This window comes from Ischnura elegans, chromosome 2 (genome assembly GCF_921293095.1).
Source record: "Ischnura elegans chromosome 2, ioIscEleg1.1, whole genome shotgun sequence".
In the NCBI taxonomy this organism is placed as follows: domain Eukaryota; kingdom Metazoa; phylum Arthropoda; class Insecta; order Odonata; family Coenagrionidae; genus Ischnura; species Ischnura elegans.
The window spans coordinates 66,160,222-66,232,310 of NC_060247.1; positions in this window are offsets into that span (position 1 = coordinate 66,160,222).

Genomic DNA, 72,089 nt, shown 5'->3' on the forward strand with positions numbered 1-72,089 from the left:
TCGTACACCTTACTGTCATCGCACACCTTGGGAATGTTTTTTCCTCTCCGAATATTCATACGTTTCTGCGGCCTACGGAGTGGATATTGATCGATGTCGATAAATCACCGAGAAAATTTAAGTGTCCCCCGAAACCGATCGAAGATTGATGAGCCTTTTCGGGAATGTGGGCGCCTTTTCAGAGAAAACCAAAGGGGGAGTACCAAAATCGGAGTGTAAATGCCGCCAAATGCTCCAAGAGGAAAGACAAAAATTTAAATCTCTTCACATTTCCCTCCCTCCTTTCCCTACATAATTCCTCCAACTCCGCAATTCCACCCTTAACCCGAGCCATTTTCAAATCCCATTCAATTACCGATGGAATTACGTCACCTTTCTCCCCCTCCTTCTTCTCTCACCTTCGATTCCAGCGAATTTTATTTTATATCTCTTTTTTTTTAATCCATTTCAAAATCCCTCTGGGAACCGACGACTCTTTTATAAGTCTTTTTATTGGACTAAAATAGTTCCAGAGGCGAGGGAACGAATGGTATATTTGCTAATGAAAAGATCGACATCGAGGTGTGGAAAATTAATTAGTCCGCCTTGAAGTCATTCAATCACGGATCGAATTCTGCGATTACTGAGGGGATAAAAAGAAGTGATTCTACGAATACCACGAGGAATTACAATTCATTCCATGGATTTGTATCTTTTCACATTTTTAATAGAAAGACTAACTGTTGTAGTTGTTATCGTAGATTAAAACTACGTCTCTGGCTATTTTTTAGCCTACTCAACGATAACTCCTTTACTAAAACATTTTTCAGGACTCCTTCCGGTAGAACTGCAGCAATAAAAACAAAAAGAAACATATTTGATAAAGTAAGTGCTCACTTAATCAGGGATATTTTGTGATTAAAGGTATCATAATCAAAATATGTTGATATTAGTAACTAAAAAACCCCAGATTTTGCAACAACCTGCTGAAATTTTGGTAGAAGGTATTTTACTTTCAAATGCTTTAATCTCGGCTCAAAATAACATAGATCGAATCGAACAATAAGTTCTGACCATGAACTCCAGAGATGAATCGTGGACATGAGAAAAGAAGGCACCTAGCGAAGGAACTGACGCCCTATAGCCCCAAAATACGGCGATTCCCCAATCACTTCCACCAGGTGCTCGCAATCGACGGAGGGCCGTGAGTATAGACCTTGAACGCAATGGATACGGCTTTCCAATGCTCAAGCACAGGCGGTCGGTGAAGCCAACACGAATCACGTGCTGGCCAGAAAAAAATATGGATGCACGGTTTTTCGTAACCTAGAATTCGTCGAAATCGCTTTCCTACGAGTCTGCGGAGGTCGAAAAACCAAACGAGTCGTGCTCTCCTATGCTCTGTGACGCCACTGCACAGTTCTAGAGGAGAAGTAAGTTTATTAGGATTACCCACTGTCCACACCACCACCACCATCGACGCCATCTTAAAGGAAGCCTGCAAGCAACGCTGCGTAAAGGCCGTAGCCCGGAAAAACTTAGAGGGGGTGACAACTTGGAGGAGGTGCACCTTATACTTACAAATTCTGACTTCATGCAAGTGATTTTTCCACATTTCTCGACTCCCTCTGCTTGCTACGGTCTTGATATTTTAACATCATCCTCACAAGGAAAGTTCCTCAAGTGTCACCACCAGATCTCGTTCAAATTTTGCCAGGTGATAGGAAATGGATATCCATGAGGTGTAGCTATTGTTTCAGCTGCCAATGCTCAATACTTTTCGAGATATTAGTGACGGAATGTACCAGGAAAACGCCTAAATTCATGCAAACAGCGGCACAATAATAAATGAAATGCCGTTGCTAAGATGAAATCTACAGGTGGTGTATTTCTGTGATGTGGGTTGTATATGGTGGGTTGTATAGGCGTTTTCCTGTTGCTTTTCGTCCCAAATTTCTAGAAGAGCATTGAGCGTTTGCAGCTGAAACAGAAACTACAGCTGCCTTTCCTTGTCAGTCTTAGAACTCAGTCAGGCACTCATTAGAATCCAACCAGAAACCAACCATCAAGAATGAGCTCTGGAAGACAATCCAATGAGATTTTTAATTTAATAGGGCAGAAATTACTAAAGATATTTTTTTCGCGATTTCTTGCATAAGTTTGCACGCAGAAGACCAAAAATAATTTAAATCTCGCCCTAACTAATTCCAACGTTTCTGGCACTGCATTTAACTGTTAATACAGATATACCGGAGCGCAGCATGAGAGGGTACATTATAATTCTAAACCTAGCAATAAAAGCATTATATGGGACACTAAAATTACTAAATGATCTTTTAGAATGAATGTTTTCAAGTTTAAGGCGTATAGAGGTAAAAATGGCTTCAGGAAAATTCCCTAAAAAAGAAACTTTAGGCTTACAATCGTATCCAAGGAAATGAATGATAAATGTGACATTTAAATTAGATAAGATGTCTTGATAACCTCCAAGAGGATTTAGCTAACGTTTTTATTCAAACAGAGAAGCGTAGAGTCCAAATAATATATTCTAAATGGGCACTTTCAAAAGATATGAACATTTTATTCATAAAAGTAAGAAAAAACGAACAGTTAATCCCGCCGGACAATTTTTCAATTTCGTTCTCGTGAGGACAATAACTTTCCTCGCAACAGACGACGTCTTTAGCCTTTTCTTTCAAAAGCAGACTTGAGGAAATAAAAAAGGAGAGGTGGAGTGGCGTTTGGAGGTGGAAGGGAACCGTAAGCTATGAGGGCGAGGGCAAATTAGATTTTTGTCTCAACTCAAATGATAAAGAATGGAGTCATACTAAATAAGCAAACAAAACTTAATTCACGCCCTGCCGCATGAAATATAGTAACTTTGAATAAAACTCACTATATCTATGATCCACCTTTAAGTATTTAGCGCCCTACTTTAACGGCGTATTTGCAATATTTTCTTGGCAATGCGATAATTTTAACTACATTGTTTTATTCTCGTAAACATCTGTCGCAGTGCACTCAAAATAGAGAGAAAGTCACGCCATTTAAATTGTTTTTTAACCAAAAGAAACTTATTTTTTAGTTTTAAACTCCACACTAACACCTTGTTAGGTCATGTTAAGTCATTGTGAACGAGGAGGTAATTTTTTATCAAAACGACTTTATTATTTATCGCGTACTCATGGGCTTATAATGTGAAAAAAGAGTCTACTGGTTCACAACGACATGAAGAGGCGTAAATCTATTTGGCATAGCCATTATCAGGAAAAAAAAGCAAATATTTCGCTCAAAAATAGACCGTAATAATAGATTATGTATCGAGGGCCATATGGACTATCATTAGTCAGATTAAATTGATTTCACGGTTGATAAACGGTATGCCCAATCATTGGTGAAATACTTCACTTATAGGTTGGTAATAATTAAGTCCAATTAAGCATACGCCAAATTAAGTTGTCATGGAGGAAGGGTAACACTTGTGAATTTCGAATAAGAATATATAAAATGCCCAAAATATATCACAGCAAATATTTCTAGAACGTATCAGTACAATAGAGGATCGGGTAACATATGAAAGACTAGCCTTCACCATAGAAACACACGCTAAATCAGTATCCACAGCATGCAAAATGGCCTCGAGTACATTTGTACAGCGAAATGACCACGACGCGAGGAACACGAGTAGGACCGAGTGGGGAAGGAAAAGTGTGTCTCACGGGACGCTTGCGAAAGTGAAATATCTCCTCTTCTTCTCTTTCGGCAATTGATGTGGTCGTGCAAGGAGCAAAATCGAATTGATGGACCGTCGAGGAGAAAAGGACGGGAAGGGTCGGAAGGAACCCGAGCCGGCAAGTTCTGAGGGCTATGAGTCGAGGGTGGACGTGAGCGGGGAGGGTGAGGGCTTTTAACGATAGATCAGACCCACCTAAGGTTCCCCCCAAGTCCACCCGAATCCTTCTTTCGGCGGAAACGGCCCACGGATATGGAATTGGGGGCAGCACAGCAAAAGGGGACGTCCCAGACAAATGGGAGAAGAAAGATAAAGCATTTTCCCTGAAACCGATCGACCTATACTACCGGTTGAGTTCGACCGAGTCTGAGCGCAACTTATGCAGAAGGGTTTTATTTTACGACCCCTAACATTTTTACTCCTAAACCGATCTCATAATTACCTTATACGAAAATTACACGTACTTCTTCCAATCTCTCACCATTTCTGCATCAATGAGAAAAATAATTTAAGGATTAATAGAACCAACTCCACTGGCCCAACTAGAAGACCTTTTACTCAAGACCAGCGGGATAATCAGGTTCTGAGAAAAGCACAATAAATCCTTCTAAAATCCAAAATACAGGCGATATCGGCACCATAATAAGAATAGGATGGCTACTCAAATAAAGCTCATTAGGCACTGTATAATCGGTATGTAAATAATAACGTCTGTAGACATCTGTAAATTATCTTTGTTCCATTGTGCATGTTTTCTTAGAAATTCATTGAGTCCGGCTTGAATCAATCCAATCAATAGATGATATTATTAAGAAGATGGGTACCTATACTAAGGAAACAATTATTGTGGAATCTTTATGTATTCAGGCTAAGGAAAATATTGAAGTACAGTACTCGATTGCTTGGTTTGAAAACGATCAATCACTAAAGCATTGCCTTAATCAAGCTGTATTGCTGGGATCTGATCGAATGCTCAAAATCGCCACATTTTTATGCCCTCAAGAGCACCTCTCGTCTCTCGGCCCAAACGAGCACTCCATTTGCTGAGGCCAAATCTTCCGAGAGGTCCTTATCCAATCTAACCCCGTCTCCATTCCTAAGGGTTATTTTCGCCATCCTCCCGTCCTCCCCCCCTCCCCTGAGGCAACCCATCAACACCAATTTCACTCGGCTTCGCCTTTGCCTCCAACTTTCCTCTCCCGAAGCACGTTTCCTTAAAAGGAGCTCCTCCATGCTTTCTAGACAGGGCTATGGAACTACGCCGAAAACACCAAAAGAAGGATGAGTCCTTCCTATAGGAAGGAATTGGAATTCCAAAAATTAAAAAGGCCAGTCATATATCACAAAAAAAATTACGAAGGCAAATCTAACGTTTTCAATAAAGTTTTATTATATTATCTAAGACGCGTATGATCTTTAAGATTCTTACCTGCTGAGTCATTTAATGTCAATCATGAGCCCTCGATAAGTCTTGAGAACATATATTCTATCAAAGCATATTTCTCCTACAAGTTTTTAAAAGTATTCCACTAAGAATAATAAGAGTTTAAAAGAGCTACTTCGCAGAAGCATTGAATGTTAATTAATACAACTAATAGCTTATGAAGCTTCCTTCAACGCAACGAGCCACAAAATATTTAGTTTAATAAAAATAGACAAAGATATCGACTTACTTTACATGGTGGAAATATGATTACGCAGTCACTGAAAACCTCGGACTTGCGGAAGTTCTTAACAAGACGACGCATATTTCCTCGAAGTCCACGACAACTCTAACCATCGCAAATTCCTAAGAAGTTAAAACTCCAGAGCTAAGACGATTAGCTAAACCGCAAAAATATGCAGCATTTTCCATCATTAAGATGCATGAAGTAGCGACGGCCGATAACTCACATCAATTTTCAGAATTTAGTTATCATTAATCAATCATTCCTTTTGTCATTGAAATTATATAAATCTAGGTTAACTAAACAGCTTTTCACAGGTTTCACTAAAAGAATTTCTATTTTCAAATAGGTTCCTGAGCAATCATCTTACTGGACTGAGGATTTTCTTTTTACTTCCCTGGCCTAAGTAGATGACTTTTTACTTGAGACCAACGTGACAATCAGGTTCTGGGAGAAGCACAATAAATCCTTCTAAAATCCAAAATACAGACCATAGCGGCTCCACAAAAATAAGGGATAATTTCATTTCAAATCTTAATAAAACACCTGTGATGAGGTATTCACATTCCTGATAACCCTACTCTACGAACAAGAAAAAAACGTGCATAAGTTATCGATATCCAAAACACCGATATAAAAAAACCCTCGAAAATCGATGATGGTGGATCGAATAATTAGCATTTCATTATCATGAATTTATAAATTATGGCAAAGAGGAATGCCAATGTGTTTCCCAGGAATATGCGACAAGGCAAAGTGATTACCTCCCGTGGAATGCGCGCTTCATTTTTTTCATATGTAACAATTCTTGCGTCGCCAGTGTTTACTTATGAAATAACATTTCGTAAATATGTATAATTCAGTTGCATCAAAACTGACAGGATTAAATTCCATTGGAAGGAACGCCATTCATAGACTGAATTTTTTAAATTTTATTTTTGTATTGATAATTGAAAATTAAAAACTTTGTCCACAGTATTAATTGTTGTACTACGCTTTTCAGCGACTCACCTTCGCCAGCATCAGGTACATTTGCAACTGATGCTGGCGAAGTGATTGAGAAATTGATGAGGTTCAGGAGATTCAAAAAAGAATTAAACCAAATGCGTAGCATTTCTAACATACTTATGTTTCAAATTGATTGAAACAAAGTTTTTTAGTATCCCTGTATTTGTTGTTGTGCTACGCGTTTCAGCAAATCACCTTCGCCAGCATCAGGTACATTCGTGGCGAAGGTGTTTCGCCGAAACGCGTAGTACAACAAAAAAAAACTGTGGACATACAAAGTTTTTCGTTTTCAATTATCATTATATTATGTTCCACAACATCTCGCCGAACACCGTTGAATACATTTATTTTTGGAAATAATGGCACGCATACTGGCCCGCTGAAAATCACCACGGTATCAGCCGGGAAATTTGTGGAAATACCACGCCAAGTAAATTGACATATTCACAGCAAAAGATAAAGAAGAATATTCAAAGACCTCCTTTTTTTCCTTAAGAAAACCACGAATATATTACGCCTACTTGAGGACGGACTTTAACCCTCCGATGGACGAGTCAAAGTCATTAGTACAAGTGAGCGTACCGTGGTACTTTAACCGCAAGCATAAATTGCATTAATAATGTTAAGGAAAACGTATTTTCTAATGTCCAAAGTCTGATTACGGTGCTTACGTTGTAAATGTATTACTTGAAACTGAAAGTATGTTACTTCATCGTCTTAGTTCATAAATAGGTCCAATTTATCTTCGCGTCTGATTTACGTTGCTTTTACATTTTTAGCATGAAAGCGTTGACTCTTTACTATTATGCTATGAAAGTATCATCTAGTACAGAGTACTCTGGATTGTCGATAATATACTACATAGTGTGAGGGAGTTCTCTACACTACAACCCTATGAGGGAGTAGTGTAGAGAACTGCCATCGAGAGGACTCTGAGCTAGTGTGATCCATAGTGCCATCTAACATGCTATCAGCTTTAAACCATATAATATGGTTTCGTCGCTGCCAATGCCGAAAAATGCCACTGTTTATTAATTGTAAGTACACCAATCCAACCATGGTTGAAAGAATACTTCTCGTAGATAACGCAATAAATATTAGTACTTCAATTGGAAAATAGCGAATAAAATGGTCAAAATACCGCAGAGATATAGTGAATCTCCATTCGTAGCCATGCATTACAACGATGCGGTTACCAAACGTGACGTCACGCCGCCTTAAAATGGGGAGAAGGGAAGGGAGAGGAAGGTAGACGTTGGCCGCACGGCGAGCCATGGGTAGGGGTGGAGCATGTCGCGTCTAGTAGCTTATATGGTTTAAGATATCAGCAATGAACAAATGAAATGCGTTTTCTTTTCTCTGACAAGTGTTACTCTCTTCGATTACACGCAGCTACTGAGACAAGAGGTGGATAATTAATTCGGGGATCGGAAATACTGAAAATTATTTTGAAAATTGATAAAATAATGACACAGATAATAAATACCAACGCTACCAAACGGAGTACGCAGAAACTAAAACATCCAAATTGCCACGAGCGCGCTCAACGAAGGGTTAAGATGCCTCGAACAAATAGCCAAAGTTTTCAATTCAGGCAGTCATGTGCACAGATCCTTCGCTCTCCGATTCACAGGGTTCAAGCAGATTTCTGCCAACTCGATATGAGGTTGGAGTACTAATTAAGGATCATTGAGTCGAGCGGAGCCTTAGATGAAGACACCACTTGAACGCTAACTATCACTGAGATCGGTCTCGATTATTACATGCTCCATCACAGGAACGTTAGAGACCTTAGATTCTATTTTATCTTCCAATGAAACGGCGTATGACTAGTACGCCACGTTTGGAGGGGTAAAACACTGAAATTTGATCTACCACAATAGATAATAAACTCCCAACGAAATTCTAGCTGCGCAGTAGAAGATAAAAGACATAAGTATTATTAATCACTGATACGAATGATAGAAATAAATTAGTAATAACCTGTAAAATAATGAGAACTACTGAATGACTATGAATTTAAAATAATGGCAGCTCTACTTTACATCAAATGGAAGCATATTATACGCTAATATAACAGTTATCCCTTTGAATACAATAAGAGGATTTCATATAAGGATAATATTGGCCAGATGCGCCATTGTCTCAACTTCCTTGTGCAAACTGGGAGGTTGGGGTGAGTTTGACTCACCGGTACAGCTATTTGATCCTTTGGTACAGATATTTGGTCATTTCGTGGTTTCTACACTAAAAGCATTGTTCCCCAGCGACCGATTTTTATTGCTATTACGCAAAATTCAAATTAAATTAGTCAGCTACTAAGAATACTGATGTGGTATTTGCATTACATTTGACCCTATTTTACATAGATAATCTATGTTTTTGAATTTTTTAGGAAGAAAAGATCAAAAAGCCTAAAGTTCATAATTTTGCGCCAAGGGTAAACTCTTATTGCGACCTACATGAACGACTTATATATATTAACTCAGGTACATCACGCTAAGAACAGCGCAAGATGGTGTCTTTTTGTATAAGAAAATGTACTTGACATGTTCAGAAATACAGACCCGTTGGCTCGGCTACTGCAAGTCGTAATTTAAATTTAATAAAAACATCAAGCGCAAAAACAAATCGGTACAGATTGTATTTCTTCTCACAAGGATCAAAAGGATCCGAGTAAGGGAAAAATGAAAGACCTGTTAGGAGAAAAGGATGCCTCGGGCTTCAATTTCACCTTTTATTCGAAATTTGGTTTTTACCCAACGAATTCAACTCCTCCCACTTGACAATTGGAAAAAAAACTACCTGCTCAGATAACGTATAGCCATGTTATTTACCATCGTCTATCCAACCATACCGTTCTTTCAACTCAGATTCTGTTTTATTCTACAATTCACGACAATTTTTTTACCTTTCTTGCTTCCATTTCCATCCATCTCATATCGACCAAACCATACTGATGAATGCAAAACGGAAACGTTAGCCAGTAGCACTGTTAATTATATTCACTATGCCAATGTTAAAGAAATGCCACTCATAAATTAAGGATTGGGCCTCTTTCTGTAAATTATTTTTTAATTTTCTGGTGTATTCACATACATGGAATCCATTTCTTATACAACCTTGATGTCATCCATCAACCTTCATTTAAAGCAGAGCCAATTTTTTCAAAGCGGCATGAAATTCAATTGAGACAGTCCCAGACGGTCCCTAGTCGCTGGGTAAATACGAGAAAGTAATCCATAAGTATTGGGTCAATAAGTGGGCCAAATCTTTATAAAAGAAGGGTTATATTGAGGTATGAAATTGTAATATTTAATGTCAAAATATCCCATAAGAAAACACATCACTTGATCTTGACCGGTCGTATTTTGTCTTTTTTCGTTACGCATTACTCCTTAAAACTAATGTCACCATTATGAAATTTTCAGAATAAATTAAGATACGCTTGGCCTCATCCTTAAAAATTTTTGACGTAGTGAAACTAACTTGTCTATTTCCACACTTATTTATTTTAACCGACCCAGGTTTCGGCACATAACTGAAGGTTAATTTCCATGAAAATGGCATAAAGTGCCGAAACCTGGGTCGATTGAAATAAATATGAAGGGAAATAGACAAGTAATTTTAATTATGCTATGTATCGAAGAATTCCACCGAATAACGCCTGAAACTGCATCATATAAACATAAAAATTTTACACATAAAAAAATGCTTTGGTAAATTTTTCCTTTTTCAATCACGGGAAAATGTTGGCAGTAATCTCATTAATGTAGCCATTTTACAAGATAGTGGCACAAGTTTTAAGCGAGTAATTTGCCGCGAATAAGCATGGTTTACCTTGAGTTATTCGTCCTCTTAAGGTAAGGACCCCTGTTTGATTTATTACGTGTTCTGAAGTAATAGTAACTTCTTTACCTTGTAATAAGAGAACCCTAGCAAAAACTATTCTCAGTATGAACTACCAGCACCCTCAATATGGATATTAAAATCCTCATAATCTTTGTTTTTTCGTAGTCGGCCGCTCCAAAATTCCGGAGAAGCACCCAACTATGAGAAGGATGTGGGAGGAGAGACAAGCTAAGGAGTGATTCCAGAACTTCCCGGCCCATAACCCGAGTGGCTCCTCTGCATCGGTGTTTGCCACTAACGAACACATTGGTACACATAAGCACCACTCCTGTGTCTTCCCACGTAAGAGGATCCACTCATACTCCATTGAAGATGCTCAGTTACAATCACTTAATTCCCCAGACTGCATTCTCCGCACCCTTCAAGTCACAAATAAACGACTTGTTGAACCCCATGACGCAACACCGTATCTGCGGGAATTGGGTTGTTGTCGTGGTTAGTGTTGCCTTCTCACACCGTGGGCTCAGGTTCAACTCCCGGCGGTGGCAGAGAACTTTCAGAAAGTACCGTATCCCTCCTTGAATGTTATGTGGAGGACATTTCAAGCGCAACACTTCGTCCGTCGGATGGGACGTTAAGCCGTGATCCCCTTGGCGACTTTCGTAGAAGAGTAGACTTATACCGACGCCGGTTTTCTCCCAAAACCTTCGCTCATGGTGCGAATGACCTCAGCTGTCGGTCGCCTCCTGCAAGTACCATGCCATAGCGTATCTGCCTCTGTTGTAACCTTAAGACGAAACACCGTATCTCCCTCAATTTTTGAAATAATTACTCGCGAAACAGTCAAATTGCACGATTTGGCCAAATTAAAAGTGCGATCGGTCTGAAATTTCGTCTCTCAACGTTATACGCCGTTTACATTCGAAAAATGACATCGGTTGATAAATCGATTTTTGACCTCCAAAAGATAGAGGAATTGAGGCAACACGGTAATAGGTAAAATACAAAGAGTATTATTTCATAAATTTTTCCTAAGGTTTCAGACGATTTTAAAGTGGGTCAATTCTATGACTTTTTGTCGTATCTTACCTCGTTCACCCCAAACATTTGCATGATTGAATCAGTGAGGTAGTGGTCGGAAGTGGGTTTCATAGTATATTGATTTAAAGTATATAACCATTTGTATTAAAACTCATTTTATTTATTTGAAATGCTAATGGTAGTGACACTCATGAAATATTCTTTGTAATTAATAGTAGAGGACGTAACTTGGTGGAAATCCTTAATCGAAGGAATAGAAGGAATAATAACTTTGCTATTTCCACACGGTAATTTATTGAAACCGACCATGGCTTCGTTACAGCGTAATATTGTCAGGGTCATCGTTTGTGCAAATAGGATTGCTCAAATATTGGTTATGTAAACCTATGACAAATTTGACAAACTTATTCGCAAACGCGTATTTTTTATTACTTATATTACAAAAGATTATTTTTCTTGGAGCATTACCATTGAGATTACACCAATGTATCGAGAATATATCGCCGTTTACACATCCTTAGATGTACGGTTAGCGAAAGAGTGAAAGTAAAATATCATCACAAAAAAATTAAGCCAGAAATAAATGTTGATGTTGGAAAAAATGTGAAATCGTTCCCAGCGCTTTCTGAGATTTCTAAATCCACCTGATGTCATCACTCGAGTGTTCGAATGACAAATTTTTGGCTACAATCTCTCGTTGCCAGCTGCCAGGATCACCACAGATACTTGAAAATTCTGCGCTCCTTATTGAATCAACCTACCAGACTCGAACGTTTTTCATGTTTGAACAGTTGAATTGGGTATCAGAAAAAAGCGGCCGATCACGAAATAATCTCTTGAGATCTTTCACTGAAATTTTTTCATTACTTTTTTCGTTACATCTCGTGACGTGAAAAAAAATTTTCTCGCCAATGCTCAACTTTTTAAAACAATATGCCTTGGTGTTTGGGAAACTTTTGAAAACAATCCAAAGCGGTGAAAAAGAAGGCATATTATGCACAAAAACTCCAATACTGATTAACTTCCAACTATCATTTGTTTTGATGAACATGGGAGAGCATTTTAATATAAACCTATTAATCAGGCATTCAATATTTGCCTGAGTAACTAGTATATTACTAAATGTGAACTATTATTCAAATAATTGGTAGCTTTTAAAATCTATGGACTTCACCTATCAATTGATATTGTTACACGAGACTTCCGATGAAAAAGTCAACAGGAACAATTTAAAATATAAATCAACTATTCAAAGAGGTCTTATGAAATATTCGAAAGTCAAATCAATAAAGAGATTCAGCGGTAATTCAATAATCCGGGATTCACCTCGTTATGACATTTTATGACTATGGCCCAGTTTTTGCATCTAAAATACGGTCTAATATGATCCCAGCAGTAAAAGGGTCATAAAATTCCAATATATTCCATACCTCATCCTTTGGATAAATAGGGCTTAGTCCCATTTATGCATCCGACTTATATGGATTTCGTAAAGAGTTTGACTTACGAGTGCCTCCTGGTCATGAAATTAAAAAAAGCCAAAATAACGGGCCGTGTTTGAAGGCCTCTACGACTTACGAAGGACGAACTGTGTTACGAGGGGTACTTAACTCCGACTTATTACCAATCCGTTAGGAGGAATACGAAAGACAAACACAGCGTAGAATTCTAAGGCAAACAACGCATCAGGGCTGAAAGAAGGATCCAATCACGTAAAGAGAATGCTGAACCAATGCACTGCTATCTCCATTACCACTAACAGCAACGTGCATTCTCTGTTATTGGATCAAAAGAAACCTACTTCCATAACTCTGGGACTTATTTATCATGAGCTAAAATAGTTACCTCAAATTTCTACATCACAAGCGAAAAACTCCAAAAACTATTTTTCTTTTAACCTGCTCAAAATATTTTAGATTCTAACATTTTTGCGCAGCAATTTTATGTACTTACACGGATTTCAGATAAAATTTAATTCTTATAAAAATGAATATATCCTCGAAAAAATATTCATGCATATGCGTTTATAATTACAAAAATATTATACTGATATTTTCATATTTGCGCAGGAATGTATGACTTCATAAGATCTCGAAAATGTATGACTCTAAAAACGTTGAGATTAATCCACGTTGCGATAGGAAGCACGAAAACATCCTAAGCTCTAGCACTAAGCTCTAGAATGCTTAGGCCTAGCTGAGTACGATCGTAAGGAGCAGCGTTTACCAACCAGTGGGTCGCGACCCACTTGTTGAAAATGTACCAAATTTAACTGATTCACCAGATAATTTTAATTTTATGCATGTGCCATTTTTATTATTTTTTAACATAAAAATATCTTGGTGCAATGCTTGCCTATTAAATTGAAAAGAAAACAATAGCGTAACAGTGCTTGTGCACGATCTGGCAACGCATGCATACGTATTTGTATGTGTGTGCGTAATCATGGGAGGGGTAGGGGTGGGTCGCGAAAATGGAAAAAATTAAAAGGTGGGTCGCTAGAAAAAAGGGTTGGGAACCACTGGTAAGGAGTATTAATTTTCTCTTTGGAATGTTTGCATTTGTCGCTCAAATATCTAATTCGAATGTATTCGGGAAAATATTTTATACATCACGCATACATTACCGCTTCAAGTAAGTCTCATTGAACTACCTAAGGATGAGATGAATTAGTTTTCAATAAAGTTTGGTTATTCCTGTTGGTAAATAAAAAAATTGTGTGTCCTAAGATTTTCCATACCGTAACATACAGTTTCTGCATGCAGAAGGCATGTTTTCGAGTTACTTCAATTGGAATAGAAAAAGTGATTCGGCAATTAGTCCATACGCATGCAAAAGCGTATTGATCCAGCGAAAATATTTTCAATAACTAATTTTGATCTGTAATAGCCCGGTCAAAATAGACATTGACCCTTGCATAAATTGCCAACAAGCTGAAAATTTCCAGGAGCGTTAGGGATACCACTTTAATGAAATCCTGAAAAGTCCCCATCGATCCCGTGTGTGCAAAAATTTTTATTCAAGGTCAAAGGTCACAAAAATGGGTTTTTTGGATTTTTCGGCCAAACGGTTGGTTTTACGATAAAAACTACTCAGTTCAAAATTGTATAGCAGTTAATTTTCTACAAAATTGTCACAATTCTTTGTTCTCTAAGATTTATCATTTCTGAGATAGAGCAATTCGAGCAATACGCGTGTTACGTGTCCAATAATGTTCAGGGAGCGCAATAATATAGTTATGCATATTACTGAGAATACAGTTACGGGTAATTTCGAATGGCTCTATCTCAGAAATGATAAATCTTAGAGAAAAAAGTATGTTGACAATTTTGTGGAAAATTAACTGCTATAAAATTTTGAACTGAATAATTTTTTCGTAAAACTAACCGTTTGGCCGAAACATCCAAAAAAAACCCATTTTTGTGTCCTTTGACCTTGAATAAAAATTTTTGCACACACGGAATCGATGGGGACTTTTCAGGATTTCATTATAGTGGTATTCCTAACGTTCCTGGAAATTTTCAGCTTGTTGGCAATTTATGCAAGGGTACCCCCTTTTTATGGGCTAATTTGATTGGGCTATAAATAATATTTCCATTTTCATTACTGTTTCAAAAAATGAATCAAAACCCACATATTGAACACCAGATTTTTAATTTAGAAATTTTGATCGCATGTGATAGTAGGGAAAACCTTCCAGTAACGATTGCAACAGGTGTATATTTATTGACAATGAGTACGAGGAAAGTGTCCTCTATCTGTCAACACTTATTTACAATCTTTCACTGAATAAAAATAAATTTTGCTTTTCTGAATTTTGGGCATAATAAATCCACTCTTTTTCAAGTGAACTTCAGGAGTTAACCAGACATCCGGGAATGAACTTGGCAATCTAAAACACTTGATCAATGAGTTTTGCCTCTCGAGATTCTATATTTACTTCTTCAGTGGACCAATTTGTCACTTAGCAAGCAGCCGGCGTAAAGTGGGAGTTTTCAGCGCCGTCACTCCAAAATTATCACTTACATAATATCCTTAAATCAGTAAACAAAGTCTAATGATAATTGACAAAATCAAGAATTTACTAACTTTGTGATAACAATATGCTTTAGCTGTAATAAATCCATATTTAATACGTAAACATCAAGACAACACAGATTTAGGGAACTTTGGAGATGTTATTGGGTGATTTAATTGACAATACTAATGTCAAAATCTCTCAAACTTTTCAAAATATGGAAATAATACGTATATATGAACCGATGCGTAAGAGCTGATCCAGCCAAAACAATGAATTCTTTTACGAAGTTGGGGGACTGGTACCCTCGAAAATTATGAATTACCCTCGGATAGGTAGATAAAGGTAGGTAGGTAAATAACTTCGAGTTGCTAGAAGTAATTCTGAGTAATTCCAATTCAGAATTGAACAATAAGTACGTATTAACTAACATTGTTCTCCTACAACATGAGCGCTCATGCTACTGCGAGTGCAAGGGGTATAGCTTGATGAAGGACAATAAGCACTGAGAAGATATTTGATGTTCACAAGAATAAGAAACTTGAAAATAAGAAAGGTAAACCATAAAGCTATACGTTAATTTAGGAGATAGATATGACTCATTACAAGTCAAATTTAGCCACAGTCAAATTTTCAGACAGTGTTGAAACGATTTCATAAATTCAAATCCTTTAAAAGGCGGAATAGCCCATGGGAAGCCAGATAGCACGACGGTAAAAGTATCACCATAGCATGCAGAATTTCTTTTTGTGCCCTGCCATCTGTGAACAGCCTGAAAAAGACAGATCGGGTGTGATAATTCACGGACGATTAAAATATTTTATTCCCAACTCCAATTAAAAAGTCTCGGCATATTGTTTCCATTGCACTAAACGGGGCTGAACCTCTCTTTTCTACGACATATTAACTCGCACGAGCTAAGGTGAGGATGGATAAACTATTTTATTGGACCAAATGGAATCGTGAATGAATAAACCGAACTAGAAAAAGTTCTATACCCCGTTCATTCAGTCGTTCAAGTTGGACGGTTGCGCGGAACGTATCCGTGTCCATTATCACTTATATCCATTGACACATTATTTATTTTTATTTTATTTTATTCTCAAACCACCGGATACAGCTCGTATTGGCCATTTTACACCGGGGTGTTCAACAAATGTAACAATTAAATGTACACAAACGACCATGCCCTGGATCGGGGAAATCTACCCAGGCGGGACTCGAACCCGCGACCTCTTGCTTGGCAGGCGAGAACGTTACTGCCGCCGCCACCGAGGCCGGCGATTATCTCATGCGTCCCAATACATCGTGTTATCAATATACCATAATATTCACTTAATGCAGCAGTCTTACAACCAAGCTTTCGGTTCTTATTTTGACCACCCAAAAAAATCAGTCCGGAAAGCTGGAACCATAGTACTTTCAACGTGACCCTGTTCAAACCAGGGATGGCGAGTGAAACGAAATGAAAATACGAGGATACCAAGGAGTTTAGTTTCGACCCGGGACGAAACTTCACTGCGTGGAACGAAACAAAATTAATCGAAGCTCAGCTGCTGATAGTGAAGTTTCGATCCCAGAGGTTGAGTGGAGGGGGAAAAGAGGGAATAGTTTAGACCCATTACTTGTGACATACATGTAGAGAGGTTAAAAAAAATGAGCTTAAAAATTGAATGGCCAGTTTGCGTTCACCGTTCACCTGTTAAAGATAAAAATATGAGTGCCCCATGCATCTAATGGCGGTGCGCCGAACCTCTACTTCATTCAACCATACTTCGTACTCGGTGTTTGGGTCGAAACAAACCTGGTCGAAGCTGAAGCACGTGGTCCCTCTAGTGCGAAACATTATCTGTATTTCGTTTCGTTCCAGAGTTTTAGTTTAGTTTCGACCTGAAGTAGTTTTGACTCCGATTTCGTTTCGACCCTAGGTTCAGCTCTCCAGGTTTAAATCCATTTAGTTTCTACATTTCACTCCCGGGAACGAACTATTGAAATTTTGTTGGTTTTGACTTTCGTTTAGTTTCAAACAACATCGTATTGAGTACACTCATCTACGGATTTCCAACAGATTATCTCTTCCATAGTGGCCAATGTTTCGAGCAAGGAGAAAAGATTGAGGAGATCCCGGCTCGACCCTCACAAGCTTGATTTATTTCGCCGCTTAAATCGGTTTCTCGACATTTAAATCGATTTCCAAATTTCAAAAACTCTTTACTAATCATGTAGTTTCCTTCACACTTTACATTAATGTTATGGAAAAATGGCCAATGTCTAATGCATTAGATATATTTCCTTCCCCCTACACAATGTCATAATATCTCTTATTCCAGTACGTGACCTAAAGTGAGCCTTGGAATAAAAATGACGATCTTACAGTAACGAAAGCTCTCGCGACAAACTCGGCCTTCACGTCGCTACGCACGTAGTTGGTTACACCTGTTAAGGAAAGCACGGTGGCATAAAACAGAAGGTGGTTCCCAACCCACCCTTGATCAAACATCCTAGCCCGCGTCATACTCCAGAACACGGAACCCCTACAAAGACTTTGAAGGCTCTTCCGTTTTATCACCCACTATATTCCGGAAGGAAGGAAGGTTAAGAAAAAACTTTCTTCCACCCGGTAGTGGTATAGACCCGAGCGTTCCCTTCCACCCAACCTACATGATATCCCCTGGCCTTCATCCCCATTGTCCGAGACTTGGTTGGAGATCTCGCTGATCCCTTGATCCTTTGTCACCAAAAACACACACACGCGCAAGCACAGACAAGGGCTCCACCCTTTCCCTTCGCCATGCCTCGCCGTTTTCCTCGAATTTGTTTCTCTCGGACCATGTACCCTTCGCTTGCACCTTCCGCCTGCATCCCTTTCCCAACCTACCCTCGTGGGACCTTCCTCCCATATCTCCGCCAGACCATCCCAGCGCGTGGATTACGGCGGAGGCCCTTGTTCAGGGATACGTGCGTCCGAAATTCATCGCCCGGAAATTTGGGTACAGGAGAGGAGAAAATTTGGGGCCGATGCCAATAGGCCAACAGGAGGTGATACGGTGGGATGAGAAATTAAGGTAAACTTGTACTGGGATACTTTCTAGTCCAGAAACACTAAATTCATTATAACGGCCCATTCGTAAGTTCTTTGAATTATATGAATATGCCAACTGAGTTTTTAGCAAACGCACCGAATGAACTCGTAAATAAGGCAATTCAAATTTTGGTTTTCAGGCTTGGATTGTAGTCCTTTGAGATACCACGTATTAGAAATACGTAATACTATGTGAAAGGTAGAACTAAATATCGCTACATATCACCGGGGCATTGAGCAGAATCCCTTTAAAGAAATGGGTTAGACCTCTCTTGCACTGTTTAAAGGGGCACTATAGTAAAAATGAATAAGCAATGTCTTCATTTATTTGAAGAGCAGAATAATATTGTCTTTTTTTACTTTTTTAACCTTTTTTTCTCTCTGCATGTGAGATGTGTGTCAGGATTAATTGAATATCCATTTTAATTATTTTAGACAGGAGCCGGTATTTCTAATATATATTAATAAGGTTTATGGAAAGGATGTTTAATGGGATTGTGGTATCTCAAAGGTCTCCAATACAAGACTAAAAGTCAAATTTTGAATTGCCATATTCACGAGTCCATTCGGCAAGTTTGCTAAAAATTTAATTGACGCTTCCATATCCTTCAGAGAACAATATTGGGCGAATGCGATTAATTTAGCGGTTTTAATCTACAAAGTATCGAATTCGATACTATAATATTCATAAAAACTACCCTGATAATACTTAGATGCTAGACTTTTCATTCCATGAACAGTTTCTACATTTTTACTGCAATACCTTTCATTACCTAACAAAACTATTAATGACGTCTATCCAGGTATCATATAAATTTAAAAATGTAACGTCGCTTTTATCCGGGTAGCACTTCGAAAATCCATTGCAAATCAAGTAATCTCAATCCCATAAAGCTATAATCATTACTTAAACTTAAGAACTGGTATTGAAGCCGCAGAATATATGGGAGGGTTGAGGAGGAAGGCTACGCTGTTAAGTAAGATCGATCTTCTTGGGCCGTGAATACCTACATCGGCGGTTGATGAAATCACGCAGTTGCCGTTCGTGCCCTGACAGTCAAATCTCTCCGATGAAAGTTCAGAAGAATAGTACGCAGAGTTACGAAGCTCTCTACCACGCAGGTTGCCGACGGATTTATTGCAGTCGATAAACTAAGTATCAATCAGTGAGGAATCTGAAAACAGGCTGCGAAGGAATGAATAGAATTTAGAAATACTCATATTAACCGAAGAAAAATCAATCCGTTCGTATAAGGAAAAATTGCAATTTCAATTTTTTACAAATAAATTATACATGGGATCTATTTTGTGTAGTAGTGTTTATGCATGCTAATTCTAGCGATTAATTCAAGGTTCCAGTCTTTCTCTAGCATAGCTAATTTCTTAAACGCGACAACAGTCTGCCACTAGACTTTGACAATGACTCGCTTTGCTACGCCGCAATTTGACAAAATTGACTCATAGGGAATGACCGCGATGACTGCATGCTTTCTAAAAAAAATCAACTAGTCTGCACCGTGTAAACAGGCAACCTGACTTAGAAATATGCTTTAGCGACTCGATCTCGTAAAAGTACAAATTTTAATTTTATTTCTGCGAGAAATACGCAAAATCATCCTCTTGAGACATATTGTAACATAAAAATAATGGCTTGCCAAAGAAATAACAGTAAAATGTTGTTTTTTTCATTTATTCGCAAAATGTATCGTATCAAATCGGCGTGTATGTTTATCTTGATGGCCATGGAGACCAATATCAATGCCACTCAGTCCACAGATTCAAAATAGAAGTCAAAGCATGTACATCTCAAATAAATGGAAGTCTATTGAGCAGGTAAGTCAAAAGACTATCCAAAACGCCAGAATGCCACACGGCCTAACATCAAAAACGCATGTCCATGACGGTTGAAAAAGCATCGTTTTCTCAATACGTTATGATGCACTTGTGTTCTCATTAGGATATATTAACCTCGCTTCGAGCAGGATTTTAAACTTGGCTGACATGTTATTTTCAATACCTGGTCATCCATCTCTTACATGGAAGTCATAGGATGCTTGCAGCTGAATTCCACACATCTTCGCGAACATTGCAAAATTTTTTAACCTTAAGGCATATAATATTCGAAGTCGTAATCACAATGCTATAAAATACTAACTTTTGCAATTATGTAAAATTTAGTTGTGACAAAATACCTTGAGATAAAAGTGTTAATCCCATCGATATTCTAGGATTCAAATGAGACCCACGGGAAAAGTGAAAGGTATGTTCTTCCATGGGAGGGCAATCAGTTCACGGTTCTAAAGGAAAGGAAAGGAACACCGACATCCACATTCCACGAACATTCCTGCCATCAGCGAGAACGGAAAAAACTGAATCAGCTCCAAATTCGTCGGCGTGACAAGACAGAGGTGAAGGAACCGAGCAGGTCAGAACGTATGAGAATCACCGACGCAAACGGGATTAATATTACGCCCGAGAAGTGTTCGCCGGCGAATTTTCGGCGGAGGGAGCGCCAGGAACAAGGCACGGCGCTAATTTGGGGAGACAATTGAACGCCGCGGCGCGCCGGTGGATACGCCAAAATTCCCACTCGCCCAACCACCGAGCTCCTTCCCCTCCGAAAAGAGATGAAGGCTTCCTCTCTCTCTCTCTCTCGCCAAAGCTTTAGATTAGAGGAGATCTCTACTTGATCTACATAACACTCTTGGGTGCCACCTCGAGAGAGAGAAAGAGAGTATGGTAGGGGTAGCGATGGAAAAATCGATTTCGATTAAAATCTAAAACCGAGTTTTATTGCAATGCAACTTGGTCATTACGGCCTCGGCCGTAATATCAACACCAACATATCGTCATTCTTTCCTAAGTCCCGCCAATCTTAAAGGGCAAACATTCAGACAACCTCTGATTTATCGTCAATAAATTCCAAAACCACGCATATAACGTCAAAAAACCGGCTCCAAGCAACAAAGGACTTTCCAAATGAAAATAACAGATTTCTTTCAGCAATGGGACTTCATTTCAGTAAGTTTTGAATTTGTGTTAACATTATGTATTGTCCCTTTACTTAAACATAATAATTTGCTGCATAATTGCACTTCGTTTTGATGACTTCTTTCACATAAAATTCAGATAGCGCAATACTATTACTCATGCATTTAGTTTTTTTACAACAATAATCTCACTAAAGTATGCACGAGGGGAAGAGAGATCTATTTATTTTCAATATTTATATTATAACAGGCATAAAATCTTGAGGGATAATATTGAAAGGTTTTAAAAGTGATAGGTTATTTATTTATTCCCTAACCACCTAAAACAGCTCATACTAGTCTTTAAATAGCGAGTTTTCAATGAGTAAAAAATTGCGCGTTCACGAAAAAACATCGCCTGCATTGGGGCAATCTACCCAGGTGGGACTCGAATCCACGACCTTTTGATTGATAGGTTAGGACTTTACTCGGCCACCACTTTGTCCAGCGATTGCTGATGATTCCGCACCGTCATGAATAAAAATTTCTGTTCACAACCCTAATTATAGCTTAATTCTCCGTCAAATTAGGAATGCTGTCTTTCGTCAGCGACGCAAGTGATCTCGTATTTCATGGAAAATTCAACTTTTATTTCTCCTGCGCAATTGATCAATTAGTTATACATCCCTTTTATAGTGCCACTCTGATATAGCGTCAACGATTGTGTGGTCCCTTCAATGACGTTATAATCAAGTTGTACTGCAGTCAATGATCGAGGAAATCGAGATCGAGAAACGACCTTTCGAGTTTCGATTCAAGCCCGATTTTGCAACTCCGATCTTGAACATTTCGTTGATCCAGCAGCGTTACTAACGACCTATGATAACGTCATCCGTCCCATATGAAAGACTAATCTCTAAGGCCGGTGAAATTGGAAATGCACGCCCTTGATCATCAAGAGAGATAATCGACCAAGTAATCTTTCTTGAAAATTTTATTGAAGCTAAATTGTTTCAATCGGTGATCGCAAAACTTAAATGTGCGTGAATTTGTAAAATTATAGGACTAATAATTCAAGCATGTTTTCCAAGAAATTTTTTTCCATAATAATTATTAAAATGTGCATTTTGAGTGTTTTTAATGAATAATTAATTGTAATAATTACGTTTTTGTATAAATAGTTTTTTTTTAGAATTATAGATTTTTTCGATTGATGGATCTTATGGCACACATTTCGATTTTTGCTGAAAATTCGAGCTTTTAATCTTGATTAAAAATCGATTTCTCGAAAAATCGACAGACATTTTTCCACCATTTGGCAGGGGATGAGTTTTCATCAAAATGCACCACGGTAGATACACCTCACGGCTGTGACAGATATTTCTCGAGAACATGAACGTATCAATCTGCTAATCAGGTGCGGTATCATTTTGAGTGTGTCACTCGGGAATATTAAAACATAGGATTCTCCAGTCAGCCCCAAGTTGTGTTACCACTCACTGAGCATTTAAACGGGATTACAAATGTCGCCACTCGCGTCGCTGACGAAAACGAGCGATCCGAATTTCACGTAAAATTAAACCATAATTACGGTAGTGGACAGAAATTTTTATTCATGACGATGCAATCCGAAACGCAGGCCAAAGTGGCGGCGGAGAAAAGTCTACCGATCAAAAGGTCGTGGGTTCGAGTCCCACCTGGGTAGATTGCACCAATGCAGGGCATGTTTTTTTTTCTTGTACATGTGATTGTTAACTTATTGAAAACTCCCAATTTAAAGACTAGTATGAGCTGTCTTATGCGGTGTGGGAAATAAATAATCTATCAATTTTAAAACCTTTCAATACTCTTCTTCCAGATTTCTTAGCAAATATAATATAATTATTGAAAATAGATAGATCTCTCTTCCCCTCAGTCTTGCGGACATTTTTCGTAACCAAATAAACTGTTCCCAAAGTGGCCACGCAAATTAAGGCTCAATGGGACGTACTGGTGCCTGTATTATGCAGTTTCTTTGTGCATTCTACAGGCGCCATTAAGAGCCAAAGAAAAGACAACTGTTAACTAGAGACAATCTAAATTCGTAAGAGAACTTAATTACAAAAGTGAGTTCAAAAATGTAGTATCAGTCTTTCAATGTAATTTTGAAAGGATATTGCCAACCTTATACGGCTTAGTATTTAAGGGAGAATAATGCTCAAAGCAAGTATGTACAATCATAAATGTAAAGCATTGCTTCGCAGGCATAAAATCAACATAAAAACATTTAAAACAGAGAATATTCCTCCTACAAAAAGTTGCAATGCTGGAGTACCATCGAATTTACTGAGAAATTATATTATCCCTTAGGAAAAAATAATACGGAATGCATAAACGAAATCGGCGCTCTGAGACAACGCGACGTTACCACTCCCCTCTATAGTGCGATACTGTGATAGCAGAGGAATAATGATGAGTAATTTCGTGTGCAGTTCACTGAAGGAAAACTACAAGGGCCGAAAACGAAAAAAAGAAAAGCATTTACATCATTCCACCCATCAACCTGCGTCGGTAAATAACCACCCAAGAATTCCAATTTTTAGAAAATAGGCCCTTCAAGTCCCGACGCGAAATGCCGTAACCTTACACGGGCATTCATGCCTTCTCCGGAATTCTTCTTCCTTAAAGACAAAGCTTAAAAATTGGACAAACACACTCGACCTTGTTCATTGTATACCCCAACACCATATATAAATTTAATGCTATATTTGAGACGGTGACATCCCTCAACATCACAACAGCCCAATCAAACTATGGAAAAGAGGGTAGACACTTTAAAATTGTAAATTCATTCAAGCAGTTGAGTGGGAACCACGGCAATCGAATAATGATCCTTGTAATCGGAACAGACATGGAGAGGATAAACAATGCAAGAGTCACAATTATTGAAATAGAGAATTCTCCAGTCGGCTTAATGATGTTTTGTCACCCATTGCACATTTAAATGGGTTTACTGAAGTCGCCACAGGCGTTGCGGATGGGAAAAGCTATCCGGATTTCAGTATTTCATGGAGAAATACGCTATAATTAGTGTTTTTAATCGAAAGTGATATTCGTGATAATGTCCATCTAGTCCATAACATTTCACTGTAATATCTCCTGTTTCTTCATACATGCATGCTGAGTGGAGAGAAATTTTTTGATGAAATTTTATCCCTGTGTAGCAGATGCCAGTAGGAATCAAACTTACCAATGATATTTCTGTCAAAAAATAATCATTTTTAAACTACATAAACTTTTAGCCAAGCAATTTGATTGCCCGCGAGTTTGTCCTGTTGCCGGAAGCCTTGGATACAGCACTATCTCTTGGAGGTAGAGCATTCGAAGTCATTAGTTGTACCGAGTATCCGTCAGCATGGTAAACTCGCGGCCAATCGGAACGCTTGCCTAATGTTCCTAAAGTTTAAAAATGGTGCGTTTTCAACCTATATATTGTTCTATCCCGGCTTATTTTTCTTGCCGACTAAAATCTCACTCTCTTTTTTGATGCGTGGCTATTTTGCTAGCCGAATAAATTATCACCGTCTGCACTCTCTTCGTTTAATGCGTGTATATTGTTTTGACCGATTCCATTCCCGATCTATGCGTTCTCTTTTCTTGATACCTGACTTTTGTTCAATCCGACCCGGTCCGCCTTATTCGCCTTTTTTGTGGTGAACGCGTGAGTCTCTGGAACTTTCCATTACGCCTGTACTGCGCTGATTGTGCTGATAGTGGGGAATGCATTTTTGACAGTCGGTGCGTGTGAGCTTTTCGGAAAGAATGGCGCACGAGTGGAAAGTTCTAGAACATACGGGGGGCGGTCGGATGCCGCGATTCCTTAAAAACTGCACGCATCATTCACTCGGGGTAATTTCGTCAAGAGTTGTAGTACGCGTAGCGGATGGCCGAAGGTCCATGGAAGGGAAGCAGTACGATTGATCCAGAGTATCCGAGGGAGGAGATCACCCTTGTCCAAGAACCAACAGTCTCAAATACACTAAGAAATATCGTTCTTCCTCACAGGAAAATCTTTCCTTTCTGTAGAAACAGCAAGTCATGGCTTCAATAATAGTGGGCACCGTCATGACGTTTCCATAGCGACGGGGGTATCCTCTTCCCCGCCCTTCCTTCCCTATCCTTTCCCAGGAGGCGTCGTCGGGCTCCTATCGCGGCGGCTCCTCCCTCCTTTTTCCTACCTTGTCCTCCCCCTTCTATGGTCCAGGGGTGAAAAGCTGGTGCTTACAGACCCCGGCCCAGAAGTGTAACTCCGCGAGCCCACCCTGGAGTCTCAAATACACTCCTTGCAGCAAAATCCGTGTTATTCATTTCTCACCCATACTGCCCCTCCGAGAGCAACACCTTAGCAGTCCGGAAACCCTCAGCGTCAGTCAAGATCCCATGTCTGAGTCCAGTTGTCCACGAGAGGACACGACAATATTATTAGTAATTGTGGTTCCCACTGGCATCAGCTATCCAGGGTTAAAGTTTACTGACACAATTTTCTCCACACTATATAAATGTATTAGTGACTAAAATTTGTTATTAATGACCGATAACTATTAACTTTAATTAATATTTCTGATCTATTGTGAAAACTTAAAGAGCATACCGAAGGATTTAGTCGACGAGACCTGCTACACAACAGATTGTTTTATGACAAACACGTTCACGCTAGGAAATTTGGGAACTCTTGGAAGTGACAACGTATTTCAGCATGTATAACCAAACAATAATATCCTTTGCGAGTCCAAATTCGCTCCACTCTCGCTGTCACTCCCTGTCAAGCCTTTGACTGGCGTATTCGGTATTATTCGTCGCGAGATCTTCAATGGAACTATTGCGACAGCAACGCCTTTTCATCAAAGAGAGAATATTACCCCCCACTGTCAAGCGCAATTTCCGTTGAGTTTCCAGTTTCACAGCCTTTAATACAATGGGTTTTGAAGCAACGCATTTTCAAGCTGATCCTTCCGCGATGACTACTCGACCCACATGCTCACTGATTGGATTGCATGAAGATATAGTAACATGGGTAACACGACCGAAAAATCTATCCACGTAGCGCGGTATAGAATGACAACGTAGGCATGTCCTACGCCTTATAATTTTGATGGAATTAATAGAAAAAAGTCGTTGAAATGGATTTTCTTCCCCTCGATCAATCATCAAAGGTAACTTCATGATTTTTCATTGTTTGCTTTTCATTCAGCACACCTACCGGCCAATCATCCACATTTAACAGCTAACCATTTTATATTTCATTCATTACGAAAAGATAATTGCCACTATAATCAAAGTTTGAAATCGCGTCATCCCTGGGGGAGGCATTTTATTTTAAATAATAACTTGGCCAGTAATATTATCTATAAATGATAAAGTTATAAAACCGTTTTAATTGATAACAGCGTCTTATATAGTAACAGAACGCATAGGTTTTCTATGGTTTAAAACTCTCACAATTTTTATCTCCTTAGTAAAATTCCGAGATAATTGATTAACGCTTCATCTTTTTAATCAACTGAGACTTATAATATTGATTGCATATAAGCAAGGGCTTTCAGAATATATAAGCAACGAAAAGGATGTAGGCCTACAAGAGGTAAGTGTCCCGAAGATAGAGGTATAGGATATGCTTGACAAGGAGTTCAGCAAACCACGTCGAAGAACATGAAGAAGAGGAACGACGATGTGAGATGCCGAATGACGGAAGTAATTGTTGCCTCCATCATTTGAAGGTGTTGGACACGAACGAAGCAAAATTGCGGCAGTGGACGGTGGCTGAAACTGACGATGAATGTCCTCCATTATATTCTAAGGAAAATTTACGACTAATTTAAATGATTTTTATGACAATCAACAAAACTCCTTAGTTTATCCTATTTTTTAAAGTTGAAAAAATAAGCGCACCTCATAAAATAACTAACTCTTAGTCTTCCTAATACTTAGCGGGTAATTTATTCAGGACATATCCCAAGTTATATCTGTCATTTCCTCCACCCAAGCATTCATTCATAATATCCCTTTGCGTAGCATTTTTTCTCACGTTTTCCTACTACGAGGGGATATTGAAAAGTAAGGTCTCCTATTGTTTTAAAAATTGAAAATAAATTTATTCTCAACTTTGCGTATATCACTGGAAAGGCTGAGTATTTTTCTACATAGACGCCTTGATGATCAATTGTTTTTTGCGTCCTTTTAACCACCTTTTTAATACCGGCGTCGTACCACTCTCCCGCCGCGTCTCGCAGCCAACCATCGACTACGTCTCGCATTTCCTCGTCTGACTTGAATCTTTGTCCCCCAAGGAGTTTTTTAAAGCGGAAAAAAGGTTTCAGTCACTCGGAGCAACTTTTGGGCTGTAAGGAGTGTGGTCAATGATATCCCAGCCAAATTCATTGAGTATGGCGATTGTTTTACGTGACACATGTGGACGCACTTTTTCTTGTGTTCATCGGCTAGCTGCTTAGGGACCCACCTGGCAGACACCATGTTGTAACGGAGGACCTCCGACGCAATATTCTGCATGAAGAAGTTACCATACCCTTTATTAAGACCTTCCATTATCTCATGAAGGGGTATTTTTCGGTTATTGTGCACCGTCTCGTCAATTCGAGCCGCAGTTGATTCCGGCAAACTCGGCCTTCCCGACCGCTGCTCATCACGGACATTTTCCCGTCCATCAGAAAACTCCCGACACCATTTCCACACGTTTTTGATGCCCTCTTCTGATGATACACTTCTCTTCATATACTTCCACTAACTGGGTACGAATTTATATCGAAGAAAACTTTTTAGCTTTCAAAAATCGAATGAATTGAAAACGAATGGCCAATTATCACAGTCATAACGCTAAAATGTAACGACATCAGTTTCGGAAAATACATTCATAAATTCCTATAATTGTTCATAAACCTAAAAAAAAATCACGTCGCAGGAAATATTCCATCTATCACTTTAGCCGCCGCGGCTCTGTCGCTGCGAAGGCACTTTTTGAAGATCGCACGATTCGAGCTATAGGAATTAATTAACTCGCGCCATTGCAATAGCTAAAAAACGCATTCTGGTGTCTCACATTTTACCACGTGTCGCATCTGCAAGCCCTCCTCCGCCAAATCTAAGCTCACTTTCCCCCGGCAACTTCGGAAACACTGGCACCTGCAGAAATCTCATTAGAATGCGGTGAGTCGGGCACTTTCTACTCTTTAATGAAAAAAAAAGAGAATGAAAGCACTTACCATCACCCTACCTCCAGCTCCTCTCGACAGCTGGAGATCGGCAAAGAGCGTTCTCTGCGCTCTCTCTCTCTTGCTTGAAGCGGATTTCCTTTCGCGAATTCTCTCCTTTTTTTCGACCGTGATAGCCTTTTAAAAACGTCACGACGACGGGGTTCTAAAGAGAAAGAGGCTTCGGGATTTTACGAGGATGAGGGTGAAAGACGTCTGAAAATTTTAATTCTCTCTCTCTCTCTCTTTCTCCGGGAAGCTTCCGAAATAAGCTTGTCAGCTCCGCAGGCCTGCCACCGAAAATGGAGGCCTTTGATTAGAGATATCTGCCCAATTTCGACTCCCAGCCGCAGCCATCACTTTTCACTCTCCCCAGACGCGGCCATTTAAGGAAATAGTGAGGGCATCATGACGAGGTAAATTTTAATATTGGGTAATTAACCCTCACGAAGCCGCCTTCTAGTCAAAATGGCGAATGAGATGGGTCTCGTTTCACCTCTCGGAAGAGGTAGCCGTAGAGTTTAACGACACAGTGAGAAAGATAAGAGACTTTTAACTTCTGGTTTATTCGGTATGAAACCTCGACCTTTCCCGTTTGTACTGCGAAGGAACGGTTCGAAATTCATAAACGGAAGCCATATGGTTTGCTTTAATGCGGTAGTGAAAGGGATTTTTTATCGCCTTATGACACATCAAATCTGCATGCTTTTCATAAAGTACACGTGAATATGCAAAACGCTTAACTAACATTTAACTGCGAATTTACCATTCATTTTCTAGAAACTGCGAGCTTCGAGCATTCCAATCTATTAGACTGTGATTATTAAGGCCATTGGGGAAGCTCTTCCACTAAAAAATATTCAGATAGACTTAAAACGTTAATAGTAAAATTTAAACAGCACCATCGGACTATGCGTAACTGCGTTAACTATGAAAGTAGATATCTTAAATTTAGATCCAATCGTTTATCAGCAATAAATAATAATAATTTAATTGCTTAGTCCATCGACAGAAAATATACAACCTAAAAAATCGATTGATTCGATATACTTGGCATTTTTAATTAGCTTTTTTCAAGTCCGTAACACGAGAGAAGGTCATGCTGAATTATTACAAATTAGAATTTGGTAAAAGTCTTGCTTCCAATAACTTAACTGTTTCAATGTCTTTAAGCCAATCAAATTGAGGCAATTAATGTTTACGTCAACAGTAAATAAAGGAAAAATAAAAATTAACGGGTTCCATGATTTGATAGTATGAAAACTATGACACTTTCTTTGGAAATCCATTTCTTTACCCCTCCCCCTCCTCTATAAATTAAAAATTCTTCCAAAAACCCGAATTAAGATTTTATTCTAATTACCATAATTCCTAAGTTCTCTAGTATCTATCCCTAAGTGCTCCTACTCTATTCCTAAAATTGGCATTGTTAAAAAGAGCTTACTTCTCCTGAGACACTATATCTAGATTTCAAAGAGTCATAGACCGTTACAATTTTTTCTCCATCGCAAAGGTTTCATTAATTTAATGCCTATCTATAACGTATTTAGAGATGATTACGACAACAATATTACCCGAGGTGACTATAACCTTCATAGGCTATTTCGCCTTGTCAATGTTATACAGTCTAGATTCCCTTGAAATAGAGGCCAGCATCGGTCAGGAAACATTGGGGGCACCCAAACATTGACGTGGAGAGATAATCCAAAAAGCTTTTAATCACCTTGAAAACTATCTGCGAGAGTTAATATAAATAATACATTTATCCTTCAAGTATGGATCACCAGCCCAATTGCGGAACGAGCGCACCAAATCGTTCTATTTCATTACCGAGTCTCACTGCCTTTCACCTTTCGAGTGCTCATATTTGAATTACCAGAGGAAAATAAGGAATGGCAACGAGACAAAGTGGTGGCCAAAAATTTAAATAAAAATATATGTTATGTAAAAAAAAGTGTATGTTAATTATGATTTGATGCTTTCCCGGCGAATAACGAAGGGTCAACTCTTCTCGGGAGTCCCACCGGGTTAAGATATCCACATTAGCCAAGGTTTCGAGCTCCGACTCGAGGTTAATTCAGCAGCCTTGAGGATTGAGGAGGAGAAACGTTGGCTAAAGTGGATAATTTAACCCGTTGGGAATCCCGAGAAGAGTTTACCCACAGTAATATATCATTATTCAATTCCTTCGTTAATCAATGTAATTTTGAAAGATTAATAAGTTTTTGCTTTAAAATTACCGTAGACCCAATGATCAAAATACAAATACATTTTATAATATTTCTTGGAGTTTAGGTCAATGTAAAACAAGTTATAGCCAACGTTTCGACTTATTTTAAATCATCCTCAGGGCTATTGATTTATATTGTTCATGTTTTTTCTTTCATAGCCCTGAGGATGATTAAAAATAAATCGAAACGTTGGCTATAACTTGTTTTACATTGACCTAAACTCAAATAAATATTATAAAATGTATTAAACAAGGTCAAGAATAGAAGAGGAAAAAAATACAAATACATTGTTGATATGTAAATAGGTTACCTAGTTACCAATGCATTTTAAGTAGACAATGAGGTACGGAGGTTTAAATGTTATTATGTGAATTTTTGGTTTTCGTATGAATAAACCAGCCTTAAAATTTTTACCGCCAATCCCTAACTAAGTCATATTTGAAGGGATTCCCTTCTCCCTTCGTATTCGAGCTGGTTAACTACACCGCAAATTTCACCATTGAGAATTAAGCTAAAACTTTCAGAAGATAAAAAGAATAGAAATTTCAGTTATCCGCTAAACTTTCACATAGCAAAAATTGTTTGAAATGGGTGTACTTTGCACAATTATGCCACAAAGCAAACTTTCACAGAGGAAGAAAAACCTAACGCCGACATTATGCGAGGTTGAAAAGCATTTCTGCGAAGTCATTTGAATTGGAAGCTTCATCAGAGGAAAAGTAGCGCTTCTGAACACACCTAAGTCAACTGCGTTTCTGCGTAGCTTCATTAATATTGATATGCGAACATAAATTAGGTCATGGTTTAATTATAAACCCTCAGAGATATATGAGCTGATATCAATAGACGAGGGAAAAAATATTAACAGAACGTAAAGGATGTGATCTTCAGAGATAAATTCATATTTTGTGGAAACTTATTATCATACATGAAGTAATACCAGGCCAAGGTCAAAGACGCTTGATATATAAAAATGTTAATGAGAAGAGTTTTAAATAAGATAATTTCGTGAAAAGGTTGATCATATGAGATTAGGAGTTAGAATGAGGATATTTCATATTCATTTAAGTAATCTGCATTGACGAGGCGGAAGAAGATGAAATATTGAGCATGCAACCATTAGGGAAAGGAGGTTGCGTTGATAGAAAAATTATGACATAAAGAAGCAATACATATGCTATTTCAATTATCTTTTATAATTGCATATGGCCCAATCGACTCCGTGGAAAGGATGCTGGACCAGATTGCAGCATAAAAGAGTTATATGAAAACAGAATAAGTGGAAAATAGCCTCATATTTATATAAATATCAACAACTTATTAATTTATGAGAAAAAAGTAAATATTCATAACGGAACATTAGATGTATTAACATATTAACAGATAGATTAATATCAGATATATAGTATAAAGGGTAAACTACCATGGATTAATCAAAGAGGAGAATAGCTACAATTGGAGGAAAGTGGGGGGCTGCAGCATATCAGTCAACAATATAGCATGATCACGATTTCGACAGGTTAATGAGTCTGATAAGGGTAATTTTGGGGACTATGTAAGGTTCAATGAAAAAAAGAGTTATAATTTCTTAGTATTAGAAAGGGCCATACGTAGAGAACATTTAAGGAAACTAAAGACCGCTCGTAACAGCCCATAGTAGAAAATGTCGTATTATATTTAACGCTTATCCAATATGGTAGTTCAACTATCCGGTTTTTCATAAATTTGAAAACTAATTGATTCCGTTTTTCCCATATAGTTTGCCTTAACCGCCACTTGATAGTATATCTGAATAAATACTCAAAGCGAAGCATCAGCACTTAAGTATTCGTAATCACCTTAGTAGTAACATCATATGGTAAAATATGACGAATTAGTGTGTCGATAGATAATAATTTTATCAATTTCTAGTAAAAAATTTATATAAGTCGGTAAAATTGAATATTTTTTTTTATTTTACTGAGGCACAAACGTATAATTAGTTATTTTAGGCGTGACTTTATGAAATCTACTTAACATAATGAAAAGTAAAGAAACCTTTGCAATGTCACACATTATTTATGAACGTATCTTTGAAATTCAATTCAAATCAAGTAAATGAACATTACAAATGTTTTACAGCCTGTACCATTTCACACACCTATATCATTTCTAAAATATGTTGACATGTAATAACACAGTGGAGTAAGATGTGAACGACTCGCTTTCCGATTACAAATGCAACGACCCGTTTTTTAAGAGATCCGTCAATTTCGACAAATAGTCATGAGGATTGGGCCACAGAAAGTAATCACTAGTATTCCGACTAAACTGTTAAAGGAGGTCTAGATGCATCTTTTTACTACTGAGGGAGAAGGGTAAGACACAGGATAATAAATTAGGTCTGGCATCAAGGGCAACTTCTGCGTACCAGCTGCCGCCGAGAATTTTCCACCCCTTCAGTGGAAGTAATCGAGCAACAGAATGCACTAAGGAGAAAAAACGGCGCAAATAAGTGTAATGGGACCAGCGTTATCTTACCAGTGTATGTGAAGGAGAAGATGAAGACAGACTACAAGTGATCGCGTGCGATGAACACTAAATCCTCATCGTCTTAAAATGAAAGGATGGGCGTTAAAATTTTATCTAAGTGATCGAACACCACGATCAATTTTTCAAGTTACAAGCAAGGTACGTTCTTCAAGAGACCCCCTCTTACCTCAGAAAACATGTAACTACAGAAAACCGGAGCGAATGTCAAATATATATGCCGTTGAAATTATATGAAACAAATGGCGAAAAATGACTAGTACGTCTGGCAGTCCCGCAGTCAGGAAAAGCAAAAGGCACATTTCAATTTTTTGAGGCTCACAAGTCCTTTCCACCCTCTAACCCCAAGATACCTTAACTTACGATACCTTAACTTACGACTTAAAGATCTTTAACCTACGATGTGGATAGAAGACATTACGCAAAAGGAATGCTCGACCGCACAGCTAAGGACTTGGGAGCATTAAAGGCAAGTCGTAACTTTACGCTTATAAATCATTCCCCAAAGTCCTTCTCTTACCCAGTACGTATTCAACCACAGAGTCAACTCTGAATGAGTTTACGAAGGATGGAACCCAAAAGCATCCTATTAATCATTCTATCGCCTAACTCATTTACCCTTGGGACACTCGAAGGACAACTGAATCAACCGTGACCACATCCCGCTGACCACCGACTCAATAGACTCAGCCCCAAGCCGTGTAGTAAACTTTTGAGTCCAAAACATTTCAGAAAAGAGATGGACGAATTTGACCACATACATTGACTAGTTCCTGCAAACAAATAAATTTCCTGTCGATCTCCTTAATTCCGTAAATATAGAGTTATTTTTGTGTGTGTAATACCACCATCCTTAAGGCGATGTTAAACGATAGTACATCATGTAACTGGTATCATTCGACAAACTTTATTAAATTGTACGTTTATCAAGGATAAAAATTCATTAGAATAGGTTATATTTCTAGCTTACTGTATTTTTACACTGCCATTTACGTCAGCAAGTGTTAAGTAGTCGAGACAGGAAGATATTCCGAAAAAAATAATTGTCACACCTCTTTAGCCTTCAAAAAATTAATAAGATTTATGCATAGAAAAATTGGAGCAAAAAAAAACAGAGTTAATAACGTAATAGCCTGGAATTGGAGTATGAGAGGAATAGAAAATCTGCAGACGGAAACGGAAAAATCTGCCACATCATGAGACATAATTGCCTTTTTGATACAACCGCTGAAAGACTTAAGGGCTGCGAAAATAAATGGAAAAAATCCTCGGATATAAAAAATGGAACAATTATTGAACTATGTAAAACAGAAGAAATTTGAAGTGATAAAAGTTACCTCGTAAACGAACAGGGGGGAGAGCTGCGTCAGACGAATCAATAGGATTGTAGAACAGAGATGTAGATTTTTAAAAAGTTATCACTACATGTGATTTCGTAGCAACCTGCTTACGTTTATGATGCTACAAAGGGTAGCTGTAATTATAAGTATGTGGCAACCATAAAAGTTGTCAAGGTTCACTGACAAGCGGCAAGATGCTCCATTTACACCAACATTTAACGTATTTTAATTGCCCCTCATCCATTACTACAACTCAGAATTGCTTGTGAAGAGGAAATGTTCGAATATTAACAGAAACACACTTCCCAGTCAAGGCGTGGTTACAAATTTTTCAGCGTGATCCCTGGGGTAGATACCGCGGATGTACATATTAAGTCAACAAGGAAATGATTCGAGGTCCCTACCTTGCCTCCGTAAATACCTGTCCACCCGAAAAAAGTAGTCTTCATTACTTTACAGAGTGTAGGTTTAAAAGGGTAGAGATAGCATGACTTCCTCTGAACATCAATTCGTCCTAACCTTCAAATTGAGCATTTTTCCAATAAAAGTAAGTGTGTGGGATTCTAGTTTACCCTGACTAGCCACGGAGATGGTTTTTCGGAGTCACCCGCAATGTATGTACATACATACGTGCAAAGTTCCAGAGGAAGCATCATTCACCTTGACCGAGATTTGAACCCGGATCCCTCGATTTCCAGCCGAGTACTATAGCCAGTTAATCTACACAGACGTCAACCCCATCTGAAGAAAATTTATTGACTATTCCGCGTAAAGCAAATGATTTTTCCTCCGCCGAATTCCGGACAATAGTGTGCAACTTTGCAATCAATATAAGAAGAATATTAATTTGAAATTCCACTATTATTACACGTAGGTTGGAACCTGGGAGGTTTACATATAAGGGAGCTACTGACAAGCGGGAATAATTACGTGTATGGAAGAGGTGTTCCCGCTTGCAACTACAGAAAGAAGAGGGAGAATATCCTAAGCGAGTAGAACATCACGGGAAACAAATACCCTCCTTTTTATCCCAAAACGTCGAAAACGCACAACCCGTCATCCTCTCAAAAAGACGAATGTTAGAAGGGAGTGGATGCAAACACACTCAACACGGTTAAAGGGCAGGTACTGGAAACAGTAAAAAAAAGGCAATATACTGGTTTTCATTACGATTTCAAGCTGTTCCGGTGAAATTTCTCAACTCTAAGCACACATGATATGGATTAATTGCACGCCTGTTCCCTGAAGCGCCATGCCTTAGTGCATTCAATTCGACACTCAAAGATGCTCCATCAAACTCCATATTCCTAAAACTCCGTTTCCTAAACCCTAATTTCAGGAATCCCTTGTCCTACTGTCCTTTAACGAATTACTGCAATATCAGGAACTCCCCATAGCGTACGATAATATCAACATATTCTATTTTGGCTCATAAATTTTTAACGAGTGGTTTACTAATTTACCAAACTTATAAGAATAAATTTTTAAAATATACATGAACTAAAAAGAAATTATTTTAACTTTGAAATGCGTCCTCTTCATGAGATAATTATGACCAAGATGGACTTCACTTTTAACGTCAATGTTTTTCCCGATTATTTTTGCAGGAAAACTTATATTGCGCGGATTGGAACCTTAAACAGAACTATTATTCTGTACCAAGGCCATTATTGGGGAAGTGACCCTGCATTTGTTTATATAAATAACAGGTTGTTCGATTTGCTGCTGCAATTTTCCTGTCCAAGTATCTCGCAATAGAATTATAACTTTGGTCGCCTCGCCAAACATGACAAATATCTCAAATAGATGGAATATATAGTTGCCATCCACGCCTCTTTTGCTCTCTGAGTATTTGGCCAAAGCCTATATATACTTGTCCATCCGAAAAAGTAGTCTACATTCATTTACAGAGCCTATTTATAATAGGAATAGAGATTGCAAAACTTCCTGTGAACATCCTAACCTAAATTTTAAGCATTTCCTACAGCAAATAAGATTGTTCAAAATTGGAATCAACACAAGCAGAAAATTAATTTGAAATTAAACTTAAAACCGGTTGTGGGGTTCGAGATTTCCTCAAATGGCAACGTTAAACCTACCTCCATTCCCAGTTTCCTTTTTCCGTAGCAGAATACTAACAAGTAATTCCGTAAGTAACTAATTGCAAACAAGACGAGGGTGATTTCATTGCAAGTAACGTATCACGTTCGGTCTCGTAGCCAAATGTAATTCCGTCAATCCAATAACAGTTGCATTCGGGGGTTGACATATGTTCGAATATTAACAGAAACACACTTCCCAGTCAAGGCGTGCTCACAAATGCGGAGTAGTGCTCCGGGCTTTTCAGCTTGATCCCTGGGGCAGATACCGCTGATGTACCAACTAAGTTCACAAGGAAATGATTCGAGGTCCCTACCTTGCCTCCGTAAATACCTGTCTACCCGGAAAAAGTAGTCTTCGTTACTTTACAGAGTGCAGGTTTAAAAGGAGTAGAGATAGCATGACTTCCTCTGAAGCTCCATTTTTCTTAACCTTAAAATTGCGCATTTTCCAATAAAAGTAAGTGTGTGCAATTCTAGTTTACCGAGACTAGCCACGGAGATGGTTTTACAGAGTCACCCGCAATGCACATATGCGCAAAGTTCCAGAGAAAGCATCATTCACCTTGAACGAGATTCGAACCTGGATCCCTCGGTTTCCAGCTGAGTACTACAGCCAGTACATAGCCAGACGTCAACCCCATCTGAATAAGATTTATTGACTATTCGGCGTAAAGCAAATGATTTTTCCTCTGTCGAATTTTGGACAATGGTGTGAAACTTTGCAATCAATATGAGAAGAGCATTAATTTGAAATTAAATGCAAATTCAGCAGTGGGAACCGAGATATCCTCCAACGTTAAACCTGTCTCTATTCTCCGTTTCCTCTTTCCACAGCAGAATACTTACACGTGATTCCGTACGTAACTCATCGCAAACAAGACGAACGTGATTTTATTGCAATTAAAGAATTACACTGGGACACACAGCAAAATGTGAGCTGGACAAGCCAATAAAGTAACTACAAGATGAGGTTGAATTATGTTCGAATATTAACAGAACCTCACTTCCTGGCCAACGCGTGTTTACACAAATGTATTGCAGAGCTACGGGCTCTTCGGCATGATCCCTGGGGCAGATGCCGCTGATGCACAAATTAAATCAACAAGGAAACGATCCGAGGTCCCTGCCCTGCCAGTAGTGTAATGAAAATTCAATGCAAATTGTATAGTCAGAAACCAATGATAACTCAATATCAAGATAATTGAACTAAAAGTATTGCATCAGGAGTTCAAGAAACATGCTCTTTGAAGCAAAATCTGTAAAAATAACAAATATGATACTCTGTAAAACTTTCACTGCTTCTATTGTTTTGGGGCATCCATTAACTATGTGTGACGTTTAGGAAGGTAAGACTGAAGCTGATTCTCACCCAATCTCACGTAGGGGAGAGGGGAGATAGGGAGACAAGGGCAAGCATCACGCTTTTTTCCGCGTGAAACAGTGTAAAATTGCGAGGAAACTGGCTTGAATCGAGGAAAACGTGTTTTTCTCATAAAATATAAATAAATTTTAAGTAAACAAATTGTTCTTTTAATAAATCTAACGAAATGTAGCCTTTTTTAACGTATTTACACTGAAGATATGCATTTTGAACAATCTCACGTGAGATTAGGGGTGGGGGTCGAGCCAAATCTCACTTAGCCCTGGGTAAATAGGGGTGGGGTTCAAAAATCACCAAAATCATCTCACGTAATTAATCGAAGCCCCTTGCCTGTGGTTTCGAGGCTAGCTAGTTGATAGTGAGAGAAGAGTCCAAACAAAAGTGGGAAAGGAAAATCCTTCAAAAAATCAGTGAATAAATAAGGGCATTGAAAGAAAAATCGAGATGAATGTTTGAAGCAGACATGCGGGAACGATGGAGAATTACTTAAAGAAATATATGAGGAAATAAGAATATTGTTTTTTTTATCTACTTCCTTCTTTCTGATTTACTGACAAGGAAAAATGAGTATTTTATCTCCTGTGTGAAAGCCGGCCAGGAGTCATGGATCTAATTTTCAATCCGACATAACTAGGATACGACTATGGCGTGGTGCATCAGCTCTTCTAAAAGCAACCTCATAACGGCAAAGATCCATCCAATGCTGCCTGCTCCGCTGTTAGGTCTGATGCATTGGGCATATCCAGTGTTACGGGACGAAACACAAATGGCATTGAGAACAGGCCGATAGAGAAGGGCAGCGCCAACAATGTCTTTGGAGGGCAGTGTTTTATTTCCCTTTGTGATATAGCGACTTAAAAGGCAAGGTGTTTTGACCCACATCTGCCCCATGATTTTTGTTTACGGCCACGATTGCACGACGGGTGAACTTATTTTTGCAAGCAGCTATATCTCATGGAGAGCTACAGGATATGCTGCTTGATCTATAGAAAAACTCGCTTATTAGGTCGATATTTATACAAAAAACATCGAGGATGTTCATACATTTCCTACGAAAAATTATAACTTTACGCCGACTTTTAGACCAAAAAACATCCATGTCGACGTAACGTCATCCAGCAGACACGTAAAATTGTTTATGTCGATCATTTCTATCGTACTTTAAGTATTATGGAGGGCACTTATTATGGAGGGATTTTAGCGACTTTTTCCGAAAATCAGGGCACACTTTTACGAAAGTGTGTTTGATATCACTGTTCTGCAAAAAAATAGTTCAAAAAATGCCTGGCTACAATTTAGAATGTTTCTGTCTAATTTTGGGTCGCTGAATCCGAAAATGACTTCCGTTTTTTTCTATCCATTTTTACGAGCAACCCCTAAATTGGGGAAAACAACCCCTTATCTACACTAATCGCTTTTCAAGGGACTTTTACTAGTGTTATCTGATTCTGATTGAATAAAACTGACGTTGAAAGGCTATCAGGGTCAAGAGAGAGACAAACTTCACTGGGGTTGAAAATATTTAGGGAGTGAAAATAGAAAAAAAAAACTAAAAAAAAAAACAATAAAATAACCATTTTTCTTCGTTTTTTATGACATATGATATGGTAGCTAATGGAAAAGTTTTTAAGGGATGAATACACTGTTCACTCCCCCTATTTCGTAAAGGATTAATATAACATAAAATATAAGAAGGAAGGGGGGTATATGAGTGATACCACTCGTAAACACCCCTTCCCCTCTAGGAAGTGGAAGAAATATATTCGCCGTTTTCCGATTTCCTCGGTATTGAGACCAGCCAAGGTTCCCGGATGGATACTTTTTGCATTTTCCATCGCATTTCCGTGAATTTAACATGACGGCTTTCAAGAGCGAATAGCCCGGAACGAAGGAATTCTCAGAAATCGACGAGTGATCCACGGACGCAGCCACGGCCGACCGAAATAAGGCTCCCGAAGTGGACTTCATCGAATATCAAAATCCCAGAGCAACAGTAGACTGCAAGTTTAAAGCATAAGTGTATCAGACGGACATCGCTGTCAGTTTGACAGTGGTAAATAAGTGCATTGTGCTTTAGATATAAATTGACGACAGACTAAAAAGAATCATTAGGACAAGCCTGCCGCCTTCAACGTGCTGCGCAAGGAGGGTATGGGTACCATGGGCACGGTTATAGGTTAGGCGAGGACCTGCCAATAGAATGTATTTATTTTTAATATGTAAGCAAACTAAAAATTTCCGTTTGACGTATATAATTAAATAATTGAGATACCAATACAGTATTTTATTTGTTTACACACAAATCGTAATCAAAAATTTGTTTAAAAAATTAAAATTGCTTTAATATATCCATCATTCCTTCGTTTAAAAAATGCAATGGAACATTAAGTAACTTTCCTTCATTTATACATGGGAATATGCCTGAATGTTATTGGAGTATCAAGCTGCAATAATTGCTCCAAGTCCCGACTGGGATTCGGTTCCTGTTCCTCAGTATGGGAAGTTGGAATTTTGTTCACCACCACAACCTGTTCACCCTTGACTCCGTTCCAAGCAAGAAGATATATTAGCTATAAAAGCGAACTCACACTAAATCCGCATCCCACCGCTGCGCTTGAGTCATTTTTCGCTGAACGATTGCGCTTTCGAATTTTCCCCGGACGCTCGACTGAAATATGCCCAATGAAATTCGATAAACTAGGTTAACCTCGGAAACAAAAGGATTTGAAAAAAATAAAAGGGTAGAGGTAACCTTATCACGAAGCAATAGCTTTGTGTTGAAGTGTCTGACCCTAGTCCGGGTGAACCAACTCCTTCCGCGTCCACCATCGCGTGATGGTATCCCGTTTATGAAACAGAAGCCTACGTGAATGCGGACGAAATGTCTTCGCTTGTTTTTACCACTGCAATGAGTTTTATGTATCCTTTTAATGCCACTCACCGCGCAGGGTATTGTGTTGCCGTAACTTTATCCGGGCATAAATGATTGGAAGTCAAAAGGATATCCCTCACTGCGCAACTTTTTCTGATGGCTGTCACGTGATTTTTTTTTCCACACAAAGAAACTTAAATATGTACAAACACGAGGACCGATATGGATAATAAATTTAATATTGATTTTTTTACATGAAAGTATTTCAAGGTTCAAATTAGTCCATGCCCATTTAATACAAACTGTGGAAAAAAAATAATAGGTACTGATTTCTACGCCCTATACGAAGACATCCTGAAATTTTATTCACCCCAAATTTTTTTTACTTTTGAGCGCATAAAGTGATAATCCAAAGTGAAATTAGGTGGTTGAATATAATGGTATAGAAGAGAAAATCCAGGAAGATAAAATAATGAGAATATATTGAAAAGTCTGGGAAAGAAGAAACCTGCACTTCAACACCATTACGTGACCAAAAATTAGAGAATCTTTGACAAAATTTAAACCCGAGCATCATTTTTTACTGTAAATCGATACGGTTGGAAAAAAGAACAAAAAAAGACAAACGTGAAGGTAATAAGGTGCACCCAAGGCGGATGGAAAATCGTATATAAACCCTCACATAATTAACCCTGAAGATATTTATGGCATTTCAATGAAACGTATATAGTCTAGCATGCGGACATAAAACCATTATGAAATCAGTGGGATACTTCTTAAATATGTCCATTGATAGGAAAACGCTGATAGACTATTCTAGGGACAGAAAATTATTCAAATTTACCGCAAGGGAACTATTTTAATGCCATCCTCAGGGGAAGCACAGCAGATATTTTTATTATTTTTTTCTTACTTTCATCGCCCCGAAAACAGCTCGTCTAAGGCCTTTTACATCAGGGGAAGTAACATGAAACACGACTATCAAACACAACCATTCCCTTGGTAGGGGCAACCTAACCAGGCGGGACTCGAACCCACGACCTTCGGTTTTGCAGGCGAGGACTTAACCCCGCCGCCACCGTGACCGGCAAATATAAAGTTATAAATGCAACCCCGGATGCGGCAATGAAGTACTTCGCCCTTTATCCACACGAAAAGGAGCCAATGAGGAGAAGCATTAACCTTGCAATGGGCTTAAAATAATGTGAAATTTGCCTCAACGAAACAGCCTTGCCCTTAACCTTACGTTCTATTCGAGGAAGCTTCCATAGCAAGCTCTTAAAGAAGTAACCATATTTTATCACAGACCAACACCTAAATCAACCTGATGCAAAATGTTCCTTATTTCCATAATACCTCCGCTTTCATGAGGAGATTAAGGAATTTTAACATCTCTCGCCAGAACCATTTTCCACGGGTAGGAAGAATGGACGTCATACGTTTTTAATGGCGCGATTTATAGCCAAAAAGAACACGTTTTCTACGCCGAATAATCCCAGAATATGGGACATATCTCAAAGAGTATGATGAGTTTCAATGGAAGATAGCACCCGACTCAATATGCTGCAAGCGGGAAATATGAGATTTTATTACCGTAGAAATCAACGGAATTAAAACTTTTGAGGCAAAAGAAACATTATGAATTTCCACTTTACATTAAAAAAGGTAAGTTACAATTTCGTACAGAAATAAAGAGTATCAGGTGAATCCACGCCGTAATTACATCGTTTTGGGTGTAAAAATATGGAAGTCCGATACGAATTATGTCAAATAACTATATTTTTACGGCACGAATAGGTTTCTTGGGCGTAAAGTCGGTGTATGTACTCTAAAGTAGAAGGCAATGCGTGTATACAGCCTTCCCTTAAAAACTTCAAATCCAATAAGTTTTTTATCCATTAGAGCATGAAATTGATCACATAACACATGAAATTGGCCATAACAGCTAGGATTTAATATTACTACAGAAAAGATTCAAGAAAATTAAATAATCAAACTTCCAACTATACTACCCTAAAATTTTCCACTATTTACAGCTATTTATTCCTCTTCAGAACCGATTTCCATGACCCGGTTTCAATATTTATCAGCAATATATGTCATGGAAAACCTCGAAAACAGCCACTGATCATCACATCTAAACAGTGCTGCTTATTAATAGTGTCGTATCGTGATGCATCCAGTAATATAAGGCACATAATATCTCATACAATTCATCAGAAACATCGATTCAGTACGCACTGCTATCATACCCCATCTCTCTACAGTAACAAACAAATAGTCCCCAAAACAAATGCAGCTCTGCACTGGGACGCGAGAGATTATTTCTACGAAAACAGTTGAAAATTCAAGGCTATCTGCTTGTCACACTGATACTCTTACCAACAACGGAATCGGAGTCACACTGATTGTCTGCCCTAATGAGGGAAAATTAAAATAGCGTATCTTTTTTTAGGAATAATGATGAGGAGGTGAATAGCAGCAGATGACCACCAAACACTCGGAATGGATCAATGATCCATATTGTAAAGCTGACTAATGATAGCATTCCAGATTGCCAAAAGGAAAAACACTTAGGATAACGGAAAAGAAGATGTTGATTAATTCAGTTGTCATTCTCAAGCTGACAAAACTGTTGCCATTTCTTTCGAGATTATGACAAAAATTAGATATCCAACGATGAAAATCGTGAATCACAGATTTAAATAACTTTAAATGGTATAATAACTAAACGATGAAAAATATTAATCTCAAACCTTCATAGACTGTTAGCCAGAAGTAGAAATGATCAAGTAGATATCTTCCCGTGAAATCCCTCCGAGTTCCTGAAAACAGATAAACTTCTGGATCCTCAGGTGATGATGTAGGAAGACCCGGTCATTACTTCACTAATCTAGTACAAAATGAAGCCGGTTGAGATGACAAATTGTGTTTAAATACCTTCCCATTTAATTTAAGGCACATGAAATAAAAGGTATCTAGGAAATATCAAATAATAAAATATGGTATGTTTGAGGAGACGACTGACATCTAAGATTATTTGAGACATGAGAGAAGGGTAGGAAATGGTGGGTGGAGAGAAACCCAGCGTCGCGTTGGTATAAGTCTACTCTTATGGAAAGGCTCTCAGGGTACCACAACTTAAGATCTCATACGACGGACGGAGTGTTATGCTTGAAGTGTACTCGACATAACACGCAAGTAGGTATTAGAAGCCTCTGAAAATTCTGTCATCGCCGAGATTTGAATCCGGGCTAACGGGGTGTGAAGCCGACACTCTAGCCGCCACATCAACCCGATCTCCTAATATAATAGTACGCATAGGTGTAAGCTAGAGGTGTAACTAAAAAGGTTGGCGAAAAGCTCAGCGTAGAGCACTCCGTTTCACGGAACGGACTTGAATTAAATACCACAGGCCCTTAGACGTGGATTCCATGTGTGGGCTTTCGCGGTGTGGCAAAGATTCTTCGGAGAGGTTTAAGGGCTTTACGTCGCATGTGTCCATCTGCATACACGATGGTTTCGCCAGTATTGCTGCTGGCTTCTTCAGGTCACTGAAGTCCATTGGCATGTTTAGCGACCTAAAGAAGACAGCTTCAATGCCGGCTAAACTGTCGTCTACACAGATGGACACACGCGGAGTTGTAAGCTCCGCTGAATCTTTGAGACGTAGATCCAGAAAGAAAGCGTGGTCCCGGCGGGGGATACAGATGCCCACCCCCCGAGAAGCTTGAAAGATACGGAATAAGTACTCCTCTTCCAACATTATTGAGCTCTATTTCCCTCTCTCCTTTTCCCTCCGATGAACTCTCCAAATGTACCCTCTCCCCTTGTAAACATTTACCCACTACCCTACTCCCCTACTTTCCTTCCCCAAGAAGATTTTTTGAAAGGAAAGGGAGTAAGAGACAAACGAAGACAGCCAAACCTACTACTAACATTTGAATATGCTGAGTTACATACGATACCTAGCAGAGAGACTATTAAACCATTAATCAACATTCGCTACAAAAAAATATATCAGCTACATATTATGACCAGCCATTCCACTTCACTTAGCAGCAGTGTCTACAACAAAATGGAGAAATTTACACTACTCGGGCAAATTTCTCCATATTCTTCTTAAGTTTCGATAAACTCATTTTTTTAGTTTTATACTAAATACACACGGGTGAGCATTACGCCAAAGAAATTAGCATCTTGTGAGGTTAGAAGCCCGCTTCCACATGTCATTTGGAAAGTCCAAACATCATAGCTCGCGAAATTGCCGTCGACACATGGACGCAATGCGGAAGAATACCCGAAAGCATCCACGTATCCCAATGGAAGCTATTCATCCAGACGCTACAAACTATGCAGTATAGCGTGCTGAAAGTGTAACGAATAGAAAAGGAGACAGAAGTGTAGGTACTCACCTTTATTCGTACTGCAGTACTCTCTCTAACCGTGGAAGTAATTCAGCACGCACGCGCCAGTCCGTCGCGTTCAGCGTCTCGGGTGCTATGCTTATTTATCCCCTCCCCCTCGCCCCGTCAAATGCCGCTGCCGTCAAGACTTCTACGCATGCGCGAAGAAGTATACCAGTCGAAAGGACGACCCCGTAGCGTCGCCGGCCGCCATTTGACTCTCCAAGCGTTGACTTTCGGCGCGGCAGTCATCATGCGAGGGAAGACACACTTCAGGGCCAGGCTGCACTCAAAATCCACGCCGGCGAGCGGAATGGACAAGGTGCTGCATCACAAGGAAGACGACAAGTGCCCATCGTGTTCGGCCTGTCGTCGCAGAATGTGTAGAAGGCACGCATTGTGCACCGGCTGTGGCAGGTGCGTAATGCCCTGATCGCCCAAATTCGAATTCAAAGACTAGGGAATCATTCTCGCTCTCCCGATTTTTCCTTCACATACAGCATGTTTAAAATTTAAGCTAACACTTTGAAAATTTCCGCGTGTACGGACTAAGTTCTTCTCAACATTTGCTTGAATATAAAATTTTAAAATGTTACCTTAGATAGATTATATTATTGGATGTAATATATGAGGTATACAGTTAAATGATACCACGGTCTACTCTGCATGACCTGAAAAGTTCAAGGTGATAACATGAGTTTTTACAATAAAGTCACTAAAAATAACAGAATATAACTGGAGAGCGGGTGTGATGATTTCCCTTAAACGATGAGTGATAGCGGGACAAGTAGGAACAGAATTCCTCGAATCAAAAAAAAGCTAACATTTGATTTAATGAAAAATTAGGACAAATATTCACATATGTTAATCTTACTTAATCCCTGAATAAACATCATCATAATAAAAACACGTTCCAATTAAAAATATGTTCGCGAAGTGCTTGAAATATTATCCATCCAATTTTTAATTGCGTAAAAATTTTATTATTTCTCGCTATCAACATTCAAAAAGTCAAGCAACGATACGGGTTCATGTTTATGGTTTTCTTAGAACATAATGAAATTTTTTAGTGCCTTCAATGACTCTGAATACCCACACTTAGTCGCCGAAGAGTGTAGTGGCGGGGGTGCTGGCTCTTCCATGACGACGCTGGCGCAAAGGCCCAGGGGAAGAAAGACCGTGACTTAATGCTCCACAATGAGTGGCATTGTCAGGCTTGGAATTTCGTGTTTACGTTTCGGCGATATGCCGGTCATTTTACTTTCCATGCGCTCGCTTTTCACCACTGTCCCTTTCACTTATTCCTCCAAAGACTTTTATCTCCACTATTCCGCGCAGTACACGGACTTGCGTGATGACTGCAGTCGGAAGGGGGGTTTGGTTTGTCGAGATGGAGTGGTGTTCCTCACTCGAATACTGTAGTGGAGGAATGGAATAAAAGTAATGAGGGATGTATATTCCAATTATGGTTCGCGGAAGATGATTTGAAAATGAAAATGTGGTCCCATCGAACCCTAAGGCCGTGGCCGCGCCGCAAGAGGGTAGACTCGAGGTTGGCGCGTAATGAGTACCTAAACTATCACGAGGTAAGTTTCCATCTAACGACTCCTTCAACCTACGCAAACCGCCCAGCGACTCGCTCTGCAGATTGCGAGGTGTTCCTTGGGCGTTAAATATTTCCGTCTGCCTACTAGCCTCCCTGATATCGAGGGGTAGGCAATCAATTTTTCAAGCGGATTGATGAAAGAATGCTCAAATATAAGCTGTACAAATGCATTTTAATTGCAATCATTAATATCCATTGGCAAGAGTTTGGTCATCCTCCGTAAAGAGCGTGATCAGATAAGATGTCAAGTGTCACTAGAGGCGGTCATTACCTTGGGGCTCATAACGACGATCCATTCCAAGTGCTTGAGTTTGCGGGTTGGGGAAGCTTGCGATCATTTAATAATTTTAATAGAAATACGATGCCTCAACCGTGTTAATAAGATACAAAAAAGCTATAAAATTCTTGGTTGTAGAAACTATCAAAGCCTAATTCACGCTTCGGATTGACATGAAAAGGGCAGAGATTGACCAAACGTGATCGACACCGGTTAATTTATGCGGAATATCAGAAATTATATTTTTTTAATCGAGAGATGGATTAATTTAAAATATTTGCCTATTCCGAGAAAAAATTATTCCATTCCTCTGACCGCGGATTTGGCTGCAAAGAGTCCAATTTTTACGCAAGCATTCAAGATTGGACATTCAATGTAGTGCTAAGTAATAGTACTCTCTGAAGGATATTAGTTGAAATGCTATCATTGAAAAGGGAAGAATTATTTAAGAAAATAATAACCAATGGCCTGGATGACAGATAAAAATAAATTTAAAAAACAGACTCAATCAGTGTTTCAACTAAGCGGTAAGGGAGTAGGTTTTTTTGCTTCAACTTAAAGGGGGTAGGTTTTGATAATTACTCTTTAAGAAATATTATTTCCAAAAATTACAAATTGACATGCATGAGCAAATAGTCAAATAAGAGACAAAAATTGGCAAATTCCTACAATATGATAAAAATAGTGAACTGAACAAATGAAAAATGCAAAGCTCTTAATCTCATAGTTATCATTTCCCAATATATTTGTGCTCGAGAAAAGTAGAACGGGCACAATAACTAGGGCTAAAGAATTCTCCGATTTCAAATTTCATAAAGATCCCAAAATAGCTCCGGCGAGGAGTTCGTGGAATTTATACATCTACAAAGTCCTCATTCCATTGAATACATAAAACAATCGTCAAAACATTTCCTGCTAATTAGATTCTCGGCCAGTCAGGAGGAACAGTTTTTCTCATAAAGCGATAACTCTGGCAGGCACAATTAACAATCATAACACAAAATTGCTTCCTACGAATCACCATGGATAATATATTCAATGAACTCATTCCATTTCGAGATAGAACATATTGGAATTTATTTTAGGCTCATATTTCGGCATCTTTAATATCTAGTAAGCATTTATTTTCCATCTCTACAATCGTGTGGAGTTATTGATTGTGGCGAAATTGTCAGGTTTGTCGCAATATCAAGAAAATTTTCGGTAGATCTTGACAAGAATTTCATCGTGTTGGGAAAAAGCTGATGGAATATAATATGCGGCATTATTTCTCCCTAGATTCTGTGGCGGCTGGTGGTAATTTATCTAGGGTGTGCATTAGAGCAGATACAGGATGATTTAATTATATTATGTTAATACTAATCCATGAGCATCATATTTCGTCGTAATAGAATACATAGCAAGCAAAACATATCACTGGCATATTCTACCCTTAAAATTGCATGAACAGAAATAATATTAGCATGCATGAAAATAATTATTCTAAACACGCCTTTACAAGTGACGGTAGGCGAAATTCATTCACCTTTCCTTGCACCCTATGAGGAAGTAGTGTAGAAAACGGCCATACAGATGACTCTGTAGACGGACTAGGATCCTGGGCGCAGGTAGTGTACGTGGCGGCTACACCACTACACTACCTGCGAGTCACTCACCAAAAATATGCGCGTGCGCACTCGCATCGTTTTGAGTCTGCTCCCATCACCCATTTGAACTGTATATACCCCCCCCCCCCGCATACTTCGTCCCGCCAAAGCACCATTAAGCGATCGCATAGACCGAAAATGCGCCCGGCCAATGCCTTTGGCCCGGCGCGATGCCGCTGAATTGCACACTTGTAGAGCGGTGAATTCGAAAAGGAGATAGCTGTAGCGTTCATGTTTCTAGCATATGCAGACAGGATTTTTATCCTTCTCGTTGCAAAAGAATAGTTTTCTTTTATAATTCATTCATCTTTGGGTGTGCACTTGCTAACATGCGTATACGCACGCGCCGCCACTGCCTAGATTTAAGTTGCAAATAAAACAAACTCTGTTTAAATATTCCCCAGAGAACCAGAGCAGTTGAAATACGAGGTACAGACGTGAGTTATCAAATTTACTCTACGAAAATTCAGCGTATTCGATACGGATGTAAAAGGAACAGAAAAAATGCTATGCCACATCAATCAATTCTTTAAGGTCATAGAGAAGATTATGGACAGGATCGTTGATTTTAATATGATGTACACTGGCTAGCCCAATCCGCTTAACTTCAATTTGAACACAAAATCGAAAGAAAACTTAAATTTAAGTTTCATATAAAATATCTAAAAATTAATAACTTCATTATGTATTCTAGAAAAAAGAATAAAGAGGAAAGACTGCAAACAGTTTACTCACCATCAAATATAGAACTGATTATAGCTTTTCTATTCAAGTAATTTATCGTTTTCATTATTCCTATGTATTTTCCACGGTAGCTTAAGGCCAATTCCATTTAGGTTCGCTCCACATCAGCTTGAACTTGATGAATCCATATGAAGCTAAACCGTAGAGAGAAAAATAATTAAAACTTAGCTAATTAAAATTCCTCCCACAGTGATAACTACGAGAACAATATTTCTATATGTAATGGTCGCTCTACGTATCTTCAACTGATCCATGCACTCGTTCCAAATTATTAATAAATTGAATAAAACAGAATGATAAAGCAACAGCAATGCAAAAAAGCATGATTGCAGTTTATATGACATTTTTGGTACAATAAGCGCCTTTTTCTGGGTCGTAAAAATTTTAACCGAGTGTACACGGTTAGATACACGTGCCATAATCTCGTTTCTTATTATCTTCCTTTTGGGCAAGTTCATTTTTATTGTTTCCTGCTTCCTGTACGCTCCACATTAAAAAAAGTAGCACAAAACAAAATCTATTGAGTTAGAGAAAGAGGGAGAGAAAATGTATGACGTCGTTACCAAAGTCACGAACATAACAAAAAAGTACGCTCCTTCCGTTAGGAAACTGGGACAATCGGCTTTTGTGCCCTTACTTTTTCTCCAATTAGTCAGAGCTATGATAAAACTTCAGAACCACAATTTTTTAAAAGGAAACGTGCAATGAGATATAAATAACGAACGAACAAGCACGGAAAACTGTTCCCAGCGAGGTAAATCTATTGTGGCCTCACTCGCGTATCGAGTTGGATACAATTTATGCAAGCTGCGCTGTCACCAACATCGTGTTTAAGAATTTTTGAAGCTTTAAGGACGTCCGGGCATCAAGGATTTACTTCTTTTGCGTGCACGTAGAATGAGGATAGCAGGAAATAAAAAAAAAATTCGTATTATTCCACAGTAGAATAGCTATAGCCATTACCATGTGATCATATGTAGATATTTGCCCATGTCTGGAAGTATTTGAGTCAAAGTCTCCAATCGTGCTGTGAAAGTAAGGATAAAGATATGATCTCATCAACAATTGGTCTCACTACTATTTAATTTATGGTTTTCTTCGGGGAAATAATGGGGCGAAAATTTATGACTTGATTTTCAAAATCGCTCGCCCATATTTTTACATTAAAATCTCGTAAGCATATATACTTAGCGAAATAAACTTTGCCATTCTCTCTGTTCTAATAGGAGGAAAGGTTAGGGTACAAAAACCTATTTTCCCAGTTTCCTAACGGAATACGCGTACTTTTTCGAGATGTTCTTGACTTTCGTAACAACGTTTGTATTTTTCATTCAATCCTCTTACTTATAATGCACCGATGATAACTGAAGATGACACGAGTACTACTGACTCTCAGTTACGGATGATCATCAGAGAATTGTCTGTTGCAACTATATGGACAATTGAATGAAAATTCAATGAAAGCTTTCATTACGAAAGGGAATTTCATTATTGTCATACATTTCTAATTTTGGCATTTGCAAAGACATATTATCTAATTCACCTACACCTTCCACCTAAACATTTTGATCTACATCAAAGCACACCCAAAATTGAGACAATCGCGCAAATTTAACTTTCCTGGTATGGTAGACAGTGCGGTTCCTTTCCCTAGCCGCTTCGACCCACGAGGGATTTCGGTCGAGGATTTCTGATGACTATTCTGGATATGAGACAGGTGCCATGGGATCAGAGGCCAGAAGAACCACTACCACTTCTACTAAGCTACTGGGCCACCACGCTCCCCCAAGATATTATTTACAAGGTAGGAAACAGATAGCAAATGAAATAAAGCCAAGAAATCTGCGACATTTCTGTCAAACTTTTCTACATTTAGGTTTGATTAATGCCAGTAAATGAAATTTCCTTATTTCATTTGGGCAGGACTTCCAATTTTAGAGGTGTAAACGAAAAAAATGATAAATTTAAATCGTTCGTTGGATCATAATCATAATGACACTATTAGCACTTTTCGTCGCTATTATTATAAACCAATAATTCTATTCGCAAGCTGGTAACAGGAAATAATATTTTTGTTGGCAAAAAGGTGTTAATTCTAAGCTTTTTCAACTTAAAAAGATACTAAGCCACCCAAACTTTTATGGTATGGTACATGGAGCAGGCTTTTGGCAGCTTCGGTCATTTACGCCATGAGGGACGGAAGATTGGAGAGAAACACGGCGTCGGCACAAGCCTTCTCTTGACATAAGGCGCCAAAGATATAGTGTTATTCTTGAAGTGCCCTCCACACAGCACTCCAGAAGGGTTCGGGAATCCTATGATAAATCTCACCCGACGCCGGAATTTGAAATCGGCCACACATGATGGGTAGCCTGCACTCTAACCACCACAGTAACCTGATCCTCCCCAAGTTATTAAGACGATATTTTAAATGGAGACGCAAATGTGGTTGCGAATATGTTACTTCGTGCCTTGTCCAACTCCATTTTTACTTGTTTTATCTGAATTTATTTATTTAATTTTGTTCATTACTTAGGTTTTCATTACATAAATTTATATGTTGATGTATGTTTTATTAGGTTGATGATTTAGATCGTTCATTGTTTTAAAGAACGTTGCTATAGGTTATAGATACATAGAAGGGAATTGTTGGAAAGAAATTTTAGGAGGGGGAACGTGTAATAAATAGGGGTAATGCCAAATTAAGTTGAATTCGGAGGAAGTCTATATTATTTGAGGGATTCCGACCTCAGAGAATTTGAGAGGAAACAAAACGTTAAACTTTGCGATGGAGAGAGACGATTGCACGATGGAGAGAAGAGAATTTCAGTCAGAGCAGCCGGCAGGAGGAGAAGCGACAACCCGCAGGCATTGTCATCTACGCATTGGAGAAGCTCGGAGACCCCTGGTGCAGAGGGTGAGGCACCGCAGCCGCCCTCCACTCCACACTTTCTGACCGTCCAACCCACTTCCGCCCGAGACGCGAAAACCTCAGAGGCGGGATCGACACATCACGCAGCTTTTAGCGGAATCTCATCACCCGACGCGCGGGCCCTCTCCATTATACGAAATTCCATTTCGAGACTCGCGAAAAGGTCTCGACGAGGCGGTGGCATATTTTTTTTCACACGCTCATACAGGGACGCGAGGTTTAAAGGATACGGCAAAAGACGGTGACACGGGTTGGTACCCTCGGCTGCTCTATAGAAGGCTGGCGAAGCAATGTGACGGGCCAAATTTTATTAAAGGACATATCGCTAGAGGCTAAATTAAGTGCCTTGGCTGAGGGGGTGCGGCGAGGCTGCCTTTATATGAAGTACCCAAAGGAGAAAAAAAGGGTGTGGTGAAGAGGTACCTCTCGCTCAAGTCTACAGCAGCGGATTCAATCCTCTATATTATTTCTACTGTATAGATACCTTTTTTTCAACTTATACGCAACCAAACTCTACAAATGAGGTACCAAAATCCACATAATTTATCAGAGAACATGCGACGGCATATCTTACTTCCTAAATATTGCTATTGTTTCCTAAAATTGGTTTTTAAATAATTAAAAAAACGGCATATATTCCTGACGTTAACGGCGCACAAACTGACACATTTGTTCATTTGCAACAGTATCTCGCATTCTCTAAAAACTTTTATCAAAATGCGGCTGATTCCACATTCAAGTCTCCTATTGATACGTAAGTGTGAGTCATCATGTGCGTTTAACAGAGGATAGTGTAATTACTTCCAATGTTGTGTTTAAAGAAGTCCTCTGACCTCAATTTGTACATGAAAATTCCGATTAAATTTGTGCAAAAGACCCTGCCTTTTTTTTCTACATTTTAAAATTAGAAACGCGCCTATCCCTCTGTGGACCTTCTTTGAAACAGCGGGGGAAGCCCGCTGGGAGCGGGCGCATCACGCTCCCAGCACTCACGATAGTTCGCACTCCTTTTTAGCCACTCGAGAGGCCTTTTCATGGACCGTAGGCTCCTTTCCTGTGTTCTCGGATCTAAAACTATTTCATCACTTCTCTAAAAGTTGGTAACATCGATTTGTTTAACCCCGACGGGGCGCCTAATAAGGGACAAGTCGTCTCACAAAGCTTTCTTTATTACCTTCTACCATCTTCCGATTTATGTTATCAAAGATAAATGATCTCCTAGCAGCATACGCGGGATGAATTTTGCTGTATTGGAGGCGTGGGAGGGGTAGAAGCGAGCAAGGAGGGGAGGGGATCGGCCTGCGGCTCTTGTATCCGCGACGCTGCGTGGGCATTGGAGTATTTTCGTCGCGGACGCGGACTAAAATTAGGCATTTTGTGGCTAAACGGTGGCAGATACATCAAAATGCACGAAATTTTTGCCCTAAAGGGCAGTAACTCGGCAAAATCTATAGGAAATGACCATAAAATATTATATTTTTCGAATTATGACCCTCCCCCCCTAAATTGCATTTGAGCGAGGGTCAGGGGTTCACCTAGAGGTCTCAAATTTTTCATGCCTTATTTTTGATCGGTCCCACAACTTTTTTTCATTGGGCCAGATGGATTTGAAAAAAATCGATTTTTCCGATCCGCCCTAGTGTACATCCCTCACAGTAGTCCCATATTACGCCAAAGTTCGATCCATAAAATAATTCAATTAATAAATTCACCGCGCATTCCTCCCCTACCTTGCCGACAACAGTATTCACTATTCCACCTCCCCCGGGGATTTAACATCAAAGTCATTCAATACGCTTAAAATAAGGTATTATTAGACTAGAAAATAGGCTCCGTGAAAAGTGATAAAACTCCTAATAAATATAAACAGTCGTATATGTATAATCCAAATATGATACAAAACTGAATTAAAATATAACGCCACGGATTTAAATCTAACCATTCAATTATTTCCCGTGGGCGTTCGGGCATGCTCACGATCGCTTAAATAAGGAGGGACGCGGTATTGGATTAAGAGTAAATCGTTTGGTGCCGCTAGGAGCTTCCGCCGGAATTACCGCATTTTAATCCGCGCGATAATCCCCTCCTCCCTTCCACCTCGCACCCTCGATCCATCGCGAACCTTTCCTCGCTCCAAACCATCACGGTTCGCTTGCTTGCTCCGCCCCATATTTCCCAAATCCATCGCATTCATTCTGGGAATCTCGCCATTCATTTAGCCCTTCGTTTAAATTCCGTTTAATCATGATCAAACGCGAGGGGGTGTGGGGGCAAGGTTTTGCCGATGAAAAGCCAACGTAGGATTCTCTTCACTCCCAGGCATTTTACCCCACCATTCTTCGCTCCGATGCCTATTGCCATTAAATAGGAGAGATTTCCAAGGCTTTCACAATCCGTCTTGCCTTCAATTTGATTTTAACGCTATTTTCCGCCGATGGAAACTAAAAACAGTGCAGCTCAAATTAGAGCCGAGGTATACAGTCAAATGAACCTCTTACGTAAACATTCATCAACTTATTGCCCCGCAATAGGTCTATGGTGGGAAGTGCTAAGACAAAAAAATTAATGTGTGCGTTGGTAGGGTGACTTGACTGTGGCCTGAAAGTTCTTTCAAGGACCAAAGGATTTCTTCACCAACTCGATCAGTATAATATTTCTCTCATTTCATCGTGCATGTTGGACTTGGAAATATATAGCAGTTCGTAGATGATGCTCACTGCATAAATCTGAAAGGCGTATGACCTCTATTTAAATGTTCAAGAAATGTAAGCCCAACACTTAGCTTCCAAGTCTATAGCGGCTAACTTCCCAATTCCCCTAAAATCTGTGTAAAGCTCCCTGTTTGGTCAAAGCAAGCTTACTAGTAGCCAAACCTAGGCCGTCCCGATCCCAAAGGGTGTACCTTGCCCCCTTGAGCAGCCCAATCATCAGTCCTTCCGGGCTTTGACGAAAGGACTGCGACTTTTTAGTAATCGAATCATGCCTCCTTTTTTGCCTTTCATTGAGTTCGAGGATTAAATCTTTCCTCGCGCGATTCCATATGATTATCCTGTATTCGAATAGAACATCTCTTTCGTGTTACATTGAATACTCCAAAATACTGCGTAATATCGATCGATTTACCATGTTCACTGGTCTGTGTGGTTCCTATTCTAATTGGCTGGCCATGAATTCAAATCCCGGTGGTATTGAACACATTTTGTCATATAAATACCGATCTCTACATGAGTACTGCGCAGATCGCACTTTCAAAATAACAGCGTCCGTCGAAAGGGCTGTTTAACCGTGGTCCTCTTGGCGATGAAAGGAAAGGTATAGAGATCTTCGTCCCGCTCAACCTCAATTGTGAAGAGAGCCTTTGCTATCAGTCGCCTCCAAAAAATACCATACCAGGAAGGAAAATTCCAAAAATAATCATAATAACCTGAGATGTAATTCATCATTATCACTGATCAAGAGTTAGGCAAAACATCCAATTACATTTAAGATCTTATAAAAACTGTATACCGTACGATACCCAAAAATTTCATAACGTAACCTTAATACATCATTATCTGGAATATGATAGCATATATTTCCTTTAAATTGGTTATTCAGTCATGAAAAATGTTTAGTTCTATTTTTACAACTGTTGTAATTGATAAGAGGTTTCAATCATTGAGGAGATTCCGAACGATCAGCCACATGAATTACATATTATGAATCAGAGCGCTCATAAATGCAAAATTATAGATGAAAACGGAACAACGGAGCTCAGAATTCAAAGTGAGAGGACGAATTATCCATTCTAAAACGTAAAGCCACCTTACGGCGGCGATAGCCATTCTCGTAGCACTTTTTCTGAAAGTGTTCACAAGTGTTTTTGTGATATTTCCTACCTCGCTTCCAGATTTCTTGATCTAAAACGACGTACTAATTTTCACTAGTTTCATGGATTTCAGGTTATCGCTTAGGTATGTATAATGATTACACGGAATTGCTATTTAAAATAAAACCGGAAAATAGATGACATAAAAGTTATAAACGCTTTTTTACGCGCATTCACCAAACAATCTCGAGTCGTCAATATATTGGAAGCAATAAATATCTAGAATATTCATCTTCACGCTTTCATGGCAGATTAATTCGCGGATATTTACTCAGTATATGGTTAAATAAAGCCCTTATAGGGTATTTGAATTTAAAGTTCGACCAAAGGTAAGAAGGTTCTTTCTCGAGGACAATTTCACGGTCCACTTTTAACGACTCCATGGTGTACCTCATGGAGGGATGACCGCAATCGAGAGAGTAAATAAGTAAACGGTTACCTGTTCCAGACAGTTTGTCGGGGGCTAGCAGGAAGTAAACGTGGGGAAAGCAGTGAATTGAAAATGGGACTTCTAGAAAGGATTCGCCGGAGAGAGTCCGTCAGACGAAGAGAGAATTGCTTTGTTTCCTAGTTCTCTGCGACCACGACAGCAAAATAGGGCAGTGCTCGCGACAAGTGACCAAATTGCAACCAGCCCAACAACTAAGGGATTATTGGCTGTTAGAAGGGACGCAGAACTCGCTTATATAGTTCGCGATTAGATTCGAAAGCACACGGAACTAAACTTTGTAAATAGATGATTCATAATTACGTTCAAACGTTATCAATAAAGATTTTCGGCAACAATTTTGAAGATTTGAAGACCCTAGAGACCATATGAGACCATCGGTAATGAAAAATGGAATAAAATTAATAAAAAATCAAATTTTAGGGAAAAAATACAATCACGTACACGAGGACATATTTTTTGTTAAAAATGTGTATATATGCACTCAAAAACTCATCCGTGCGATCAATTATAATACAAAAATTTTACTATCAAAAGGTACAGTGAATATTTTTACAATTCTATAAGATGTTGGATACATCACGGAGACTATATTTTGGCATTTCATGGTAATTTCATTCACAAAACAGCCGATTTGTCGAAGCATATTTATGTCGAACGATTAGCAATGCTCATATGTACTGTCTTCAGACCGATTCAAACGTTAATACTCACCACATCTCACTATCACGCTTCAACCCGAAGATTGGCTTGGGTAGGTCAGGGGAGAGATCACGCCACACCAAGGCTAAAACTCATGAAATTTACAAATTCAGAATGTAGGGGCCCGTTCCTTTCTCTGAACCACCTCGCACGGCAAATACGTTATGCTGGAGTTGTCCGAAGCCTTTTACTGGTATGAATAAAACTTAATATACTTATTATTCTAATGAAAAGACAATAACACTGCTAGCGATTTCGTAGAAATTACGGCAGGCTAAAAATTGGGTCGTGCGGCGAAACCGAAATTCGCAATGCAATTTGAGAAACCAGCAGATGGAAGTAAAAATTGTTTTCGCAAAAAATATCCCCTGTATATTCAGGCGCTCTCCTGCTTATGGCAAAAAAGTACTCGTAAATTGCTGCCCCTCGAAATGTACGAAATAGGGACAAGATGATACTTTTGACAATGTTTATAATTTTATTCGCTCACGGGTAAACTATGTTAGTTTGGTAATTCCCACTTATTTCAATTAAAATGGCCAATTAAACTATCGGGATCGTCGATTCTTGATTCTCAGAGTGATTGTTATATTAAATATCTACGAACAAACATAGGAAATCCATCCCCAAATCACTAAAATTCTTGCGAAAGATGGCCAATTAACGTGGCCAATCGCATATTTAAAGTTATCAGCTAATTTCTGTGGTGAAAAATATCATTTGCAGAAAAAGTCACAGCGTGCGGGCACTATGGGGCAAGAAAATGTAGTTCAAAGTAGAGCTGAGTGCCATTTATAAATGCCAAGTCCTTGAAAAGACAATCGCATTTCTCTAATTATAGTTGCTATAGTTAAAAAAATTGAGTTTGATGTAAGACAATGATAAATATACGTATGAATGTAAGAAATATAGTTAATACGCATCCTTTTCCTTCTCAAATGAAACAAAGGATGAACAGCGTTTATCTCCAAAGGATGAACAGCGTTTATCTCCCGTTTCAACATACATATCCTTACATCAAAATAATTAGAGGTATTATTTGCCTCGGTGTTACTGCAAATGCATTCTGAACTTGAGAATGTACTTTTCGACGAGGCCTACAGTGGGCCAACCTTATCTCCATTTCGGCTCAAAATTCAGATTCAGCATGTACCAACAGAAATGAATGCGACACACTAGGATATACGGGCGCGTACCACAGTTTTGGGGGTCACCTTGAGGAGAAGCGTCCATGCGAGAAACTAGAGCCTCGTCGCCGAGGGATGAGAGAAAGGGAGGTATAGGTCACGGTGTGCTTGGGTGGCGGGCTATCCATGCCGAGCAGGCTCACGCGGGGTGGAAAATCCCTCGACCTCATGGCAGCAGATGAGAACTTCTCCCTCGGATATGGAGAGCACGGCTCGCTTGTCACCCGCTGTGGCCACGGCCGCGACATAGGGTAGCGCCGGAGAGAATCGCACATTTAGAGCACCTGCCCCTACATTTCACCGTCAAACGAGAGGGTGACGTTTCAGGATTCGGCTACTTTCATACGCTGAAAACCTGCTAACCTTCAAAGATGATTGAATGTGCCATTTCAAACCCCTAGCCCGAATTCTATGCGAGTAGGCGTGCGACACGTCACAAAGCCCTGATGCTTCCATGCGAAACCATCCTTGCAAAACCCCTTTCATCTTCCATACTACAGATAATGCTCTTATATACGTGCCAGTTATATTAGCCTTAGTAGAAGATTAAACTCAATCTCAATGTATCTCGCGATAAAAATATTTGCAATACTTCAACCATTAAAGGCCACCGCATGTTTTCCAGGAAGACTACATTTAGAAATGAAATGTTACTGACTATTTTAGAAATGAAATGTTATGGGATCAACTCAGAGAAACAGGAATCTTATGAGAAATTAAGAATAGTTTCACTTCTCTTTTTATAAATCACTTGAGCCATACGCATTGAGGCATATAAAAGCAATAATGATGAGATTTTCGATATGAATGCGGTACTAGTTAAATAAATACCGTATCGTGAAATAACATAACGTAACTGATTCCGACTCTATCATAATCAATTCCAGACACTACCTTGTCTGTATAGATGCGTTTTTGGATAGCGCTAAAAGAAATAAAATGTAAAAATATTTAGAAAATTGTCTTAGAATAGACGAAGTATGTATCTAATGCATGCCTTTTTCCGAACTTCGTCTTTCGCTTCCACATAGCTGTTCCCTTCAATGAACCACGATTTCAGGACTGAGAACAATCCTAATTATCCTGACGGGATAAAATACTGATACCTGAGCCACACACAAGTCATTTTATAACCATAAGCACTCGAGTTTCCGTTTTTACCATGTGATACACGATGTTTACATTGCTTGAAATTAGCTATCGCAAAATCCAACGTAGTTTCTAAGCAAATTGATCAATTTCAATAAATGACCGACTCCGGCATTCAAAATATAGGCCTTCGTATAAATCGTACTAATAGACAATAATTGGACCAGCACATTCACTTTAAAAACAAGTATTGAGGCATCACGCAGGTAAATAGCTGAAATTGGGTCAACCCGGTAATCAAAGATATTATGAACAGAGAGCCAAATTGAAATTTCAAATAGATGTATTTTTGAGTGACGATAATTTTTGCCCTCAACATTTGTGGACACCGGTTAGAATACTCAGTGCGGCGAATATTCATTATCGTATTCACAATCTTATGCGACAAATTAAAATTATTAACCGAAACGTGATGACCTATAAAATAAGCACCCATTAACTGCCTAAGTACCTTCTGCGAAATACAGAACAATCTGGAGCATGATTAGTCCACGTAACCTCTTAATAAGCATAGTGCCCATAAATTGTCATTTTAATCACTATATAATAACGCAAAACAGTAGCAAAGCTAAATAAAAAGCGATTTTTTATCAATTAACTCCATTAGTCCTACAAAGTTTTTGGCAATCCAAGTTCTATAACTTAACTTATCGCCATACTAATATTTCATATCCATCATATCTATTATACTTAAATTCAAGCGAGTTAATTCTAATCGCTTTCCGCCCATTCTGCTTCAACAGATGATGAATTGCATATTTTACGGACGATACAAATTAATCACAGCAATCAATATTTGATGTAAATTATGGTACTTTGAGTCGCATTAAAAATTATGCGTTTCCGTGGATGGACGAAGAATGCAGATTAAATGAACCTTCCAACTAACTCGTATCAAATAACTCGGAAATGTATTTATTGTGGAGTGTTATTTATTACCGTGAACGAACTATTTTACCCAATCCTTCCGAAATAGGGAAGAGAATGATTCCCAAAATAACAAAAGTTTTTTAGCATAATTTTACTTTTGAGGGACGAGTTTTTTCGAGGGAAAGAATTAATTTTACATAGAAATCACGTGTAGAAATAGGTACTGCGAAGATTTGAATTTAAAATTATAAGGCTTTAAGCTAATATTCGTATCAATTCTAATCAATATGTAAAGATTGTTAGAACTACCTTGGCGAAAACTCAGTACAGGATAATAAAAGAACGCCATTACTTCACATGCTCAATAGAAATATTAGCTTCTTTTATTTCAGAGGTGGCAGCACAATTCAGAAAAACATAATTCTCACTGAATGAAAAAATGAAAAAAATAACAACGAAAAAGACCACCGGGAAATTTTAACCACTAACAGCAATGACAACGAAATCACGAGGTTCATTGATTTCCAAAAGCATCGATAGCTGCTTATTGAGCGCTAATCTGTACTAAACCTAGATCGGCTCTAATTATGTTGACTGAAGCAGATGGAGAGGAAAACTATGAGAATGAAGAGCTTACATTTTCAAGACCTAATCTAGTGACATAGGAACGTACCAGAATAGATTTTTCTCCAGAACACCAGCTGGAAGAGACACAAGTGTCACTTTCATTCTCCTTTTATGCAGGGAATAATAAAAAATCAAACTTGGGCGGAATAATGAAGGGGTTCTTAGGACCGTTTGTAAAAGGAAAGGAAACGAGGGAACTCTTCGGGGTACTTTGAGCTCGGCTCCTTGGTTGAACGAGCCACGGAATTTTCAATATGCTCATAAATCCTATGGAATGTGGCCTTGGTTTCTGCCTTGACGGCAAAAAAGGCGAATTTTCTGCGGAGAGAAGGGTAGAAACGTTAGGACATGCAAATCCACGGCATTCCCAAGGGATAAAGTATAAGGGTAGTGCGCTAAAATGAATGCACCCAGAGAGAGGGAGGGAGAAGAGAGAATTCGTTTCTGTGCGAGCGAAGAAGTTTGGAAAGTTACGACGTCAATTGCAGATCCCCACTCCTACTTTACCCACGAAAGAAAAGACCGTTGATAGAATCAACAAAAAGTTTGGATTGCTTCTACGACTACTAAATCCCAGTTACTTATTTGCGAGAGAATTAAAGAATAATAAAGAAAATATAATTAAAGTAAATTGGAATTAAGGGTGAAGCTCCTTTCGTAACCACTTTCTTGGCGTAACTTGAGTTATCACTGCCTAGACCAATGGATGGCATACTTACCAAATAACACCACAGTAGGGGGATAACTCGTGAAATCGATTTATTAGACCTTCGATAGTTTATGCTCGACTGGAAAAATACCTTCCCTGTTACTTATTATAAAATTTGAATCTTGAATTGTAGGTCTTAAAATTCAAATTCAAGTTTTGCCGATGCCGATCATTTATTCTTTGTTGTTAATTTACAACTTAATATTTCTATTTTTAATATTATTATTGCAAAAAAACACTTTTTCAAGATATATTTTCTTTATGCACAAAAATTATATATTCATTTTCATTTCAAGTCCTGATGATAGTTTATATATAAACTGAAACGTCGGCAACACTTGCATTTCAATTGTAAGACCTACACTCCAAGATTCAAATTTAATATTACATAAAGAGGTCAGGAAAAGGGAAAAAAAACTCATTTTACTTGATGCAATTATCAAAAGGAACTTGATGTTTTCTCAGCTAAACATTATTCAAAGTTATCTTACGCCGTTTTAAGTTTTTTTGGATCAATAGACGATTCGTCAACTCATAAACTCGACTTCACCATCCGTTTTTCAATTCCATACTAACGACAAGCTGTTGAGAAGAGATATTTAGGCTCTGCATTGAAACTGTTTGAAGGTCATTCAATATTTGCAGTCATCTTCCATACTCCATAACTATAGTCAAATAAAAAATTCAAAATTCGATCTAATCTTTGAGCAGCTTCAATGTGAGAGGTTCCGCGGTTGCCCGACTAAAATGCCATCAATAAAAGCCTGAGGGAAGATGCAGCTACTTATTGCACGACACGAGGCCATACAAACTGAATCGTTTCTTTCAATTATAGATATAAACTCTGTAAGAAGTGGACAAGGCTTCAAAACCGCACTAAATCCGCGATACAAAGGAAAAAAACATTTGCCGTGTTCACCCATAGAGTGGCAGAGAACTCTTTATTACTGTTCGCAATGGACTCGGGCATCAATTTTACTTTATTTTCGATTTTGATGAAGTTATAAACACAATGAGACCTTTATTTTGCAATATTTCGGTCCTAATTTTCAAGCTATTCGCGGCGTAAAATCGACGGCCTTTGTCGCGAGAGAACTAAGACGTTATGACTTACTAGTCTGGCCTTAGGTTTCCCCCGTTAACCTTCGTGTGGGAAAGCAAACCGGGATATTGAATTAGGACTTGCGCGTCGACGACGGTCCTTGCAGGCAAAAAAGGCCCACTGCCCTGATAATGCTGCAGGCATAAAAATGAAAACTCTGCAAAAACCCATAATTCCCCGGTCTCGAGTTTTATATGTTTTTATTTCCTTAAGATTGTGATTTTATTCAAAAACGTAGTTTTCTGGAGCTAGGGCTTGTATCTTTAAAATGGTGTTATACATGTTTTTATTTAGACCTATGCAGTTACATTGTGGCCTTAGTGCTGAATTTCGTAGTACGTGCTTTGAATTAACCTTATAAAGAATTAGTTTTTAGTTATCGCTGATATTGTCTTTTAAATATATGTTTGATCAATGCTCCCAATAGTTTCGACCTAGTATCACGTCAAAATGAAGATATATGGCCTCCGTACTCAGTTTATGACCTAGAAAACAAATTAAACAAGTCGAAAAAGAGTGGATCAGCAGTGATAAGGTGATAAAGCAAAAATATTGGGGCCATAAACAATAAAAATTCTAAGACGGAAGACACCTAAAAGAATTTCTATAAGGCACCTAGGAAGAACATATTAAACATAGGTGCTCAACAAGGTATGTCAATGACTATTACATATCAATACGTCTTCATTTGGTATATTTTGTTTTGTTGGAATGTGCATGTTTTGTTTTTGGCATGAAGTAATAACATAAAAAGTCAAATTCAATTGGCACATTTGGAACGAGCCTGTTGTTTCACATCGGACTTTGGCCCACTTATTTACTAAATTGTTGAGCATCTCTCTTGGTTAACTTTTTCCGGAAATTTGTGATATTACGTCGTGTGCCCACTTCAATGTAATTTCCTCTGCGATATTTATTTTTCAACTCCACTTGACTTCACGAAAAGACTTCTTTGCACTCCTGAAAATTACATGAATTTATTTGTACCGAGGAAACGCCGATTGAAAGGAATATCCGAGACTATTGGAAATCTTAGAAGAGCAAAATGAAATTTGCATTACCCCTATCTCCTTCCTTTCGGGAGAGTCCTCCTCTACCTGTACTGTGCAATTCGACAGCTCCTCATGTAATGGCTCATTAAGAGGAGTACCGACCCCCAAGAGGAGAAAGACTGAGGAAGAGCATGAAATAAACAGTTTCCTCTCAAAGGATTCGTCAGGTTTGGAGCACTCAGCGGAGAGCAGGAACACTAAGTTGGAGGATTTCGGCCTATATTTAGGTCAGGAGTTATTCGAAATTACTGACAAAAATAAGCAGAAAACTTATGCAGCAAATATTTGATATCCTAAAAGAAGCGAAAGATGACGAGAATTATAATGAAATGTCTTTGTTCGGATTTTACTGTTTACTTTTCATTTACACTCCATTTCATATTTATGTTGTTGAATCACTGTTTTTATCATTTTTTCAACCATCATTGATCCTAAATTAAAGTTATCGAGTGTGTTGCATGATTTAAGAATTGTTTTCTACTATCATACCAAGTAATAGTAATATTTCAGAAACTAAGTAACCTATATTAGCTGTAAATTGTGTAAACCAAGCGTCTTATACCTATATAAATGTTACCTTATCACCATTTATTGCCAAAATAATTGGGACAGTGTCAGCTTTTTCCGTTCACACCAGAAAAATAGTGACAAGGTACGTACCACTAACACTCTAATGAGTGGAAATGTCTTTTCTACCTGGCATACCATTCTTTTCAACTTTTGACCATAGGAATAAAAAGACTGCTTGCGTAAAATTTTTGATCTTCCTTGATTCAGAAAATGTGTAGTAATTTTGGAATTATTACGTGGGTTTCAATTAGTCAGGAAAATGATTTGCAAGAATGGGGATAGAAACAGCGGAAATAACGATTACTTTAATCTTATGATTATGATAATCGATTCCTAGCCATCAGGGAATAGAACGCTATACGTTAGTCCTTTGTCGATCATGTCGACCATCGGTATTCAAGTCAATTCAATGTTTTTGGAACAGTCTGAAAGGCCGTTTAACTCGATACAAGATGTGTTGAGCAATCACTCTTGAAAGACTGTCACGATTGGTCCTGAATCTCATTTAAGTGTTTTAGACGACTTGTTCAACGTTCCTTGTTCAAGGCATCTCGAGTAGTGTGAAAGAGGTATAACAATGAACTGTTATGTATTTGATAGATCACCTCATCATCTGCATACATGTTTGTCAAAAGCTCTTATCATAGCTTTTTTCCTCCGTGAAATGCAAATTGTTTAAACTATCAGCGACGCGAGTGGCGTCTCCTGCAAATTCAGTGCACGGTGGGTGACAACACTATGAGAGGCCAACTTGAGAATTCTCTTTTTGATGTTTGTGTTTCATACTTCGAAGGGATTGAAAGAATAAGGAAGATATTTTCAAGTCGTTGATTATCACTCCCGTCCACCAATTGAATTATTATGGTGATGAATTCCCTTGGGAATCCTTTTGAAACATGCACTGAAGTCAACCTTTCCCCCGCTCTCCCTTCTCCAGAGAATTCAAAATAGAAACATGGAAGCAAGTGGAATGGTTAACATAGCGTCCCAGCATTGAAATGGCATTCCGAGCCGTATTTAGAGAATTCGACCAGCCCTGGAGTACATTACCTAACTAATGATGGAAAACTCGATTTTGATCAAAATCAAAAATCGAGTAAAATTAAAGATCGAGGAAATCGAGATCAAGTACCATGACCTTCGAGTATCGATCTAAAACCGACCTGGCCATTCCGTTTCATCTCGAGAGCTTCATATGATAGCATCATCCGTCCGGAGTGAAACACTCTTCTCTAAAGCCGGTGGAATTCGAAATGCAAGCCCTTAATCATCAGGTATGCTTCTCAATCAGTTAACCTTTGTTAAAAATTTAAGTGGAGCCGAATGATTGCAAGCGGAGATCCCAAAAATTTTAATGGCGTAAATTTGTAAATTGTTACCACTAGTAATTCAAGCATGTATTCTAAGTAGATTTTGTGGAATTTTTTCTACTAACCAAATGTGCATTTTGAGTTTTCATCGAATGAATATTTAACAGTTTTTTGCGCTGACTGTATTTTCTTTTCAAAAAAGAACCGTCGATTTTTTCGATCAATCGACATTTTGGTTCTAAATCCGATTTTTTTTTAATTAGAGCATTTTATTTCCATAAAAATCGATTGCTCGAAAATCGATTTTGAATGACATTGCTCCAAAACTATGCATAACCTCAGAAAGGAAAAGACAATGTACCCTCACTGTCAGTTGGGTGCACTCAAATTAATTAAAAGCATGTGATATATTAAAAGTTAGGCTTCAAAAATCGTAAATGTGAACATGGTGTCCGCTGAAAATGGTTTTTAAGAATGCTGACTCTTACAGTCAAAATTCTTTTCTCTTCCCTATGTCATCAGCTTTTGCTAGGTTTGTAAGTGGAAATCTAAGCATGAAAGGTCGGCTATTAGTAAAGATAAGGAACAAAGTATTCCATTTTAAAAAAATGAAGAAAAAAATACATTTCATGCAACCGCTGTACAATTACTAAAATTTTGATTTTTGTATCGGTCAACAATCCTAGTAATAATTTCTGAGACGCAGCTTTCCGAGTGATTCACGAATCAGCTGAACTTTTCATTTTTACGATTTTTTTCTCTTCTAAAAACTTGAACAGTGAAATACATTCAATTCTTTCCGTGACCTTTGTGAGCCATTCTTACTTTCCACTTATCCATTGCCTTTACCTTACCATTACATCTCATGATACGGTCTCTTAAATACTTCTCTGAAATCATTTCTTACAATGGAGAATCAATGATTTCTCTGCAGTTGATATGGGTTTGTTTCAAACATTTCTAAGGGTTATGCTCATAAAACTAGATCACTAGAGCTAACTCAGTTTACTCGAAAATATCAAGCGCACCAGAGCTCCATAAACATCCTGACAGAAAACCCTGGTCTACGATTCATTTCTAAAGATTCGTCCAGTAATGGCAAAAAAAGTTCAAATCACAGAAACACGCAAAAAGAAGGTGCACCCAAAAGTTTTTTGTTGATAAAGGCTTCACTAAATTGGGTGACAAAGGTCTCAGGATATCAGTAAAAAATTGATACCTTATTGAAGGAAGGAAAGGAAAGCGTTCAATGGGGCTAAACGCCTAAGCGATCTTCGGAATTTGTAACACACTCACACTGAATCAAAGGAATGTGCCTTGGCTGCCTTTAAGGGAGAAAAACTGTTCGCTATGTCGAGGGAGCAATAGGAAGGCCAAAGGAACAAAAAGAAACGTAAAATATACGAGTGTGAAGAGAAATTCTTGAAAGAATTTCGGTAAAGCGCGTCCTACTGAGGCGATTTTAGATAGAATTCCTTTCGTAAAAGCAGGGTTATATAATCCCAGTGCTCTCTCAAGAGGCCGTTAATCCAACAACCACACTCGTGCAAAGCCATTAATTCGATAGACAAGGGTCATATTTACTTTCAGCGAGCACGGAGTTGGTAGTGCATAATGCACGAGGAAAAAATCATTGTTCAAAATTTACTAAAAGCCGTGAGGCTATGGGCATCGAGGTTTTGTAAACAGCTTCCTTCCCATTAAAAAAATTAATGGCGCGACCGTAGTTGGACCCCCTTGCCGGCGCACGATAAACTTTTTGAAAAATATGTAAAATTACTGCAACAATACAATTTAAATACATAATTTTATTTGTACTTAAACTAAAAAAATAATTAATAAGGAAATTATAATTTTACAGAAATCAACAATTAATTTCACCTCGATTTTGGACGATGAAACCCTCTTTCATACACCAATCTAACACATACTTTTGACGGTATACAGGCAACAATGCGGAATACCCGCTAGAATATTTCACCTCTTTCAAAAAACGGAGTGTAATGATGTTGCATCAATCAAACGTGAGTACAAGCTGCATGAATTTAATTTATAAATTAATTGATATTCAATTTATTTAATCATTGGCTTTCCCTATTACTAATACATTGACCCAATGACAATAGAATTTTAAGGTATGCAATTTCTCGATTCCCTTCTAGCCGCTCATTTTGATGAAAAAACAGTTGCTCAGGATCTTTAGCTCTCCTGGCAACCGGTGATCAATAAATGGTGATCAATTTCTCCTCTAATTGTCAAAAACAATTCAAAACGACGCAGTTCGATACGGGTACAAAAAGGCCAATTACGACCGGTCGAGTTTTCATGCACCATCTTAACACAGCTGTCCTCATAAACGTAAGAGATCTTCTTCGGCTTGCTACATTTATTTACCAGATTTTTAATTTCTAGGTGGGCAGGTCTATATTTGACTAGAGCTTCCATCAAAGGTTGAATTACCGGCACTGAAAGTCATGCATTTCCATGAGGTAATACTTTCATACATTTTACGTTGATGCGAAATTGAACGATCCATTCCACGCAGTCGATTTCAATTTGCGCCCTTCGTTTCGCTCCAACACATCATACCCAATATCGTAGAAAATATTCTTCAAGACTAGGGTAGTTAGTGCGGAAACTCAAAATCAGAAAATGAAAAAAAAAGAACCTTCGGCACTTATGCTGAGAAAGCTTTTGGCGTTATATCAGTAATGGACCACGACTAGCAGTGCCTACGAGCCTATTCCACATCCAGGTTGAATCTGCTGGGCAACCGGTCGTTGCCATGTGGCCTATCGTTGTGACGCTGTTGCCTGTCTTAGTGCTGTACCTTTGGAATAATTTAGGCAATAATTTTTGCAGGGCATATTTCGAATTTTCCTAGATCAACCGATAAGGTGAAAGGAAGAAAGCAAACTAGAAAAATGCGCTTGTGTGACTACTGTCAACTATTTTCCTACCGCAAGATCATGAATCTATTTACATATAGCTCAATTATCTCTTTTGAATATGTAACGTCATAAAAATGCAAAATGAGGGATGTAATTAATATTTGTCTATGCCTACACACTCGCCGTTGATCCCTGAAACAGAGATTTTTCAAAGAATAAAGGATATTGATCGAAAATAAATTTTAAAATGCCGACCGTGAGTATTAATATCCTGCCGCCTCACTGCCTGCCGGCGGGAAAACATTCATCAATAAAAGGTAGGATACAAAGTGATTTGACGGGATAAAATATCACAATGGAAACGCATTGAGTGTTTCGCGTGTCCTGGGCGTTGGAACGCTAATCCTGTCAGTTGAATGCATTTGCGAATACCTAATCCTGATTCGGCTCCAATAATTGATGTAGCCTCATATGCAAACCTCCGCTTTGATAATATTCGCGCATAAAATATAAACAAGGACCAGTAAAAATATAATTTAATTTCTTTCTGCGCGAACTAAAAAAAAACACATGCATGCTAACTTGATTGTGTTAACTGAAAGCTAGAAAATTTAAGCCAGCTGCTGCTGAGGATTTTTCTTTCGAAGTTGCATTTCGAAACGGCCGTGAAATAAAAAAAACACCCTGGTACGAATAGCCGTTTATTTTATTTCGAATAAGCTCAAAAATGGTAAAAACCAGTCAGGTGAGCACAAAAACACATTTGCTACACGATATCAATGGCAGATCTATGTTGCCAATTTTTTAGGCTTACCCTTTACTAAAAGGATCCCGCTTTTTACTTAAGCTCTCATGAAATGCTATCATTCTATGTGGCTTTACATAAAATGTCAAAATAAAAATATTCTACGGAAGAATCCAGTTAAACTATTCAATTGCACGAATTATAGGCTTACTTAAATTTAGTATACCAAGAGCCTTCTCATTCTACTATCAGCTTAACCTTGAAAAATTATTAAATTCAATAAATTTCAATAATCCTGATTGTTAAAAGCACTTCTACAAAGGTTTACACAGTTGTATTATAGGCAGAGATAAAACAACGCATCATGAAGATAAATTAAAAATAAATTTCATTAACTATATCGAATTGAATAAATATCAGTAATGACTATCCAACATAGAGATGCATTTTTCAGACTCATTTTGGAGTAACTTACACTACCAGTTTCATTTGCTCCATAAGATAAATGTTTTTCTTTGCGCCACCAATTTAAAAGAGAGTATCATGCATATGCGAGTAATCATAAACCATTATAATGTCATGCCACAACCATAAACCATTTTACAGATCACTTGAATTCGAAGCAACCACAACCGGATATAGGTCACTGCCAGCAGTCAATTTTCACTTTTAACTTCTTTATCTTCCTCCGATTTCAATCTACTAAAGAACTTCTTTTAACCAAGTTTTTAAAGATATTTAGCAACGTGAGATAAAAATACGAAATATTAGCAGAAATTCAACTGAAATATAGGTAGGTTATAGAGATATAGGAAGCTTAAATGTACCCACATCCGAATAATAAGCTAATCTAAGAGTATAAGAACGCTAGATAAAAAAGAGAGTATCCACCCTCTACACCACAACCATTTCCCCCTCCCTCACTCTCTATCTATATATTTCAGCGGTGTATATTGTTTTTTTTTTTCATCACTCAACCTTGTTGAAGTGAAGCTTGAACCTCAGTTGCGTTGAGAAGGGAATCTTGGATTCCGAAACCGGTACGCTTCTCCCGTCCAGGTGGTAGTTCCATCGCTCAGTTTTGAGCATATTCTCCCGGAGTATAACCCACGGAGTAAGTGTTGTGTGTGCGTGTGTTTCCTTAACTTAAGCAACCTTAGCGAGGCCCCCCAAAACCCTCGCGAAGATTCCTTCGTAGTTAAACGAGTGATTGGATTCAACGGAAGCAGCCTTAGCGAGGTCCCCCAAAACCCTCGCGAAGGTTTCTACACTGTTGAACGTGTGTTAGTGAAGGGTTTCCGGTTGAGAGGCTGGGTTGGTCACTGCTGCGAATTTTCCCGTTCCAGCATACCACACAGTGTTTTGTTTATACCTGTGACGAGGTCCCTTGTTACGGCCATTGGAGTGTTTCTTTCCCCAGTTTATAAGAACGCTCTTTCGTTAGAATACCCGTCTCAGAGCTCCATGCGGAAACAACATTCAGCAAAATAATTAAATGCTTTAGTAGAAAAAGAGATGGCAAAATGAATCTCGCATTAAGTTTGATGACCTATATGGTTCGGAATTCAGCAACGATAGTCCATAAGAAAGAGGTTAAGTGAAAGAGGCAAACCTTCTCAAACATATCCGCAATGGGATACGTGATGTGGGATTTTCACTAAGAATCATTTTCCAGGAACAAAGGCAACAGTTATGGAGATGGTACCAATATTTAGGTCAAGGGAAATAATCTCTTTCATTGGAATTTATGCAACAAGCCTATCATTAAAGAATTGAATTTACACAGGTCATATTTCCAGTGAATTACAACAAGGAATTTGTTCAATGACTCGAAATCTCGATATTTACCAATACCGTGGGAAACAATATTCAAATTTAGGTAACAAAAGCGATCGTGAGTAAAAAGGTGGAGTGTGAATTGGCGTTCACAGAAAGTCCGTATCACAATACTTAAACCTAGATTCTCCTAAGAGTACGACACGAAAAACAGATCGTAAAAACTAATGAACCCTTATGCTACATTCTGTCAGTAAAATAAAGGGTGAAAAGTCGATGATGCTTCGTTATCTAGTTTATGTAGATTTCTCGATACAATCAATCTTACTTCATCTTGTAATGTAATGAATAAATCAGTTTGCTAATTAATAATTTAATGTCTATGATCGGCCACAGATTCAACCATTTTAAGCTTATTTCATTC